This window comes from Antedon mediterranea, chromosome 7 (assembly GCF_964355755.1).
Source record: "Antedon mediterranea chromosome 7, ecAntMedi1.1, whole genome shotgun sequence".
In the NCBI taxonomy this organism is placed as follows: Eukaryota; Metazoa; Echinodermata; class Crinoidea; order Comatulida; family Antedonidae; genus Antedon; species Antedon mediterranea.
In genome coordinates this window covers 21,505,824-21,577,314 of record NC_092676.1, presented here as the reverse complement: position 1 = coordinate 21,577,314, position 71,491 = coordinate 21,505,824, and the positions used below count along the sequence as shown (strand labels likewise).

Sequence of the window (71,491 nt, the reverse complement as noted above, 5' to 3'; positions counted from 1 at the left end):
AACAAAAAATATTCAAAATATCCTGCCAGTTTGCATTCAAGACCTGCAACCTGCTTAGTTTTTAATACGAGTACTGCTTTCTATACACATAACTTTGATTTCTGCAAAAAAAAAAAAAAAACTCTGTAATAATGTACTTTAATTACTGTAATAATCTAGGTATAGATTATGTTTACCGGGCCAGTGAGAGGGCGTTCGACTGTACTACCATAAGTCCTGTAGGTGTATACAACTTATTTCTTGTCTTCAAAGTGTATAGTAGTATGCTAATAGTACTATTATTAGATTAGGTAGTTGGGAGTAGTTTGGAGAGATGCATCTATCTATAAAAGAGTACTGTATATATGGAACTATCTGTGTTAGCCGCCTTTGTATTTTTAGATATAATACCAATAGGTACTATGTATTGGGAAACAATTCAACAGTTATGAATAAAAAAAGTCCTATGTACTCTATATGTTGGAGGAAATACGCATAAGAGCAAATAAAGCCTTGACCACAGGGTGTAAGTCACTATTTTGAATCAGTAGTATGACTTCTTAAGAAGTAATTTAAAAATTATCATTGTATGATCAAAAAGAAATATTATAATATCTAACTTTCTCCTTTATATAAATATATTATTTTATCCAAGGGGTTGCAAACACAAGTGTTCACATGTCTTGTTAAGTATTGCACCTTTGTCCTGTCTTTATGTTTTCTGTAATGTCACTGCACTAACGGGTGACCGGTAAACGAGCTTCGCTCTTACGGTTATCCATCCATATAAGTTGTTCATCTCTTATGTTCAGAAATTGAAATGGTAAATAAACTGAAACTGTGCTTATGTGGTACAGGTTGACGAGCCAGGAATGATGGTAGTGCCAGTATACCGTGTAGTTTAGCCTCAAGGCAATACCATGTAGCTGGAGTAGCTTGGACAAATACAGTAGAGATTTATGAGACTTGGTGTGTGATGATTCAGTATGATAAATTTGTGCTGTGAAAGACAAAATTGTAGAATTAGGAAGAAAATATTGTGAAATATAACAAGGAAATTATACTATAGTATAATTAAGGGGTAACCGTATAATACATAATTAATAGTAATAAAGGCAATGGCAATTACTTATATTATGTATACATTACAATAATATTACAAATAAATTCATATATTATTTTATTATGATAAGGAAATCTGTTTTAGAATGAGAAAAAGCCGTCCCAACCCAGATTTGAACACAGCTATCAATAAAGCTATAAAACAAAATAGACCATATTGTAGCCGGACTGGGTAGCGTAGACTTACTTGAGGCCTAGGCATAGTACGATTAGCTAGAAGGATACAGGTCAACCCGTACCCATGCCATGCCAACACGCTCGTACCCAAATTTTGGTTTACATATATCCAAAATTTTGGCTTACTCGTACCCATCATGGGCTGCCTAGTAGTAGTAGTAGTAGTAGCCTAGCCTAAGGCAGCAGGCCCGGCCCTAGCCTACTACAACTTAAGTCTAGGCCTAGCCTAGTACTAGTAGGCCTCTAGGCCTAGCCTAGGCCTAGGCCCTAGTAGTTAACATCATACATACGCCCTAGAGCCTAGTAGTAGCTACCTACTACTCACTAGCTAGGCCTAGGTAGTAGCAGTAGTAGTTATTGTAGTAGTATTATTGTATTGTAGTATTAGTTGTAGCTGTCCGGTGATCCTTGGTCACTTGTCTAGATCCCCTAGGCTAGGCCTAGTACGTAGTTATTCTTCAACAGTCACAATTCAGATTCTGCCGGCCGCTGATTGCTAGTGAACAGGGGGAGGGAGAGAAAGAGTTAGAAGAACTGAAATAAGCCGTGACGTATAATAAACATCATACAAAATAATAATATAACTAACGAATCCGTATAATATAATAATGTTGTATGTTATAAAGTAAAGTAAATGCGTTTAATATAATACAATTATATTATAATATAATGTATTTTATTAATAATATAATATTAAATGTTCATAATATAATGCTAAAATCAAATAATATAATACAAAAAGTCAATAATTTGTTACATTTTTCACATAATATATTAGAAATAGATATAATATAATGCTAAAACCAAGTAATATAATGCAAAACGTATAATTCATTACAATACAATATATAATATAATAAAAAAATGATATAATAATATAATATTTTGAATACTTCAGACAGCTGAGGCTTGCCATACTGGCCTATGGCAAGCCTCAGCTGTCTGAAGTATTCAAAATATTATATTATTATATCATTTTTTTATTATATTATATATTGTATTGTAATGAATTATACGTTTTGCATTATATTACTTGGTTTTAGCATTATATTATATCTATTTCTAATATATTATGTGAAAAATGTAACAAATTATTGACTTTTTGTATTATATTATTTGGTTTTAGCATTATATTATGAACATTTAATATTATATTATTAATAAAATACATTATATTATAATATAATTGTATTATATTAAACGCATTTACTTTACTTTATAACATACAACATTATTATATTATACGGATTCGTTAGTTATATTATTATTTTGTATGATTTTTATTATACGTCACGGCTTATTTCAGTTCTTCTAACTCTTTCTCTCCCTCCCCCTGTTCACTAGCAATCAGCGGCCGGTAGAATCTGAATTGTGTGACTGTTGAAGAATAACTAGGCCTACGTACTAGGCCTAGCCTAGGATCACCGGACAGCTACAACTAATACTACAATACAATAATACTACTACAATAACTACTACTGCTACTACCTAGGCCTAGCTAGTGAGTAGTAGGTAGCTACTACTAGGCTCTGGGGCGTATGTATGATGTTAACTACTAGGGCCTAGGCTAGGCCTAGAGGCCTACTAGCCTAGTACTACTAGGCTAGGCCTAGACTTAATGTAGTAGGCTAGAGCCGGGCCTGCTGCCTTAGGCTAGGCTACTACTACTACTACTAGGCAGCCCATGATGGGTACGAGTAAGCCAAAATTTTGGATATATGTGTTATGCGCGATTTGAACGATTTGCGCAATTTGAAATTGCGCAAAAAAATCCTTGCGCAATTTGAAATTGCGCAAAGAATTCTTGCGCAATTTAAAATTGCGCAAGGATTTTTTTGCGCAATTTCAAATTGCGCAATCAACTTGCGCAATTTCAAATTGCGCAAGAAAATCTTTGCGCAATTTTAAATTGCGCTGCACAATTTGTAAATTGCGCAAGATAGTTCTTGCGCAATATGACACCTTTGCGCAATTTGAAAACGAACTGTAAATTTTCAAATTGCGCAACAAAATTCTACCAGACAATCGGTATTATAATAATTTATTGGAAACTAAATAACTCAAAATAAAACATAATAAATGCGAAGATAACATGTGTATAATAAATACATAACATTTATTATTACAATTAAATAATATTATCACTGTAACTTGAAATAAATCAAAATAAATGTAAAAATTAAGTTTTTAATATAAGTTTAAGCTAGGCCATGTAACCTAGTCAGTATCAGTAGTCCAGACCCTAGCTAGGCTAGAGAGTATAGCCGGCCGCCCGCGCCGCGCCCGCCTGGTGTAACACCACCGCTTCGTTTTCCTTCGTCGGTTCTTCGACGGTATGCTAACTTATAACAATATTTGCACTACTAAAATAAGGAAATGCGATATTTATCTTTAATTTTGAATCATTCTTAGAAATTACTATAAAAATATGGGTGTGCATGATTTCACAATCTGTCGAAAAACCTTGCGCAATTTGCAGATTACTTGCGCAATTTAATACGTTGCTTGCGCAATTTGAAACACATGTTTCAATTCAAATTGCGCAAGGATTTTTTTTGCGCAATTTCAAATTGCGCAAATCGTTCAAATCGCGCATAACATATGTAAACCAAAATTTGGGTGCGAGCGTGTTGGCATGGCATGGGTACGGGTTGACCTGTATCCTTCTAGCTAATCGTACTATGCCTAGGCCTCAAGTAAGTCTACGCTACCCAGTCCGGCTACAATATGGTCTATTTTGTTTTATAGCTTTATTGATAGCTGGGTTCAAATCTGGGTTGGGACGGCTTTTTCTCACTCTAAAACAGATTTCCTTATCATAATAAAATAATATATGAATTTATTTGTAATATTGTAATGTATACATAATATAAGTAATTGCCATTGCCTTTATTACTATTAATTATGTATTATACGGTTACCCCTTTATTATACTATAGTATAATTTCCTTGTTATATTTTACAATATTTTCTTCCTAATTCTACAATTTTGTCTTTCACAGCACAAATTTATCATACTGAATCATCACACACCAAGTCTCATAAATCTCTACTGTATTTGTCCAAGCTACTCCAGCTACATTGTATTGCCTTGAGGAAACTACACGGTATACTGGCACTACCATCATTCCTGGCTCGTCAACCTGTACCACATAAGCACAGTTTCAGTTTATTTACCATTTCAATTTCTGAACATAAGAGATGAACAACTTATATGGATGGATAACCGTAAGAGCGAAGCTCGTTTACAGGACAGGACAAAGGTGCAATACTTAACAAGACATGTGAACACTTGAGTTTGCAACCCCTTGGATAAAATAATATATTTATATAAAGGAGAAAGTTAGATATTATAATATTTCTTTTTGATCATACAATGATAATTTTTAAATTACTTCTTAAGAAGTCATACTACTGATTCAAAATAGTGACTTACACCCTGTGGTCAAGGCTTTATTTGCTCTTTTGCTTATTTCCTCCAACATACAGAGTACATAGGACTTTTTTTATTCATAACTGTTGAATTGTTTCCCAATACATAGTACCTATTGGTATTATATCTAAAAATACAAAGGTGGCTAACACAGATAGTTCCATATATACAGTACTCTTTCATAGATAGATGTATCTCTCCAAACTGCTCCCAACTACCTAATCTAATAATAGTACTATTAGCATACTACTATACACTTTGTAGACAAGAAATAAGTTGTATACACCTACAGGACTTATGGTAGTACAGTCGATCGCCCTCTCACTGGCCCGGTCAACATAATCTATACCTAGATTATTACAGTAATTAAAGTACATTATTACAGAATTTTTTTTTTTTTGCAGAAATCAAAGTTATGTGTATAGAAAGCAGTACTCGTATTAAAAACTAAGCAGGTTGCATGTCTTGAATGCAAACTGGCAGGATATTTTGAATATTTTTTGTTGTTGAAATGATGGAATCCTAACTTCAATTTCCACGAACTGGAGACGAAGACATATTATGACCCTTTTATTTAAATTTAATTGAATAGACCTCCATGTAAAGTCATTAAAGGCTGCATGATTGTTTTATATTTTAATATGTGATAGTAGGAAATCATTGTGTATAATGAGGACTATGAATCTGATATTTACTTGCATTCTTATCTTTTAAAAATATTATTTATAATGCCGGTAATGAGTTTAAAATTTAATTATATTGACTATTTTTGATAATCATCATGTCCTTATAAATTCATTTATACTTTTTTTGTGTAATATAGTTCATATATTATGTATTAAATAAATTGGTAAGGCCCTATACTGTTATTATTTAAGGAAAGTTTATATACACTATTATTTTATGCCTACCAATATTAGTATTAATTGTTTATGTAAATATTTTGTCTAATTCCCTTGATTTTTGTATAGGCCAATGGCATCAATGTTTTTCTCAAAGCAAATTAGCCTAATAATACCACATTTAGACACATGATTCATTGATTTCTGATAATCTGTACTTGTGAATGCATTACTAAAATAGTAGTTAATATATTTCATTTATAATGTATGTATAAACATATATTCTTATTTTTTTTAAACATTTTTAAATTTAAAAATTATTACAATACCTATCTACCTTTCTGATATTGTTACTATTATATAATATTTTTTGAGGCAGCAATAAAAAAAAATTAAAAAATTTATTTGACTTATACTGTACTATGTTAGTTCAGGAGATGAAGTGTGTGTGGGCAGAAACTAGTGTGTTGGAGGTTGGTGGTGTGAGGTGTATAGTTGTCACTTTAAGACCTAAATTAGATGTTTTCTGAAGAAAAGAAGTAAGCGGATACGCTTTCAAACAACTCCAAGAAGATTCACACAAAAATAATTACTTTCCAATAAAATAGTATAACAGTGTATATTACAGTACATTGAATAAACTCGAGCGGAATAATAACGCACATAAAAAACATTCATTTTCTTGTCGAAAAGTGCCCTCTCTAGTTTTCTATTAATTTATTAATAATTATTATCAATTAATGAGTAATATAAACATATTTTTAAAATTTAATGCTGGAAACTGTATCTACTCCTAACAAAGTTTCATATCTCCAAATTTCATCAACGTATTCAAAGCACTTAAATAAAAATTACATTTAACATTACAAATTCAGGTTTTGGATATAATTTTGCTTAAAAACATATACAAAAAACATCGATAAAAAATACTTTTCGTATTCAAAAACATTTGATACTTGGTATAAATGTTCAATATAGGTTGCTCCATCCATATTGCAAACAAAAAATAACTATCAAGCCATATCACTGATTTTTTAAATTTACGTTTTTACAAAATGTACACTTATGAAAGACCATACAATTCCAACTCATTTTTTTCAAGCTAATAACTATTTTGAAAAAACGACCAACAAAAAACGTTCATGAATGCAATTTTTTTTCTGTGAATAGAGCAAACTATAGTGAACATTTATACCAAGTATCAAATGTTTTTGAATACGAAAAGTATTTTTTATCGATGTTTTTTGTATATGTTTTTAAGCAAAATTCTATCCAAAACCCGAATTTTTATGTTAAATGTGATATTTAATATTGAAGTGCTTTGAATACGTTGATGAAATTTGGAGATATGAAACTTTGTTAGGAGTAGAACCAGCTTCCAGCATTGAATATTAAAAATATGTTCATATTACTCATTAATTAATAATAATTATTAATAAATTAATAGAAAACTAGAGAGGGCACTTTTCGAAAAGAAAATGAATGTTTTTTTATGTGCGTTATTATTCCGCTCGAGTTTATTCAATGTACTGTAATATACACTGTTATACTACTTTATTGGAAAGTAATTATTTTTGTGTGAATCTTCTTGGAGTTGTTTGAAAGCGTATGCGCTTACTTCTTTTCTTCAGAAAACATCTAATTTAGGTCTTAAAGTGACAACTATACACCTCCTCACACCACCAACCTCCAACACACTAGTTTCTGCCCACACACACACTTCATCTCCTGAACTAACATAGTACAGTATAACTCAAATTAATGGTTATAATTTTTTTTTTATTGCTGCCTCAAAGAATATTATATAATAGTAACAATATCAGAAAGGTAGATAGGTATTGTAATAATTTTTAAATTTAAAAATGTTTAAAAAAATATGAATATATGTTTATACATACATTATAAATGAAATATATTAACTACTATTTTAGTAATGCATACACAAGTACAGAATATCAGAAATCAATGAATCATGTGTCTAAATGTGGCATTATTAGGCTAATTTGCTTTGAGAAAAACATTGATGCCATTGGCCTATACAAAAAATCAAGGCAATTAGACAAAATATTTACATAAACAATTAATACTAATATTGGTAGGCATAAAATAATAGTGTATATAAACTTTCCTTAAATATAAACAGTATAGGGCCTTACCAATTTATTTAATACATAATATATGAACTATATTACACAAAAGAAAGATAAATGAATTTATAAGGACATGATGATTATCAAAAATAGTCAATAATTAAATTTTAAACTCATTACCGGCATTATAAATAATAATTTAAAAAGATGAGAATGCAAGTAAATATCAGATTCATAGTCCTCATTATACACAATGATTTTCTACTATCACATACTAAAATATAAAACAATCATGTAGCCTTTAATGAGTTTACATGGAGGTCTATTCAAATAAATTTAAATAAAAGGGTCATAATATGTCTTCGTCTCCAGTTCGTGGAAATTGAAGTTAGGATTCCATCATTTCAACAACAAAAAACATTCAAAATATCCTGTCAGTTTGCGTTCAAGACCTGCAACCTGCTTAGTTTTTAATACGAGTACTGCTTTCTATACACATAACTTTGATTTCTGTAAAAAAAAAAATACTCTGTATAATGTACTTTAATTACTGTAATAATCTAGGTATAGATTATGTTGACCGGGCCAGTGAGAGGGCGATCGACTGTACTACCATAAGTCCTCTAGTGTATACAACTTATTTCTTGTCTACAAAGTGTATAGTAGTATGCTAATAGTACTATTATTAGATTAGGTAGTTGGGAGTAGTTTGGAGAGATACATTTAATTATAAAAGAGTACTGTATAATATGGAACTATCTGTGTTAGCCGCCTTTGTATTTTTAGATATAATACCAATAGGTACTATGTATTGGGAAACAATTCAACAGTTATGAATAAAAAAAGTCCTATGTACTCTGTATGTTGGAGGAAATAAGCATAAGAGCAAAGAAAGCCTGGACCACAGGGTGTAAGTCACTATTTTGAATCAGTAGTATGACTTCTTAAGAAGTAATTTAAAAATTATCATTGTATGATCAAAAAGAAATATTATAATATCTAACTTTCTCCATTATATAAATATATTATTTTATCCAAGGGGTTGCAAACACAAGTGTTCACATGTCTTGTTAAGTATTGCACCTTTGTCCTGTCTTTATGTTGTCTGTAATGTCACTGCACTAACGGGTGACCGGTAAACGAGCTTCGCTCTTACGGTTATCCATCCATACAAGTTGTTCATCTCTTATGTTCAGAAATTGAAATGGTAAATAAACTCAAACTGAAACTGTGCTTATGTGGTACAGGTTGACGAGCCAGGAATGATGGTAGTGCCAGTATACCGTGTAGTTTAGCCTCAAGGCAATACCATGTACCGTAGCTGGAGTAGCTTGGACAAATACAGTAGAGATTTATGAGACTTGGTGTGTGATGATTCAGTATGATAAATTTGTGCTGTGAAAAACAAAATTGTAGAATTAGGAAGAAAATATTGTAAAATATAACAAGGAAATTATACTATAGTATAATTAAGGGGTAACCGTATAATACATAATTAATAGTAATAAAGGCAATGGCAATTAGGCCTACTTATATTATGTATACATTACAATATTACAAATAAATTCATATATTATTTTATTATAAGGAAATCTGTTTTAGAATGAGAAAAAGCCGTCCCAACACAGATTTGAACCCAGCTATCAATAAAGCTATAAAACAAAATAGACCATATTGTAGCCGGACTGGGTAGCGTAGACTTACTTGAGGCCTAGGCATAGTACGATTAGCTAGAAGGATACAGGTCAACCCGTACCCATGCCATGCCAACACGCTCGTACCCAAATTTTGGTTTACATATATCCAAAATTTTGGCTTACTCGTACCCATCATGGGCTGCCTAGTAGTAGTAGTAGCCTAGCCTAAGGCAGCAGGCCCGGCCCTAGCCTACTACAACTTAAGTCTAGGCCTAGCCTAGTACTAGTAGGCCTCTAGGCCTAGCCTAGGCCCTAAGTTAACATCATACATACGCCCTAGAGCCTAGTAGTAGCTACCTACTACTCACTAGCTAGGCCTAGGTAGTAGTATTGTAGTAGTATTATTGTATTGTAGTATTAGTTGTAGCTGTCTGGTGATCCTTGGTCACTTGTCTAGATCCCCTAGTAGGCCTAGGCTAGGCCTAGTACGTAGTTATTCTTCAACAGTCACACAATTCAGATTCTGCCGGCCGCTGATTGCTAGTGAACAGGGGGAGGGAGAGAAAGAGTTAGAAGAACTGAAATAAGCCGTGACGTATAATAAAAATCATACAAAATAATAATATAACTAACGAATCCGTATAATATAATAATGTTGTATGTTATAAAGTAAAGTAAATGCGTTTAATATAATACAATTATATTATAATATAATGTATTTTATTAATAATATAATATTAAATGTTCATAATATAATGCTAAAACCAAATAATATAATACAAAAAGTCAATAATTTGTTACATTTTTCACATAATATATTAGAAATAGATATAATATAATGCTAAAACCAAGTAATATAATGCAAAACGTATAATTCATTACAATACAATATATAATATAATAAAAAAATGATATAATAATATAATATTTTGAATACTTCAGACAGCTGAGGCTTGCCATACTGGCCTATAGTTCGTAATCATAGGTATTACAAACAGACACGTAACCATTATAGATCAGATCTCAAAATGCCAGTAAAAAGAGTGGTTTATTATGGCAAGCCTCAGCTGTCTGAAGTATTCAAAATATTATATTATTATATCATTTTTTTATTATATTATATATTGTATTGTAATGAATTATACGTTTTGCATTATATTACTTGGTTTTAGCATTATATTATATCTATTTCTAATATATTATGTGAAAAATGTAACAAATTATTGACTTTTTGTATTATATTATTTGGTTTTAGCATTATATTATGAACATTTAATATTATATTATTAATAAAATACATTATATTATAATATAATTGTATTATATTAAACGCGTTTACTTTACTTTATAACATACAACATTATTATATTATACGGATTCGTTAGTTATATTATTATTTTGTATGATGTTTATTATACGTCACGGCTTATTTCAGTTCTTCTAACTCTTTCTCTCCCTCCCCCTGGTCACTAGCAATCAGCGGCCGGCAGAATCTGAATTGTGTGACTGTTGAAGAATAACTACGTACTAGGCCTAGCCTAGGATCACCGGACAGCTACAACTAATACTACTACAATAACTACTGCTACTACCTAGGCCTAGCTAGTGAGTAGTAGGTAGCTACTACTAGGCTCTAGGGCGTATGTATGATGTTAACTACTAGGGCCTAGGCTAGGCCTAGAGGCCTACTAGTACTAGGCTAGGCCTAGACTTAAGTTGTAGTAGGCTAGGGCCGGGCCTGCTGCCTTAGGCTAGGCTACTACTACTACTACTAGGCAGCCCATGATGGGTACGAGTAAGCCAAAATTTTGGATATATGTAAACCAAAATTTCGGTACGAGCGTGTTGGCATGGCATGGGTATGGGTTGACCTGTATCCTTCTAGCTAATCGTACTATGCCTAGGCCTCAAGTAAGTCTACGCTACCCAGTCCGGCTACAATATGGTCTATTTTGTTTAATTATAGCTTTATTGATAGCTGGGTTCAAATCTGGGTTGGGACGGCTTTTTCTCATTCTAAAACAGATTTCCTTATCATAATAAAATAATATATGAATTTATTTGTAATATTGTAATGTATACATAAGTAATTGCCATTGCCTTTATTACTATTAATTATGTATTATACGGTTACCCCTTAATTATACTATAGTATAATTTCCTTGTTATATTTTACAATATTTTCTTCCTAATTCTACAATTTTGTCTTTCACAGCACAAATTTATCATACTGAATCATCACACACCAAGTCTCATAAATCTCTACTGTATTTGTCCAAGCTACTCCAGCTACATTGTATTGCCTTGAGGCTAAACTACACGGTATACTGGCACTACCATCATTCCTGTCTCGTCAACCTGTACCACATAAGCACAGTTTCAGTTTGAGTTTATTTACCATTTCAATTTCTGAACATAAGAGATGAACAACTTATATGGATGGATAACCGTAAGAGCGAAGCTCGTTTACCGGCCACCCGTTAGTGCAGTGACATTACAGACAACATAAAGACAGGACAAAGGTGCAATACTTAACAAGACATGTGAACACTTGTGTTTGCAACCCCTTGGATAAAATAATATATTTATATAATGGAGAAAGTTAGATATTATAATATTTCTTTTTGATCATACAATGATAATTTTTTAATTACTTCTTAAGAAGTCATACTACTGATTCAAAATAGAGACTTACACCCTGTGGTCAAGGCTTCTTTGCTCTTATGCTTATTTCCTCCAACATACAGAGTACATAGGACTTTTTTTATTCATAACTGTTGAATTGTTTCCCAATACATAGTACCTATTGGTATTATATCTAAAAATACAAAGGCGGCTAACACAGATAGTTCCATATATACAGTACTCTTTTATAAATAAATGTATCTCTCCAAACTACTCCCAACTACCTAATCTAATAATAGTACTATTAGCATACTACTATACACTTTGTAGACAAGAAATAAGTTGTATACACTAGAGGACTTATGGTAGTACAGTCGATCGCCCTCTCACTGGCCCGGTCAACATAATCTATACCTAGATTATTACAGTAATTAAAGTACATTATTACAGGGTTGTTTTTTTTTTGCAGAAATCAAAGTTATGTGTATAGAAAGCAGTACTCGTATTAAAAACTAAGCAGGTTGCAGGTCTTGAACGCAAACTGGCAGGATATTTTGAATATTTTTGTTGTTGAAATGATGGAATCCTAACTTCAATTTCCACGAACCCTTTTATTTAAATTTATTTGAATAGACCTCCATGTAAACTCATTAAAGGCTACATGATTGTTTTATATTTTAATATGTGATAGTAGAAAATCATTGTGTATAATGAGGACTATGAATCTGATATTTACTTGCATTCTCATCTTTTTAAATTATTATTTATAATGCCGGTAATGAGTTTAAAATTTAATTATTGACTATTTTTGATAATCATCATGTCCTTATAAATTCATTTATATTTCTTTCGTGTAATATAGTTCATATATTATGTATTAAGTAAATTGGTAAGGCCCTATACTGTTACTATTTAAGGAAAGTTTATATACACTATTATTTTATGCCTACCAATATTAGTATTAATTGTTTATGTAAATATTTTGTCTAATTGCCTTGATTTTTTGTATAGGCCAATGGCATCAATGTTTTTCTCAAAGCAAATTAGCCTAATAATGCCACATTTAGACACATGATTCATTTATTTCTGATATTCTGTACTTGTGTATGCATTACTAAAATAGTAGTTAATATATTTCATTTATAATGTATGTATAAACATATATTCACATTGTTTTTAACATTTTTAAATTAAAAAATTATTACAATACCTATCTACCTTTCTGATATTGTTTTACCTTTATATAATATTCTTTGAGGCAGCAATAAAAAAAAAATTAGAACAATTAATTTGAGTTATACTGTACTATGTTAGTTCAGGAGATAAAGTGTGTGTGTGGGCAGAAACTAGTGTGTTGGATGTTGGTGGTGTGAGGTGTTTAGTTGTCACTTTAAGACCTAAATTAGATGTTTTCTGAAGAAAAGAAGTAAGCGGATACGCTTTCAAACAACTCCAAGAAGATTCACACAAAAATAATTACTTTCCAATAAAGTAGTATAACAGTGTATATTACAGTACATTGAATAAACTCGAGCGGAATAATAACGCACATAAAAAAACATTCATTTTCTTTTCGAAAAGTGCCCTCTCTAGTTTTCTATTAATTTATTAATAATTATTATTAATTAATGAGTAATATGAACATATTTTTAATATTCAATGCTGGAAGCTGGTTCTACTCCTAACAAAGTTTCATATCTCCAAATTTCATCAACGTATTCAAAGCACTTCAATATTAAATATCACATTTAACATAAAAATTCGGGTTTTGGATAGAATTTTGCTTAAAAACATATACAAAAAACATCGATAAAAAATACTTTTCGTATTCAAAAACATTTGATACTTGGTATAAATGTTCACTATAGGTTGCTCTATTCACAGAAAAAAAATTGCATTCATGAACGTTTTTTGTTGGTCGTTTTTTTCAAAATAGTTATTAGCTTGAAAAAAATGAGTTGGAATTGTATGGTCGTTCATAAGTGTACATTTTGTAAAAACGTAAATTTAAAAAATCAGTGATATGGCTTGATAGTTATTTTTTGTTTGCAATATGGATGGAGCAACCTATATTGAACATTTATACCAAGTATCAAATGTTTTTGAATACGAAAAGTATTTTTTATCGATGTTTTTTGTATATGTTTTTAAGCAAAATTATATCCAAAACCTGAATTTGTAATGTTAAATGTAATTTATTTAAGTGCTTTGAATACGTTGATGAAATTTGGAGATATGAAACTTTGTTAGGAGTAGATACAGTTTCCAGCATTAAATTTTAAAAATATGTTTATATTACTCATTAATTGATAATAATTATTAATAAATTAATAGAAAACTAGAGAGGGCACTTTTCGACAAGAAAATGAATGTTTTTTATGTGCGTTATTATTCCGCTCGAGTTTATTCAATGTACTGTAACATACACTGTTATACTATTTTATTGGAAAGTAATTATTTTTGTGTGAATCTTCTTGGAGTTGTTTGAAAGCGTATCCGCTTACTTCTTTTCTTCAGAAAACATCTAATTTAGGTCTTAAAGTGACAACTAAACACCTCACACCACCAACCTCCAACACACTAGTTTCTGCCCACACACACTTCATCTCCTGAACTAACATAGTACAGTATAAGTCAAATAAATTTTTTAATTTTTTTTTATTGCTGCCTCAAAAAATATTATATAATAGTAACAATATCAGAAAGGTAGATAGGTATTGTAATAATTTTTAAATTTAAAAATGTTTAAAAAAAATATGACTATATGTTTATACATACATTATAAATGAAATATATTAACTACTATTTTAGTAATGCATACACAAGTACAGAATATCAGAAATCAATGAATCATGTGTCTAAATGTGGCATTATTAGGCTAATTTGCTTTGAGAAAAACATTGATGCCATTGGCCTATACAAAAATCAAGGGAATTAGACAAAATATTTACATAAACAATTAATACTAATATTGGTAGGCATAAAATAATAATGTATATAAACTTTCCTTAAATAATAACAGTATAGGGCCTTACCAATTTATTTAATACATAATATATGAACTTTTATTACACAAAAAAAGTATAAATTAATTCATAAGGACATGATGATTATCAACAATAGTCAATATAATTAAATTTTAAACTCATTACCGGCATTATAAATAATATTTTAAAAAGATAAGAATGCAAGTAAATATCAGATTCATAGTCCTCATTATACACAATGATTTCCTACTATCACATATTAAAATATAAAACAATCATGTAGCCTTTAATGACTTTACATGGAGGTCTATTCAATTAAATTTAAATAAAAGGGTCATAATATGTCTTCGTCTCCAGTTCGTGGAAATTGAAGTTAGGATTCCATCATTTCAACAACAAACAATATTCAAAATATCCTGCCAGTTTGCATTCAAGACCTGCAACCTGCTTAGTTTTTAATACGAGTACTGCTTTCTATACACATAACTTTGATTTCTGCAAAAAAAAAAAAATTCTGTAATAATGTACTTTAATTACTGTAATAATCTAGGTATAGATTATGTTGACCGGGCCAGTGAGAGGGCGATCGACTGTACTACCATAAGTCCTGTAGGTGTATACAACTTATTTCTTGTCTACAAAGTGTATAGTAGTATGCTAATAGTACTATTATTAGATTAGGTAGTTGGGAGCAGTTTGGAGAGATACATCTATCTATGAAAGAGTACTGTATATATGGAACTATCTGTGTTAGCCGCCTTTGTATTTTTAGATATAATACCAATAGGTACTATGTATTGGAAAACAATTCAACAGTTATGAATAAAAAAAGTCCTATGTACTCTGTATGTTGGAGGAAATAAGCATAAGAGCAAATAAAGCATTGACCACAGGGTGTAAGTCACTATTTTGAATCAGTAGTATGACTTCTTAAGAAGTAATTTAAAAATTATCATTGTATGATCAAAAAGAAATATTATAATATCTAACTTTCTCCTTTATATAAATATATTATTTTATCCAAGGGGTTGCAAACACAAGTGTTCACATGTCTTGTTAAGTATTGCACCTTTGTCCTGTCCTGTAAACGAGCTTCGCTCTTACGGTTATCCATCCATATAAGTTGTTCATCTCTTATGTTCAGAAATTGAAATGGTAAATAAACTGAAACTGAAACTGTGCTTATGTGGTACAGGTTGACGAGCCAGGAATGATGGTAGTGCCAGTATACCGTGTAGTTTAGCCTCAAGGCAATACAATGTAGCTGGAGTAGCTTGGACAAATACAGTAGAGATTTATGAGACTTGGTGTGTGATGATTCAGTATGATAAATTTGTGCTGTGAAAGACAAAATTGTAGAATTAGGAAGAAAATATTGTAAAATATAACAAGGAAATTATACTATAGTATAATTAAGGGGTAACCGTATAATACATAATTAATAGTAATAAAGGCAATGGCAATTACTTATATTATGTATACATTACAATATTACAAATAAATTCATATATTATTTTATTTATGATAAGGAAATCTGTTTTAGAGTGAGAAAAAGCCGTCCCAACCCAGAATTGAACCCAGCTATCAATAAAGCTATAAAACAAAATAGACCATATTGTAGCCGGACTGGGTAGCGTAGACTTACTTGAGGCCTAGGCATAGTACGATTAGCTAGAAGGATACAGGTCAACCCGTACCCATGCCATGCCAACACGCTCGTACCCAAATTTTGGTTTACATATATCCAAAATTTTGGCTTACTCGTACCCATCATGGGCTGCCTAGTAGTAGTAGTAGTAGCCTAGCCTAAGGCAGCAGGCCCGGCCCTAGCCTACTACAACTTAAGTCTAGGCCTAGCCTAGTACTAGTAGGCCTCTAGGCCTAGCCTAGGCCCTAGAAGTTAACATCATACATACGCCCTAGAGCCTAGTAGTAGCTACCTACTACTCACTAGCTAGGCCTAGGTAGTAGCAGTAGTAGTTATTGTAGTAGTATTATTGTATTGTAGTATGTATTAGTTGTAGCTGTCCGGTGATCCTAGGCTAGGCCTAGTACGTAGTTATTCTTCAACAGTCACACAATTCAGATTCTGCCGGCCGCTGATTGCTAGTGAACAGGGGGAGGGAGAGAAAGAGTTAGAAGAACTGAAATAAGCCGTGACGTATAATAAAAATCATACAAAATAATAATATAACTAACGAATCCGTATAATATAATAATGTTGTATGTTATAAAGTAAAGTAAATGCGTTTAATATAATACAATTATATTATAATATAATGTATTTTATTAATAATATAATATTAAATGTTCATAATATAATGCTAAAACCAAATAATATAATACAAAAAGTCAATAATTTGTTACATTTTTCACATAATATATTAGAAATAGATATAATATAATGCTAAAACCAAGTAATATAATGCAAAACGTATAATTCATTACAATACAATATATAATATAATAAAAAAATGATATAATAATATAATATTTTGAATACTTCAGACAGCTGAGGCTTGCCATAGTTTATAATATTTTGATTAATTATTTTTTAAACATATACAATATGATACAATCTCAATCACTAAAGGGGCTTACTACTAGAGAATATGCCCTTTTCTTGGGTAAGGTCTTTGCTGGTTAAATCACTGTCACCTTATGTTAGCTTGCCATTGTTGCTATGTGGAACTTGTGCATATGCTATGTTTGGTAGCTTGGTTACTACGTCATCTTTTGCAGATTTGTTTTAAAAACATAAATTAAACTCGTCAGTATTCTAATGATAATTAAAAAGGTGACCTCCATGGTGACGTCCATAGAGACGAGACTGACGATATTAAGACGCTCAAAAAATATAATAATTTGTATCACATAAACTGTATGGTTAATAATGCATCATCGCTAGAAGCAAACTTGATTTGAATAAGGGGAAAATCTCATTTAGATAAGATTTGAGAAATTTATGGTTATTATTATTTTGATGTAAGATACCGATTCATATACTGTTTAAAAGATAATGAATCGAGCATGATATAATGGTCTGATTATTCTTATTATGGTATAATCGTATGTTTTAGTAATAGGCTTAATGGCATTAACGCAGTGTGTCTTGCTAATTAAAAAAGGTTTATAATATCTTTTCCTAACAATTAATGGCAAACATGTAGAATAGAAATACACACACGTAGCAGCTGTATTAACAGTGGGCTCATCATGCCATGGACAAAAATATGGGTTAAGAAAGTTTCTGGTCTTAAAGAAAAAAAACTGGCACATTTTAATTTTAAATTGTTGCACAGAATATTGCCAACAAATGAAAGATTACATAGGTGGAGACTTGTAAATTCCCCATGTTGTGACACATGCAATGTTATTGAGAATGATAAACATATGTTAGTAGAGTGAATAACAGTAAAATGTTTATGGAGAGAGATAAACGAAATAATTAGAGCAGTAAGCATACATATTCCTGTTTTTTCTTTCAAAAGACTTTTATTTGAAACTGACAATAATTACGTAAATAAATTATACACTTTAGGAGCATTTTGTATTTATAAAGTAAAGATATTAAGTTTATTGGAAAAAGAAAAAAAAATCAATCTCCTACAAATGTTTAAATCTGAAAAAAAGATAAGAAATATGTAAATCTGCAGGTATACTGTATATGCTCAACCAGATTAAGGAAGAAAATATGTAAATGAGATACCATGAATTATGGCAAGCCTCAGCTGTCTGAAGTATTCAAAATATTATATTATTATATCAATTTTTTATTATATTATATATTGTATTGTAATGAATTATACGTTTTGCATTATATTACTTGGTTTTAGCATTATATTATATCTATTTCTAATATATTATGTGAAAAATGTAACAAATTATTGACTTTTTGTATTATATTATTTGGTTTTAGCATTATATTATGAACATTTAGTATTATATTATTAATAAAATACATTATATTATAATATAATTGTATTATATTAAACGCATTTACTTTACTTTATAACATACAACATTATTATATTATACGGATTCGTTAGTTATATTATTATTTTGTATGATGTTTATTATACGTCACGGCTTATTTCAGTTCTTCTAACTCTTTCTCTCCCTCCCCCTGTTCACTAGCAATCAGCGGCCGGCAGAATCTGAATTGTGTGACTGTTGAAGAATAACTACGTACTAGGCCTAGCCTAGGCCTACTAGGGGATCTAGACAAGTGACCAAGGATCACCGGACAGCTACAACTAATACTACAGTACAATAATACTACTACAATAACTACTACTGCTACTACCTAGGCCTAGCTAGTGAGTAGTAGGTAGCTACTACTAGGCTCTAGGGCGTATGTATGATGTTAACTACTAGGGCCTAGGCTAGGCCTAGAGGCCTACTAGGCTAGGCCTAGACTTAAGTTGTAGTAGGCTAGGGCCGGGCCTGCTGCCTTAGGCTAGGCTACTACTACTACTACTACTACTACTACTAGGCAGCCCATGATGGGTAGGAGTAAGCCAACATTTTGGATATATGTAAACCAAAATTTGGGTACGAGCGTGTTGGCATGGCATGGGTACGGACTACGGGTTGACCTGTATCCTTCTAGCTAATCGTACTATGCCTAGGCCTCAAGTAAGTCTACGCTACCCAGTCCGGCTACAATATGGTCTATTTTGTTTTATAGCTTTATTGATAGCTGGGTTCAAATCTGTGTTGGGACGGCTTTTTCTCATTCTAAAACAGATTTCCTTATAATAAAATAATATATGAATTTATTTGTAATATTGTAATTTATACATAATATAAGTAATTGCCATTATTACTATTAATTATGTATTATACGGTTACCCCTTAATTATACTATAGTATAATTTCCTTGTTATATTTTACAATATTTTCTTCCTAATTCTACAATTTTGTCTTTCACAGCACAAATTTATCATACTGAATCATCACACACCAAGTCTCATAAATCTCTACTGTATTTGTCCAAGCTACTCCAGCTACGGTACATGGTATTGCCTTGAGGCTAAACTACACGGTATACTGGCACTACCATCATTCCTGGCTCGTCAACTTGTACCACATAAGCACAGTTTCAGTTTCAGTTTATTTACCATTTCAATTTCTGAACATAAGAGATGAACAACTTATGGATGGATAACCGTAAGAGCGAAGCTCGTTTACCGGTCACCCGTTAGTGCAGTGACATTACAGAAAACATAAAGACAGGACAAAGGTGCAATACTTAACAAGACATGTGAACACTTGTGTTTACAACCCCTTGGATAAAATAATATATTTATATAAAGGAGAAAGTTAGATATTATAATATTTCTTTTTGATCATACAATGATAATTTTTAAATTACTTCTTAAGAAGTCATACTACTGATTCAAAATAGTGACTTACACCCTGTGGTCAAGGCTTTATTTGCTCTTATGCTTATTTCCTCCAACATACAGAGTACATAGGACTTTTTTTATTCATAACTGTTGAATTGTTTCCCAATACATAGTACCTATTGGTATTATATCTAAAAATACAAAGGCGGCTAACACAGATAGTTCCATATATACAGTACTCTTTTATAGATAGATGTATCTCTCCAAACTACTCCCAACTACCTAATCTAATAATAGTACTATTAGCATACTACTATACACTTTGTAGACAAGAAATAAGTTGTATACACCTACAGGACTTATGGTAGTACAGTCGATCGCACTCTCACTGGCCCGGTCAACATAATCTATACCTAGATTATTACAGTAATTAAAGTACATTATTACAGAGTTTTGTTTTTTTTGCAGAAATCAAAGTTATGTGTATAGAAAGCAGTACTCGTATTAAAAACTAAGCAGGTTGCAGGTCTTGAATGCGAACTGGCAGGATATTTTGAATATTTTTTGTTGTTGAAATGATGTCCAGAATCCTAACTTCAATTTCCACGAACTGGAGACAAAGACATATTATGACCCTTTTATTTAAATTTATTTGAATAGACCTCCATGTAAAGTCATTAAAGGCTACATGATTGTTTTATATTTTAATATGTGATAGTAGGAAATCATTGTGTATAATGAGGACTATGAATCTGATATTTACTTGCATTCTTATCTTTTTAAAATATTATTTATAATGCCGGTAATGAGTTTAAAATTTAATGATATTGACTATTTTTGATAATCATCATGTCCTTATAAATTCATTTATACTTTTTATGTGTAATATAGTTCATATATTATGTATTAAATAAATTGGTAAGGCCCTATACTGTTATTATTTAAGGAAAGTTTATATACACTATTATTTTATGCCTACCAATATTAGTATTAATTGTTTATGTAAATATTTTGTCTAATTGCCTTGATTTTTGTATAGGCCAATGGCATCAATGTTTTTCTCAAAGCAAATTAGCCTAATAATGCCACATTTAGACACATGATTCATTGATTTCTGATATTCTGTACTTGTGTGTATGCATTACTAAAATAGTAGTTAATATATTTCATTTATAATGTATGTATAAACATATATTCATATTTTTATTTAACATTTTTAAATTTAAAAATTATTACAATACCTATCTACCTTTCTGATATTGTTACTATTATATAATATTCTTTGAGGCAGCAATAAAAAAAAAAATTAGAACAATTAATTTGACTTATACTGTACTATGTTAGTTCAGGAGATGAAGTGTGTGTGGGCAGAAACTAGTGTGTTGGAGGTTGGTTGTGTGAGGTGTATAGTAGTCACTTTAAGACCTAAATTAGATGTTTTCTGAAGAAAAGAAGTAAGCGCATACGCTTTCAAACAACTCCAAGAAGATTCACACAAAAATAATTACTTTCCAATAAAGTAGTATAACAGTGTATATTACAGTACATTGAATAAACTCGAGCGGAATAATAACGCACATAAAAAAACATTCATTTTCTTTTCGAAAAGTGCCCTCTCTAGTTTTCTATTAATTTATTATTATTAATATTATTATTATTATTAATTAATGAGTAATATGAACATATTTTTAACATTCAATGCTGGAAGCTGGTTCTACTCCTAACAAAGTTTCATATCTCTAAATTTCATTAACGTATTCAAAGCACTTCAATATTAAATATCACATTTAACATAAAAATTCGGGTTTTGGATAGACTTTGGCTTAAAAACATATACAAAAACCATCGATAAAAAATACTTTTCGTATTCAAAAACATTTGATACTTGGTATAAATGTTCACTATAGGTTGCTCTATTCACAGAAGAAAATTGCATTCATGAACGTTTTTTGTTGGTTGTTTTTTCAAAATAGTTATTAGCTTGAAAAAAATGAGTGGGAATTGTATGGTCTTTCATAAGTGTACATTTTGTAAAAACGTAAATTTAAAAAATCAGTGATATGGCTTGATAGTTATTTTTTGTTTGCAATATGGATGGAGCAACCTATATTGAACATTTATACCAAGTATCAAATGTTTTTGAATACGAAAAGTATTTTTTATCGATGTTTTTTGTATATGTTTTTAAGCAAAATTATATCCAAAACTTGAATTTGTAATGTTAAATGTAATTTATTGAAGTGCTTTGAATACGTTAATGAAATTTGGAGATATGAAACTTTGTTAGGAGTAGATATAGTTTCCAGCATTAAATGTTAATATGTATGTTCATATTACTCATTAATTAATAACAATTATTAATAAATTAATAGAAAACTAGAGAGGGCACTTTTCGAAAAGAAAATGAATGTTTTTTTATGTGCGTTATTATTCCGCTCGAGTTTATTCAATGTACTGTAATATACACTGTTATACCAGGAAAGAGTTAACTCTTCCCTGGTTATACTACTTTATTGGAAAGTAATTATTTTTGTGTGAATCTTCTTGGAGTTGTTTGAAAGCGTATGCGCTTACTTCTTTTCTTCAGAAAACATCTAATTTAGGTCTTAAAGTGACTACTATACACCTCACACCACCAACCTCCAACACACTAGTTTCTGCCCACACACACTTCATCTCCTGAACTAACATAGTACAGTATAAGTCAAATTAATTGTTCTAATTTTTTTTTTATTGCTGCCTCAAAGAATATTATATAATAGTAACAATATCAGAAAGGTAGATAGGTATTGTAATAATTTTTAAATTTAAAAATGTTTAAAAAAATATGAATATATGTTTATACATACATTATAAATGAAATATATTAACTACTATTTTAGTAATGCATACACACAAGTACAGAATATCAGAAATCAATGAATCATGTGTCTAAATGTGGCATTATTAGGCTAATTTGCTTTGAGAAAAACATTGATGCCATTGGCCTATACAAAAATCAAGGCAATTAGACAAAATATTTACATAAACAATTAATACTAATATTGGTAGGCATAAAATAATAGTGTATATAAACTTTCCTTAAATAATAACAGTATAGGGCCTTACCAATTTATTTAATACATAATATATGAACTATATTACACAAAAAAAGTATAAATGAATTTATAAGGACATGATGATTATCAAAAATAGTCAATATAATTAAATTTTAAACTCATTACCGGCATTATAAATAATATTTTAAAAAGATAAGAATGCAAGTAAATATCAGATTCATAGTCCTCATTATACACAATGATTTCCTACTATCACATATTAAAATATAAAACAATCATGTAGCCTTTAATGACTTTACATGGAGGTCTATTCAAATAAATTTAAATAAAAGGGTCATAATATGTCTTCGTCTCCAGTTCGTGGAAACTGAAGTTAGGATTCCATCATTTAAACAACAAAAAATATTCAAAATATCCTGCCAGTTTGCATTCAAGACCTGCAACCTGCTTAGTTTTTAATACGAGTACTGCTTTCTATACACATAACTTTGATTTCTGCAAAAAAAACAAAACTCTGTAATAATGTACTTTAATTACTGTAATATTAATCTAGGTATAGATTATGTTGACCGGGCCAGTGAGAGTGCGATCGACTGTACTACCATAAGTCCTGTAGGTGTATACAACTTATTTCTTGTCTACAAAGTGTATAGTAGTATGCTAATAGTACTATTATTAGATTAGGTAGTTGGGAGTAGTTTGGAGAGATACATCTATCTATAAAAGAGTACTGTATATATGGAACTATCTGTGTTAGTCGCCTTTGTATTTTTAGATATAATACCAATAGGTACTATGTATTGGGAAACAATTCAACAGTTATGAATAAAAAAAGTCCTATGTACTCTGTATGTTGGAGGAAATAAGCATAAGAGCAAATAAAGCCTTGACCACAGGGTGTAAGTCACTATTTTGAATCAGTAGTATGACTTCTTAAGAAGTAATTTAAAAAATATCATTGTATGATCAAAAAGAAATATTATAATATCTAACTTTCTCCTTTATATAAATATATTATTTTATCCAAGGGGTTGCAAACACAAGTGTTCACATGTCTTGTTAAGTATTGCACCTTTGTCCTGTCTTTATGTTTTCTGTAATGTCACTGCACTAACGGGTGACCGGTAAACGAGCTTCGCTCTTACGGTTATCCATCCATATAAGTTGTTCATCTCTTATGTTCAGAAATTGAAATGGTAAATAAACTGAAACTGAAACTGTGCTTATGTGGTACAGGTTGACGAGCCAGGAATGATGGTAGTGCCAGTATACCGTGTAGTTTAGCCTCAAGGCAATACCATGTAGCTGGAGTAGCTTGGACAAATACAGTAGAGATTTATGAGACTTGGTGTGTGATGATTCAGTATGATAAATTTGTGCTGTGAAAGACAAAATTTTAGAATTAGGAAGAAAATATTGTAAAATATAACAAGGAAATTATACTATAGTATAATTAAGGGGTAACTGTATAATACATAATTAATAGTAATAAAGGCAATGGCAATTACTTATATTATGTATACATTACAATATTACAAATAAATTCATATATTATTTTATTATAAGGAAATCTGTTTTAGAATGAGAAAAAGCCGTCCCAACACAGATTTGAACCCAGCTATCAATAAAGCTATAAAACAAAATAGACCATATTGTAGCCGGACTGGGTAGCGTAGACTTACTTGAGGCCTAGGCATAGTACGATTAGCTAGATTAGAAGGATACAGGTCAACCCGTACCCATGCCATGCCAACACGCTCGTACCCAAATTTTGGTTTACATATATCCAAAATTTTGGCTTACTCGTACCCATCATGGGCTGCCTAGTAGTAGTAGTAGTAGCAGTAGCCTAGCCTAAGGCAGCAGGCCCGGCCCTAGCCTACTACAACTTAAGTCTAGGCCTAGCCTAGTAGGCCTCTAGGCCTAGCCTAGGCCCTAGTAGTTAACATCATACATACGCCCTAGAGCCTAGTAGTAGCTACCTACTACTCACTAGCTAGGCCTAGGTAGTAGCAGTAGTAGTTATTGTAGTAGTATTATTGTATTGTAGTATTATTTGTAGCTGTCCGGTGATCCTTGGTCACTTGTCTAGATCCCCTAGTAGGCCTAGGCTAGGCCTAGTACGTAGTTATTCTTCAACAGTCACACAATTCAGATTCTGCCGGCCGCTGATTGCTAGTGAACAGGGGGAGGGAGAGAAAGAGTTAGAAGAACTGAAATAAGCCGTGACGTATAATAAACATCATACAAAATAATAATATAACTAACGAATCCGTATAATATAATAATGTTGTATGTTATAAAGTAAAGTAAATGCGTTTAATATAATACAATTATATTATAATATAATGTATTTTATTACTAATATAATATTAAATGTTCATAATATAATGCTAAAACAAAATAATATAATACAAAAAGTCAATAATTTGTTACATTTTTCACATAATATATTAGAAATAGATATAATATAATGCTAAAACCAAGTAATATAATGCAAAACGTATAATTCATTACAATACAATATATAATATAATAGAAAATGATATAATAATATAATATTTTGAATACTTCAGACAGCTGAGGCTTGCCATAATGAATGATGAATCTATTATGTTTTTTTTTTGTTCTTGCTACTATACTGTATGTTTTGTAAATATGTGTACCTTGATGATTTGAAAACAAAAAGACAAAATGTGAAAAGCTTTTTATAGATTGATGATAAAAAAAAATGATGAAGGATAAGAAGGTTTAGGTTTAAGTGGGGAAGTGTTTTCATCAAAGCTTTCATATTATAGGTATATACCGTATATATGTAATTTGCACATTCTTACTGCATGTGGAATTTTGAAATGATAAAATGGTTAAAAAGAAAAAAAAAATGTCTAATTTTTTTAATGGATCATTAAACACAAATGTTGTTAAATGATAATGTATGTATAAAAAAATAATAGAATAAATAATAAGTAAAAAAAAATAATTGAATGAACCCACATAGGAAAAAAAAAGTTAAATGAAACTTTGATGGGTTATACTGTAGATGCAAAAAAGGGATAATCTGTTGGAAATAAATTTTGTAAACATTTAAAGATCAAAAAAATCAATGTTAAAGGATGAGGAAAATATAATGTTAACAGTAAAAAGTTAGTAAGTAATTAGTATAACAGAGAATATGCATTGTTTAAATGAAAATATGTTTGCATAGATAAATCCAAAGAAAAATATAATGGGACAAACCCATGGGATGGATTTATTAAACATAAACGTATTATAATTGTATGAAATAAATATGCATGTAGATGAAAAAAAAACAAAAACAACTATGTAAGAAAAAATAAGCTTTGTTAATGAAAATGTGTTATAGATAATATGTATAAAAAGAGGAAACTATGTAATCAATGTGGTTAAATGATAAGGTATGTATAAACAAAATAATATATGGAAATAGTTTTTTTTTTTTTTTTTTTTTTTTTTTAAAGAAAATAAGTAAAAAAAAAAAAGTGGAATGAATCCACATAAGAGAAGAAAGTAAAAAAGTTAAATGAAAATTTAAGAAGTTATAGATGCAAAAAAGGATCTGCTGGTTTTGTAAACATTAAAGAACAAACATATTAATATTAATGTTAAAGGATGAGAACAATATTATGTTAACAGTAAACATTTAGTAAGTAATGAGTATAACAGAGAATATGCATTGTTAAATGAAAATGTGGTAGATGAAAAAATCAAAAACAACTATGTAAGAAAAAAAATAAGCTTGTTAATGAAAATGTGTTACAGATAATATGTTTAAAAAGAGGAAGCTATGTAATCAATGTGATAATATGTAAACAAATGAATAAAACTCTTTAAATAAGTATATGTAGGCCTATACAGATGATTAAACAAACATTGTAAATATAATGATATGTATAGTGTATAGTGAAAAATATATGTAAAGAGAACAGTGGGAAATAAAAGTGGGATGAACCCACATAAGATAAAAAAAAACAGTGGGCTCATCTTCAATATGATCGACTGTGTGTGGATAGTGTCTCCTTTTCAGGGGAAAATGGAAAAGGTCTTTTTTAGGAGTTCAGATAATCTATATTGTTTTGACAATTCTTGAAAGATGACCAACAGTGCTGATTTTGCCATTTTTCCTCTAACAAGTTTTGAATATTACAAAAACTTAAATCTCGATGAATTATTGGCGCACAGCATTCTTTATTAGCGTATAAATTTTGCCAATTCTAGGCGTACTATATGATTATTATATTACAATTCTTCCAAAACCTCGTATCTCCATTTATATCTAAAATCAAGGAATCGAATTGTACCCATTGTTCATGGGTACCTTGAAAATATTGACATTTTTTTGTTAGAGCAGCAAAAGTCAATTAAAGCAGACAACTGTGGGTGTTTTTTTTTTATGGAACACGTAGTTTCAGATGCTTATACGAAGATATATTAATGGTAAAAACGAGGTTTTGAATAGGACGTTTTTTAAACTAAAATCAGATTGAAATCGTAGAAAAAAGTTCATTAATTCATTAATCAAACATTTGTAATGATATCTTAATAATATTACGTTGTTTCAAACGTTTCAAAACGTATACATAGAACTCTATTTAATAGTTCATAAAATTTACTTAAACGCACATATCCCTAATATTACACCGAACAAATGTTAAATTGTTAGCTGGGATGATGCTAATATTGATTAAGGCTCTGTCTACACTATCAAACCAGTTTGGACAAATATGGTATTGATACGACGTCACCGTGTCCATTAAAGCTTGGTTCCCACTAGAACGTAACGCAAGGACGTAAACGCAACGCAAGCGTTTTAACCAATGACAAGCAAAGTTATAGACAGTTAGCAATCACAAGCGAATAAGCCATCGCTTGTGATTGGTCAATTCACTTGCGTTGCGTTACGTCCTTGCGTTGCGTCGCTAGTGGGAACCACGCTTTATGTGCACATCACATCATCACTTTTTTGTCACATAAAGGGTGTAGATAGAACTTAACGGACATTTATGTGGTATTGAGTACAGTGTATGACTTCGAAGTGCCAGGTTTTAGTGCGCAATTCAAAATTGAGTTCCTGTGGTTCTTCGTGTTAAAGTCAAACGGTTACTCCCATTCGCACGTGTATTCATCAAGTTTGGTCGAAAAAATGTAGGCCTACATCTCAACACGTGGTGTCTGTATTTTTGGCTTAAAACAAACATCATCACCGGATTTACTAGAGTCGCTAATACATAGCATAGGACACTTGGAATCATAATAATGTTGTAGAAACGCTGGAGAGCGATTTCATCTGTTAAAAATTGAAGACCTATGTTTGCTATGTAATACGGAAGCATACACAACCCATAGATAATGATTATCAATAGTAGTGATTTAGTCAAACGTATACGCTTCGATTGTTGCTTAGCTATGGCCGCGTTTGACCTTTCACAGAGTTGGCGGCGTATACTAAGCACCAGCACCTTCGCAATTCGTATGTAATTGAAGCCAATGACAAATAAGGGGATTACATACAGACAAATGAATACAGTTACTTCATGAATTTGAGCCATTGTCGTTCCATGATCCAGATAGTTGCATTGGTTGTCCTCTTCATACGCCATAAAGTAAGTCGGGATGACGGATAACAATCCGATAAAATCTATGGTGATGATGTAACAAGAGACTCGACGTGTACGAATCGAGCGGTGTTCAAGCGGTTTGGTGACAACCATATACCGATCATAACTTATAGCGCAAAATGAATAGGCTGAAGTAGTCATGGAGTACATAGTTACCATATTGGTGAGTTTGCATAAAAAATCACCAAAAGGCCATACCCACGTTACCCAAGTATAAATATTCAACGGTAGCATAATTAAAATAAACGCAATATCGCCAACCGCAGCGTTGACTATCAAGATATTTGTCACATTTCGTAGGTCCCTGTTCAAGAGAATAGTTAGGCTCATGATTAGGTTTCCAATCACACCAACAGCACCAGAAACACACCAACATAAAATAAATGCGAGATCAATTCCATATTCATCAGATTCAGCTGTAGCGTTAATATAATCAGTTCCATTTTCCATGTTGATATGGTGGAAATATCCCAAAATCGCCAAAACAATATCACAAAATCTTTAGTTCGCTTACCTGCTGAATTATATTATCTAATACCAATCGAGAAAAACAAAACTCATCTTCACAACTTATGTTCAAACCGTTAGTAGCTATTTACACACAATTCACAGGATCCAGTAATTAACGATGACTGTGCTCGGTAGTTTTCTAGATTCCAACGAATCAGATATTTCTCGACAGCGCATGTCCTACTGTGTGAAAATTTATCTATGTGATCCTAGTTAAAGCAGGGTTTTCTTTAATTTAAAAACGGACAATAATAAAACGAATCTCGGTGCATAACAAACTATAAAACACTTCCGATACAAGAACACAATTTGTTAAAGTTCTATCGAAACAGTTTCATCGTATGTTAAAGATACTCGGAAGACTCAGAAGCAAAGTACACTTTTTTTTTCTCGAAAAATACCAAGTAATTTAAGCCAACACAACAGCATTTCATCACAACAGAGATCGAAATAATGAGGTTTGTAATTTCATGCAATTTAAGTAAGTTCGCCGATTTTGTGTTAAATGCAAACAATTACTGTACACATCGGTAAAGGCTCATAAATCAGCTGTGTCCTATTATGTTAAGAAAAAATATTCGAGGTGATCTGCGTGGGTAGGCTACTATAGTATAAGGAATATATCTATGCGCATGTCATAACGGATATTGACACCGATTAAGACGTGGGAAAGAACAACTATTAACCGACGAAGGCGATTTCACCATAACTAAGTTTACCCGGCTATTTCGGGTTACAATACCTAACTTTTAATGAAATGTTTTTTTACACCAGTTTTTTGTGGCAGCAAAGTAGCAACCAACTATTTTGGGTAATCTGGTTACACCAAAATGTCGGTTTATAAGTTAGTTTTCCTCAAAAACAGAAACAAAATAGAAAAATATATTTAAGAAATCACATATGATTTTTTATTGATCAAAATTAAACATAAATTTACAGAGGTACAAAATTGATTCAAACTAACAAAAATGTTTATTAAATATGGCCTACCCTGTACTATTCTATTCTAAAATATTATTTCAAATCTTTTATTTTTAATGAAAATGTATTAGGCCTACTTGCATAAAAAAACAAAGAAATTAACGTGGTCTGCAGTAAAATGAACTGGCCATTTGTTTTAAACATTCTTCAATTAAATTACTTGAACCGTCACCTGTAAGATACAATTTAAATCAAAGATAATCAACTAGCAACCTAGTTCATGTCGGCTACATTTTAGGCATACAATAATAATAAATAACTATAAAAACAATGTATTCATACGGAAATTTATGCTAAGCAATGTGTAAAAGTCATCAGGCCTAGACCAAGCCTACTAGGCGAGGCTGATTACACTTCATAGTACCCTCGTGCACTGGGCGCATACATAGAGCAGTGAACTAAACTTAACTAGGCCCTAGGCCTAGGGCCTACTTTTTAAGCTTACCTTATTTTTTTCATCTTTTAGTCCGTGACTGATAACATCTACTTCAGCTGTATATTAAACAGTAAGCTTTTCTGATACAAAAATAGGTCTTATATGCAAAATAAAATAATTATTAAAAATATGGACTTGTTCCACGCGACAGTCGTCATATCGCATGCTTGATCCTCCGCACTTACTTGCGAATCCAGGGTAATACAATTCTCGCGAAATTGGGGGAAACTTTTCCGGGGAAAGCTTACCCCTTTCGTAGTGTAACCGTCGGACTTTACCCATGCCGAATGTGTAACTTTATTAGATTACCTCAAAAGAAGGGAACATTATAGTTTCCCACTGTTGAGTACTCACAATCCTAAAAACTTACACCCAAATTGAAGGAAAAGGAGAGTTTACTCCAAGGAGGAAACAAATTTACACGAAAATATGGTGTAAAATCCGAATTATGTTTTACAGTGTATAAGTATGAATTGATAACCCCCGCCCCCCAACCCCACAGAAAAAAACAATAAAACGCAAAAACTGATGGAAAACAATAATATAATGCAAGACATTCATTGCTTTTAGGCCTCAATTCAGAAGTCAATAATCCAAATAAGCCGGTGGGGAAAAGGAAGTAGGAGGAGATGTTGTAATACGCGACGTGAGAAGAAACATCTTTTGTTCTCTCTTTTGTGGCGTAATAACATCTTTCTGGTATGAAATCCTGATGAACAATCGGATCGGATTGAATTCGCGGGATTCGAACCAGGAAACAACTCCATGGAAATTAATCTTTTCAGAGGCAATTAGACTCCTAGTAATTTGGTTAATTCTCACGCGTCATGCATATCAATTAGGCCTTAGGTAGATGAATATAAATAACATAAATACATAATTTAGATAATTTTTCTACGAAAAAAAAAATAGGCTATCCGAGAAACGGCTGAGTAGGACTAATTAATCTGTCGCCCTAATTACATAATGTTGTATAAGTCATTATTTCGAATATCGATCGGGCGGATAGCGTACAGGAGCATGCTCACGGAAAGACCCTAAACACTAACTTGAATCCTAACACTAATCTTTTAAGCCTTTTTTCCACTAGGCGAATGCACATGCGTATTGGTGTTTTCGCCTTCCAATTCCTTCTCTACGCATGCGTATAAGCTGACGGTTTCGATTCGCGCGAACAAATTCGCCTAGTGGAAAATCGGCTTCAAGCCTATTTTCCACTAGACGAATTTGTTAGCGCGAATCGAAAGCGCCAGCTTATGCACATGCGTATTTATGTTTCCATCTTCCAAATTCTTCTCTACACATGCGTATTAGCTGACGGTTTCCGCCTAGTGGAAAATCGGCTTAACCCTGCCTACGCTTGTGATTTTGCAGGAGATGATTTGATTTGAGCGTCAATAGTTTTCAGAAGCGAGTAGTCTCTTGTCATGTCTTGACATCTTAAGCCACCATTGAGTAATCATCAATGACCGACATTTAATATTGTATCCAACCGACATTTAACGCTAGAAATTATATATTTCTGTTCTCACCAGCTGTTCAATTATGTGACCAAATGAAATTGTGTGCTGTCCAATCAGATTTTAATATAATCTTCATAAGGCATTAGAATCGCCCGAGTTTGAATATGTTATGGATTAAAAAAAATTATTTATCACATAATTATCAACGTCGTCACTATCCGTCTTAATAAACATTATTAATATCATCATAACTCATTCCGATTGGTTTTTCTTCAATATCGTCAGAACTATTATTTTTTATGATGAGTTGGATATCATTACATCATAATCATCGCTGTTATTCGTTGTTATCAATACTCATTAACAATATTGTCATTATCATGAATAATTATAATCATTTCAGTACTATCATCAATATAATTGTCAGTGTCATGGTCAATAGTCATATCATTAGCAACATCACTATCACTAATATCATCATGACGAACATTAGAGAAATATTTGTCATCCAAATATGAAAGTTAAAGAAGAAACAATTAAAATAGGTCATTTTGTAGTTTATTAAATCATTTACTTTCGCCACACAAAAGAAAAGACAACATATACAGTTACATTTAAATCTAAGCAATACATTTTCTGTTGCCCTTTTTCCTAAAATAATTAGATAATCTTGTTGCTATCCAATGTTGGTTCAATTAGATAACTATGATGTATTGAAATGCATCATTCCAGTGAGTATATTGTGTAAAGAGTGACTATGGTAATTTCATCATTGTCATTGTTACTTTAAATATGTTAAAATGTCTTTATTGCTATACAAATATTATCATTATAAAAGATATAATCAACACAATAGTCATGCTCATTCATCATTATTAAAAAAAATTAAACAAACATTGCACTTTTTGACGTTACAATTCACTTACAAGAATTTTAAGATCTCATTCAAATGACGTCATACAGTTTGTGACGTTGTTTCATTACATTTTTTTTTATTATAGTTCCCTGGAACTCATACATATACACGAAACAAATGTTTCAACTCTATCACAAAGTAGGTTTAAAAATAATTGTTTTCGTTGAAAACTACATGAAAGTAATAGAGTATGTATATGTTATGTTTAAATTATAGTTAAACACAATATAACAGCAACTAATCGTAATCGTTATATACAATGTATTGAATATTTATTTTTATAAAAAACAGTAAGTCAAAAGGTCCTTTAATAATAACATAGTTTATATCCTACATGAGTGAGAGGAAATACAGTGTACACATTTGGAATTACGTCACCATCTTTGTGAGAGGAAATACAGTGTACACATTTGGAATTACGTCACCATCTTTGTGAGAGGAAATAAAGTGTACACATTTGGAATTACGTCACCATCTTTGTTGCTCTTTTATAAAGCTTGGTTCTCACTAGGACGCAACGCAAAAACGTAGGCGCTGTAACTTTCGCTTGTCATTGGTAAACTCGCTTGCGTTGTGTTTTCATTGCGTTGCAAACCAAGCTTAAAATAGGCCGCTGTGTTACGTAGTTTTACATTGCGCCATAGACACTATTTTATATGCATATTTACAGTTGAAATAACTTTCATCATCGTCTTCCATATAGATTTCTTACCGTAATCGTCATCATCATAATCAATGTAAGATCAATCTTCAGGATAATGATCAAAGTAGTCCTATTATTTTACGTCATTATCAGCATAACCCGGTCATTATCAATCCTAATTCAATCAATCATTCATTTTCATAATACTAAGAATCATAATCTTCATCATAACCATTAAATCATGATCACATTTCCCATCATCAACATCTTCATTATCATCAACATACATTCATAATAAATATCGTCATCATTTGGCAGTATCACTACTGTATTTTTAAATCGTAATTGTCGATCGTAATTTAAGTTATGATATGCATTATTCATGATTTTATGCCATAATTGATATCATGCATTCGGTATGTTTGCCGTAAGATGTACAAATAAAGTTTACTCGTTTTTCACAATAAATTAAAACGTATTTTAAGTCTGTTCTGTTTTCCTGTCGACGTTATTCGACGCTATCGTCGTTGATCGTTAAAAGTTCAACGACGATCGTTTGAAAACGATGAAGTTTAAATGATAACTATAGCGATTACATTTTCCTGTAAATCGTTAACATTTCAATGTTTACGTAGAAGATTGCCGATTATTGTTAACGATAGCATCGAATAACGTCAACAGGAAAACAGGCTTTAGGTGTTCACTATCGAAACAGACGCACTGGCACTGGAGCTACAGTCTTTCCTCTGATTCGATTTATGGTACCTCACTAGAACTTTTGCTGATTCTTGTTTTACCGCCTTACAAAAACTTCTATTGTATCCAGTAATGAAGAAGAGGACACCTGGATTGACGAACGACGAACACAGCAAACAGACGATCGCAAAGAAGTAAAACTTTCCAGCAAACTTATTCAATCGTTCTACATCGTGAAACATAAACTGATAACTGATAGAATAGATATATCTTGGTAATAAACATAAAGAATACACCACAACCATTACAAGCAACGTTCTAGCAAGACGAATGCGTGAATCCGTGTGGTGATTAACGCCGTGACGTTTATTCGTACTGACGCTTTTAAATAAAACGATTGCAATGCGAACGTAGTTAAACGCCGTCAGTAGCAACGGCGTAACGTAGGACACTATGAATACTAGAAGAACGTATACTTTTGCGAATTTTGTTCCGTGTTGAAGGTAGTAGCATTGTGGGCACATGTACATAGGTCGATGTATCTCCTGCGCTGTAATAATTTTTGGAATGCTTACAACGATTCCAACCAGGTTGATTATTAGCTGGGTGAGTATTGTACGTTTGGCCGTCCAGGCTCTACCGGGTTCCAGTGGATACGCAACTGCGACGTAACGATCAAAACTCAGTGCTACAAAAGTGTAAATTGTTACAGCGCTTGAAAAATGTACCACTCCATTCAAAGCTTTACAAAGAAAGTCACCGAACATCCAAGTAGAAGTTAGAAAGTAACTAACATTAAAGGGAACAAATACAATTAACATGATTATTTCTCCAAAGCAGGCATTTACGATTAAGATTATCGCCGAAGATCTCATCTTTCGGTTGATCAATATAATGACGATTAATAAAACGTTAGCGATTAATCCAACAGACCCTAGTACACACATCACAATTATAAGCTTTACTAAACTTTCATTTAACCGCCTGACACATTCTGTAGAGGTTGTAGGCATAGCAGTAGAATTGTACACTGTTCCTTCTAGAGTATAATTAATATATGATTCCATTTTTTAAATTTTATTTATTATATTGGAGATTCTAGTAACACTTGCTATCGTAGAGATATGCATTAAGCACCCAAAATCTGCAATTGAAAAAAAAAACAACAAAACACAATGTTACTTGACAATGCACTTTTTTTCCTGCACAGTATTTCGCTATAGTTTTTACATAAAGGAAATTATAGAAAGTATAAAAATAATTAGTTAGCTCAGTCGGTAGGGCACGAGACTCTCAATCTCAGGGTCGTGTGTTCGAGCCCCACATTGGGCGCACTTCTTTTCCTGTACAGTATTTTGCTATAGTTCTCCCATAAATAAAATTAAAAAGAAAAACAATAAAATCGCCCGGTTAGCTCAGTTGGTAGAGCATGAGACTCTTAATCTCAGGGTCGTGGGTTCGAGCCCCACATTGGGCGCACTTCTTTTCCTGTACAATATTTTGCTAAAGAAGGAAAATACACAAAAAAATGCATATTGGGCGCACTTTTTCTCGTGTTCAGTATATTTTGCTATAGTTTTCCCATAAATAAAATACAAAAGATAAACAGCAAATCTCACGGTTAGCTCAGTCAGTAGAGCATGATACTCTTCATTTCAGGGTCGTGGTAGAGCATGAGACTCTTAATCTCAGGGTCGTGGGTTCGAGCCCCACATTGGGCGCACTTTTTTCCTGTACAGTATTTTGCTATAGTATTTTCATGAAGGATAATACAGAAACTATAATGCAAATCGCCTGGTTAGCTCAGTCGGTAGAGTATGAGACTCCGAGTATGAGACTCCTAATCTCAGGGTCGTGGGTTCGAGCCCCACATTGGGCGCACTTATTTGTCATGTACAGTAAGTAACTGAATAATCCAAATGTGATATTAATTATTTTGCTTGAATAAGTCCTAGCGATAATTAGAGACTAATACGTTTTCATACATGAAGAATATTGTAAACACACACTTAAATTTGAACAGCCTCTGGTGATCTGTATAATGGCATAGATGATTAGAATTTGCATAATAGATATCTGTAATTTAAACTAAAAGTTAATTACTTTTGATACTGATTATTAAAAGCTAAGGCGGCAAAATGCTAAGAAATCCAAATGTTTTTCTCACACTGTGACCTTTAATATGCCTTGACAGTAATTATAGGTATACATATCGTTTTAATGCATATTAATGACAAAGCAGCCGCGGTACGCGTTTCGAAGAAATCAACAAACTATCGGACATCACACAATTTGGGCGCGGTGCCTTGAAATGTTGAAAACAACTACTACGCGTTTAAAACTGTTGTTCTTCGGTTTAAAAACGAATTAATTACGGACAATGTATTTAAAGCCCGGGGCACACCAGAGCTATCGGCTGAGCCAAGTGTTACTCGTGCCAGTCGCAAACTGTGATCACGTTGTGGATCGGACGCATGCCGATTTTCTGATTGGATAATTACTTACTACGCTATACCGCACGCGCTGACATATAATGAATCAGAACATGTCATGCGCAGTGTGGAATTTTTTAGTGAGCTATCTGCTCATGTTCAGCGCACAAAATGACAAATAAATATTAAACACGATAGATATTTTCTTCAGCGGTACGCGTGGCCGGCGCACAATGTGAGCCAAGTGTTACTCGTGCCAGTTGGCTCAGCCGAAAGCTCTAGTGTGCGCCGGGGCTTAACAGAGGCAGATCCAGGGGCGTGGTGCGTTAAAATTACGATAACAACCGCTTTTTATACGCGGCACATTCATCTTTTATATTCTTCTGTTTTTGTAAAACAAAAATTAACGTAAATAAAACAATGCATTCAACAACAAGGGCGTGTCCAAACTAGACGTTTTTAATAAATCGTTTTTGACATCGAACGATTACCTATAATTTAGGAGAACGTTTGGTAAGCACACACGACACACATTCAGTTATTAATTTGCAGACTAGAAACTTAGTAGGGCCTACCATTTGAAATAAAATTATAATATAATTGTTCCACAATCCCAAAAACTTTTCCACCTCTCCGTCAAAACCAGCCTATGCCTTTGAAGAATATCGGTATACTTGAATCAATTTGTAATAATTTAATTGCAAACTATAAAATAAGACATATACGGTAAAACAATATTAAGACTTGTATTTAGAATAGTATTTGTAATTCGTATCAATTTACATTTGCCCAGGTAAACTAGAAAACACAAACATACTTACATCACGTAGCAGGTACCGGACCAAATTCCAATCACAAAACACACGAGCCAGCAGAACCACTGTGTTACGAGCAAAAACAATTGGCATTTACTAATCGAATACCAATTCAATATTAAGATAGAATTCATAATCACGTTAGGATAGATCGTAGGCCGGAAGGCGCTATTTAATGTACACGTCACGACAAGGTATATATAAGTTAACCGTGTGGCGTGAAGTGTAATGTAATCGAAGAAGAAGAAATGCATGTCATTATATGCGGGCCTACATAGGATCGCCAACCCCACTTCAATTCATCCGGCCCACACACTTCTGTCCTGTTGCACAGAAGGCGACACATGAACACATTTCTTTTTACGTTTGCAGTTTGCAATTCGATTCGGTTTTTTTTTTTTTCACAATCTCTGGTCCATAACATATTACGCAATGAAATGTTGAAATTTACTATTTATATGCTTAGGCCCTACTTTTATTAACTTTTTTACATACACTAATTTTTTTCAACCTGTGCGCCGGGACCTATTTTATTTAATTTTAAGGAGGCACCTTCATGAGCCAACAAAGTATCCCCTTAAAATGGGTGTCGTGTCCCCTGAATAGGGGTTGACCATGTGTTTATTTCCCCTCATTCATTTCAAAAGGGAGTGTCACTTTGAACTTTGAAAGAGTTCCCCGAATAGGTGGTCTCTTAATAGGTTGTTCCCTGAATAGGGTGGTCTCTGAATGGGGGTGTCTCAAAGGAGAAGTTCCACTGTATAATTAACTGTCGTTTTGATTTGCATTTATGATCAGATCATTACAATAAAGTGTTGCCATATCGTTATAGCAAATCGGAAAAGGTCACCATCAAAATCAACATCATCTACTTCTTTCGTACTTGACTGTATAGATTACTAAGTCGCTCGGTGAATTCTCCCATGGATGTTCAATTATACCACAATTCTCAGCCGAATACATAAGTGGAAACTAATCTATTGGTATTACTGTGACGTCAACTTGCTACAATTCCTAGACAATTTTCGAAGATTGATAAACCCGTATTTATATCAAAAATTATAGTTTAATACCAGGACGATGAAAAATTTGAAGATTATTTTAAAAGGAAAAACTATTTTTTTAAATATCAAGTACATTATTTTTTCACGCAAAATGAAATAATACAATGCATTTAGAAGACTAAGTGGACCTAAACCCGCTGTGTGGGGAATACATACTTATGCAACTTAAAATTTTATTTAATTAATTTGATGAATAGGGCCTAAAGTTTAAAAAAATTTAGCAACAATAGATTGTTCTTATTGTCAAAATAAATGAATCAACTAGATTAATACCCTATTGATAAATGTATAGAAACAAAAGTAGGCCTAAGAATTAAGTTTTGTACATAGGTACACTCCCAGAGTTGATTTTGTTGTTTTATATAATTGTAAAAACAAAATGAAAATATAACAATAATAACGATATATAATAACGAGACGAAAACATGGATTAACACCTATTTTATAACATTTCTTACCTGCCGTTCAGTAGTCGACTTTGAGGTGACAGCAATCAACATATAGTTTAGTATAAATCATGATGTAACATACAAGTGCCAATTTGTTAAACATGGAGTTTGAGGTCAGTGCTCGTGCTGTGCTTGATATATTGTTTTCGATATACGATACTATATAATTCACACTGCAAATGCCAAATGGTCAAATTACACAAAATCATCTTAGCGAGCCAAGCACACATTGAATATGTAAGAGAAATCTCTGATACAAAATAATGATAAATTACATTTTAGTAAAGTAATGCTGTATTTTAAATGTATATTGTATATTTATTTGAATTCTATAGTTCTTCTTCTTTTTGATGTTGAATAAATAAAAATGTACATCACATTGGGCGTAGTTTGTGCATCTGATTCATGGTTCGTGCTTTCCAACCACACACATTCATGTTATAATGTTTGTATATTACTATATAGTTATATTAAAAAAACCTCTGTCCCGTACAGTATTTTGCTATAGTTGCATGAAGGAAAATACAGCAATCATACAACGAATCGCCCGGTTAGCTCAGTCGGTAGAGCATGAGACTCTTAATCTCAGGGTCGTCGGTTCGAGCCCCACATTGGGCGCACTTCTTTTCCTGTACAGTATTTTGCTACAGTATTTTCATGAAGGATAATACAGAAACTATACTGCAAATCGCCCGGTTAGATCAGTCGGTAGAGCATGAGACTCTTAATCTCAGGGTCGTGAATTCAAGCCCCATATTGGGCGCACTTCTTTTCCTGTAAAATATTTTGCTACAGTATTTTCATGAAGGATAATACAGAAACTATACTGCAGGTCGCCCGGTTAGCTCAGTCCGTAGAGCATGAGACTCTTAATCTCAGGGTCGTGGGTTCGAGCCCCACATTGGGCGCACTTCTTTTCCTGTACAGTATTTTGCTACAGTATTTTCATGAAGGATAATACAGAAACTATACTGCAAATCACCCGGTTAGCTCAGTCGGTAGAGAAAGAGACTCTTAATCTCAGGGTCGTGGGTTCGTGCCCCACATTGGGCGCACTTATTTTCCTGTACAGTAATTTGCTACAGTATTTTCATGAAGGATAATACAGAAACACTGCTTGGGTTAGCCAAAGCAGGAAAGATATTGAAAACATTGAGTCACTTCAATTACAAATGACGCGGTACATCTTAAAAGCTAGTAGAAATACACCTAAAGAGGCCTTGTATGGGGATTTAGGGTGGGTTCCAATTAAAGTTATTCAAGATATATCTAGAGCCAAATTTATTAATAATGTAATGAACATGGATAAACACCGTTGGCCTAACTTTATGCTTAATACGTGTCTAAGTTCAACTACAAATGTAGAACCACGCTATAAACTGATTCCCAGTTTTGCTAAGACGTGTGCGTCTATTAATATGGACATTGACTCAATTTTCGAAACTTCCTACCTTGGCAATGACCCTGATAGTCATTGGGTTAAGAGATTTAAAGAGTTGATGCATGACACAAACATTGCATTTTGGAAAAGTGAAATGCTAAGAAAATCGTCACTTCAGACATACTCTCTTATTAAGTCTAATCCGTGCCTTGAAAAATATTTATTGGATTGTACAGACTTTCTAGGATCTAGCCTCAAATTCAAACTACATTCTAACACCCTTCCTTTAGGTCACAGGAGTTGTAAGTGGCTTCCTGAATATGATGGTATCTGTAAAATGTGTAAGAATGGTTTAGAAGACATTCAACATTTTCTATTCACATGTAACCAACTCAATGGCATAAGGATTGAAGAATATACCAAATTAGAATATATGTTAATCGATATCAATCATTTAGATGTATGGGAAAATTTTATCTCTGGTGACCTGAACACCAAATTAAATCTTGTACTAGGTGGAACTGATAACTACTATCATTATATGTATGACGTCGATTCCATATCAAATATCTTTGATTGTTACTGTAAGCACTATCTTAAAAGAGCTTGGGCACACAGATGTATTGTTCTAGGCGAGTAATGTTCATATCAATCAAACTAAATGATTGATATCTAACTAAATGATTGATATCTATCTCACTAAATGATTGATATCTATCTCATTATAGTGTTAGGTCTACATTGTTGTTGCCCAATTCATTTTGTATTGTACAGTTCCTACCTATTCTATATGTTTATTTCTTGTAATTTTGTATTTTTAGGTGTCAGTTCAATGGTATTGTAGTTACTGTAGTTGAATTGTTTTGACATGTTGACCTACGTCGACTTTTTATTGTAATTGTTATTTTTTATATCATGTTTTTTTTTGTTGTGTATATTTCTCTTGGATGCACCTTCCATTTGGTCGAGTGCCACTGTTGTAAAAGTGTAATCTCCAAATAAATTATTATTATTAGTATTAGTGTTATTATTATTCTTATACTGCAAATCGCCCGGTTAGCTCAGTCGGTAGAGCATGAGACTCTTAATCCCAGCGTCGTGGGTTCGAGCCCCACATTGGGCGCACTTCTTTTCCTGTACAGTATTTTGCTACAGTATTTTCATGAAAGATAATACAGAACCTATACTGCAAATCGCCCGGTTAGCTCAGTCGGTAGAGCATGAGACTCTTAATCTCAGGGTCGTGGGTTCGAGCCCCACATTGGGCGCACTTCTTTTCCTGTACAGTATTTTGCTACAGTATTTTCATGAAGGATAATACAGAAACTATACTGCAAATCGCCCGGTTAGCTCAGTCGGTAGAGCATGAGACTCTTAATCTCAGGGTCGTGGGTTCGAGCCCCACATTGGGCGCACTTCTTTTCCTGTACAGTATTTTGCTACAGTATTTTCATGAAAGATAATACAGAACCTATACTGCAAATCGCCCGGTTAGCTCAGTCGGTAGAGCATGAGACTCTTAATCTCAGGGTCGTGGGTTCGAGCCCCACATTGGGCGCACTTCTTTTCCTGTACAGTATTTTGCTACAGTATTTTCATGAAGGATAATACAGAAACTATACTGCAAATCGCCCGGTTAGCTCAGTCGGTAGAGCATGAGACTCTTAACCTCAGGGTGGGTTCGAGCCCCACATTGGGCGCACTTCTTTTCCTGTACAGTATTTTGCTACAGTATTTTCATGAAGGATAATACAGAACCTATACTGCAAATCGCCCGGTTAGCTCAGTCGGTAGAGCATGAGACTCTTAAGCTCAGGGTCGTGGGTTCGAGCCCCACATTGGGCGCACTTCTTTTCCTGTACAGTATTTTGCTACAGCATTTTCATGAAGGATAATACAGAAACTATACTGCAAATCGCCCGGTTAGCTCAGTCGGCCCGGTAGAGCATGAGACTCTTAATCTCAGGGTCGTGAATTCAAGCCCCATATTTGGCGCACTTCTTTTCCTGTACAATATTTTGCTACAGTATTTTCATGAAGGATAATACAGAAAGTATACTGCAAATCGCCCGGTTAGCTCAGTCGGTAGAGCATGAGACTCTTAATCTCAGGGTCGTGGGTTCGAGCCCCACATTGGGCGCACTTCTTTTCCTGTACAGTATTTTGCTACAGTATTTTCATGAAGGATAATACAGAAACTATACTGCAAATCGCCCGGTTAGCTCAGTCGGTAGAGCATGAGACTCTTAACCTCAGGGTGGGTTCGAGCCCCACATTGGGCGCACTTCTTTTCCTGTACAGTATTTTGCTACAGTATTTTCCTGAAAGATAATACAGAACCTATACTGCAAATCGCCCGGTTAGCTCAGTCGGTAGAGCATGAGACTCTTAATCTCAGGGTCGTGGGTTCGAGCCCCACATTGGGCGCACTCTTTTCCTGTACAGTATTTTGCTACAGTATTTTCATGAAGGATAATACAGAAACTATACTGCAAATCGCCCGGTTAGCTCAGTCGGTAGAGCATGAGACTCTTAATCTCAGGGTCGTGAATTCAAGCCCCATATTTGGCGCACTTCTTTTCCTGTACAATATTTTGCTACAGTATTTTCATGAAGGATAATACAGAAAGTATACTGCAGGTCGCCCGGTTAGCTCAGACGGTAGAGCATGAGACTCTTAATCTCAGGGTCGTGGGTTCGAGCCCCACATTGGGCGCACTTCTTTTCCTGTACAGTATTTTGCTACAGTATTTTCATGAAGGATAATACAGAAACTATACTGCAAATCGCCCGGTTAGCTCAGTCGATAGAGCATGAGACTCTTAACCTCAGGGTGAGATTGGGCGCACTTCTTTTCCTGTACAGTATTTTGCTACAGTATTTTCATGAAGGATAATATAGAAACTATACTGTAAATCGCCCGGTTAGCTCAGTCGGTAGAGCATGAGACTCTTAATCTCAGGGTCGTGGGTTCGAGCCCCACATTGGGCGCACTCTTTTCCTGTACAGTATTTTGCTACAGTATTTTCATGAAGGATAATACAGAACCTATACTGCAAATCGCCCGGTTAGCTCAGTCGGTAGAGCATGAGACTCTTAATCTCAGGGTCGTGAATTCAAGCCCCATATTGGGCGCACTTCTTTTCCTGTACAATATTTTGCTACAGTATTTTCATGAAGGATAATACAGAAACTAAACTGCAGGTCGCCCGGTTAGCTCAGTCGGTAGAGCATGAGACTCTTAATCTCAGGGTCGTGAATTCAAGCCCCATATTTGGCGCACTTCTTTTCCTGTACAATATTTTGCTACAGTATTTTCATGAAGGATAATACAGAAAGTATACTGCAGGTCGCCCGGTTAGCTCAGACGGTAGAGCATGAGACTCTTAATCTCAGGGTCGTGGGTTCGAGCCCCACATTGGGCGCACTTCTTTTCCTGTACAGTATTTTGCTACAGTATTTTCATGAAGGATAATACAGAAACTATACTGCAAATCGCCCGGTTAGCTCAGTCGATAGAGCATGAGACTCTTAACCTCAGGGTGAGATTGGGCGCACTTCTTTTCCTGTACAGTATTTTGCTACAGTATTTTCATGAAGGATAATATAGAAACTATACTGTAAATCGCCCGGTTAGCTCAGTCGGTAGAGCATGAGACTCTTAATCTCAGGGTCGTGGGTTCGAGCCCCACATTGGGCGCACTCTTTTCCTGTACAGTATTTTGCTACAGTATTTTCATGAAGGATAATACAGAACCTATACTGCAAATCGCCCGGTTAGCTCAGTCGGTAGAGCATGAGACTCTTAATCTCAGGGTCGTGAATTCAAGCCCCATATTGGGCGCACTTCTTTTCCTGTACAATATTTTGCTACAGTATTTTCATGAAGGATAATACAGAAACTAAACTGCAGGTCGCCCGGTTAGCTCAGTCGGTAGAGCATGAGACTCTTAATCTCAGGGTCGTGGGTTCGAGCCCCACATTGGGCGCACTTCTTTTCCTGTACAGTATTTTGCTACAGTATTTTCATGAAGGATAATACAGAAACTATACTGCAAATCGCCTGGTTAGCTCAGTCGGTAGAGCATGAGACTCTTAATCACATGGGCGTGGGTTCGAGCCCCACATTGGGCGCACTTATTTTTCTGTACAGTATTTTGCTACAGTATTTTCATGAAAGATAATACAGAACCTATACTGCAAATCGCCCGGTTAGCTCAGTCGGTAGAGCATGAGACTCTTAATCTCAGGGTCGTGTGTTCGGGGCGCACTTCTTTTCCTGTAAAATATTTTGCTAAAGTATTTTCATGAAGGATAATACAGAAACTATACTGTAAATCGCCCGGTTAGCTCAGTCGGTAGAGCAGGAGACTCTTAATCTCAGGGTCGTGGGTTCGAGGCACACTCTTTTCCTGTACAGTATTTTGCTATAGTATTTTCATGAAGGATAATACAGAACCTATACTGAAAATCGCCCGGTTAGCTCAGTCGGTAGAGCATGAGACTCTTAATCTCAGGGTCGTTGGTTCGAGCCCCACATTGGGCGCACTTCTTTTCCTGTACAGTATTTTAATACAGTATTTTCATGAAGGATAATACAGAAACTATACTGTAAATCGCCCGTTTAGCTCAGTCGGTAGAGCATGAGACTCTTAATCTCAGGGTCATGGGTTCGAGCCCCACATGGGGCGTACTTTATTTGCTGTACAGTACGGTATTTTGCTATAGTGTTTCCATATATAAAATAAAACAGATTTATATTGGGCTCACTTCCTTTAATGTTTGTGATGTACTTTTTATGGTTTTTCCATGAACAAAATGAGTGCGTTTTGGCGATAGATAGTCGTAGTAATAACGAAAATAAAGAAGGTACATGAAGAAGTCTTGTTTGCTCAGTGGGCAAAGCATGAGTGTTGTTGGTCGGAGCCCCGAATAGTGCGCCGTACACTTGATATTTTAAACGTGTAGGCCTATAGTTATTTCAAACAAAATACGAAAATAAATGCTGTACCCGAAGAGGCAGGCGTACATGATTGGGTCCCTCGAGGACCGTAAGGAAGTATGCACAGCGCAAGCAAGCAGCTGACAAATGACAAACGACATTTGTAATAAACCATCGGTCTTGATTGGTCAAATTACATGCGCATGCGCTTAAGACCTTGGGTTGGGGCCAAGTGGAAATATGGAACTTTGTAATTGGTTTAAAGTGTATATATGCGTTGTTCCTTGTCAACATCATTCCACATCAATGCCATTAGTCAAATTAACTTTCGCTCTTTGTTGTGTATAATTACTAAGTTCATTATCAATTAATTAAATATGTATTTTAATTACACAAATATAATTCCACTTTAATGCAATGATGCATGATCTGAACTCATTTCGGGATATCGGTCTATAAGATAGGTATCTAAAAGACATACAACCAACCAGTGGCGTAACATCTATGAGCGCTCACTGGCTAAACCCAGGGGCCCTGGAGCTTATGGGGCCCTGAGTGTGGCCAGAGAAAAAAACAGGCATTAAATATGTCAAAAATGCTAAAAACGTCTGAGGCATTCAGCGTTGGAAGGTTCCTAAACCAGGGGCCTCAGGCCTCCGCGTAACACCACTGCAACCAAAATTATATCGTTGCACATAAAAAAACATAATCTCTCCTATACTTTCACTTCCCATTAACTACGACGTGTACACGTTACGTCATATGTCTTTTGGCGAAAACTGTTCTTGTCATTTTCCAACAATTTATTTTGGATATCCAGCATATTGGAAAATATTTTCCATTTTTTTTTTAAACTTCACATAAATATAAATTAATTTAGGTCGTGTTTCCGCAGCCAAAATTAACCAAGAAAATTTAACCGATAAACTGCATGTGGAAACGGGGTTCGATTACGCTCGAGAAAAATTAACCGATAATTATCTCATTCAAAAAACATAATTATCGGATAAATACGATAATTTTTAACTATTGACATGAAGGACAAATTGTTGCGATGTGATTGGCCATCTGGTCGTTTGGTATTGACTGATCATGTGCACTTTATTTGTTAAAACATTAATCGATAATTTTGTTTTGGATGTGGAAACACGGTCTTACTTAAGACTGTGTATTATCTTTACTGTGCTCTTGAATCTAGAGGATAGATTATTCGAACGGTCGTGGGCTTGTGATGATGCAATTTGAATGTTTACCTTTTTGGTAAACGTTAATATTTGAATCGTATGCACTCAATAACGAAATATTGTTTTAAATGTTTTATAGGGCTATCAATAATATACCTCTAAACACAGTAAAACATTTACGATTTATAATACTTTTTTAAAACTGTCCCTGTTATAGTCGATTGAAATAATAAAGTACATGTAACGATACACCACTACGACGTTTATATTTTTTATAATTATTAATTAATACAAACGTTGAGAAGCAACTGTCAGTAATCTACTCATAGTCACAGTAATAAATGTTCATTTGTATATTTTGTTTATATATCTAACATGACAGTAACCACACATTCACAGTAAGACAATTTCGATTCAAATGGCAACCAAAAATGGTTAATATGTACAGTATTTACAATATTGTCGAAGTATTGCAATACTATTATATAAGTTTTATTCTCTAAGGGCCCATACATTTACCTACCCACGACCTACTTGTGTTAAACCAAGGGCTCATAAATTTACCCACAAACTGGGAGAGATTGGAATGTTCCATTCATCGCAAATCAATACATTTGTATAAATGTATATTAAATCTATCAAAATAGTATTTTTTAAAGAAAATCGGCCTGTCTTCAACACTATGATACTGTACTCGAGCTGTTCAACCGGTTTTCAGCTATTAAAAACAATTATCGTAGGAGGAGATAGGAAAATGCTTCGCATCCTCGTATTATTGTATGCGGGTATTTTTCAAGATGGACATGCATTAGACAGTGTATACCACGATCGGAAAACACCCCTATTTGGGGCAAATCGTTGAACCTAAATTCTGTTTTAATTGTCAATAACTAATTATCTAACTCAATTAAATTAGTAAACAGGGTTACGGTACATCATGTGGTTAAAATCAGTACCGATATTCTATTTTTCCCTTACGTAAATTTATATATAGATTGTATGTTTTTGTACAATATCGGATCACCTAAAAAATACAAACACACAACGATTGATTCAATTGAAAATATTTATTCGTCCAAGTCAATGTTTATGTCATAATATATATGGTGGCATTTATCTTACACCAATGTTTAACATAATTTTGAGAAACTAACATAATATTTCTGTTATACTGTATATATATAATTATAATTTACATTAAATCTAATTAAAAGTCTTCGTTAAGTCATAAAATAATGGAAATATCAATAAAACATTTAATTTCATCTCCCCTATACTTTACTTATAATCAATACATGAACATAATTTAATACATTTGGATTTCTAACATAATTTATACATGTGCATGTATGTATTATGGCGGTATCCGCCTTCCATAGACAAGATAGAGGCATGAGAAATAAACACAAATGCATGTTAATTATTTTATTACTAAAAATGTTTAGACATCTGTATATTGTTGTTTTAAAACAAGGACATTTCCATGGCTGCAGTCGCGTGCTCAAGTTAGTGTTTACCGACCGACCAACATATTGAGCTGTAGAGTCGCGTTGCACGCGACTAAAAGGAAAGAGAAATAAATATAAACTAAAGAGATTATGGAAAACAAAGCGGAAGATAAATACATTTATATCACGATAGTACGATTAGTGAACAGAATGAAGTAAATTTGTTTTATCGCAATAACAGCTTGAGAAAGAAGGTTTGAATATTTGAATATACAATAAAATGTAATCATGAATTTTGCAGAGATTAAAGAGAGTTAATACAGTATTACGTAGGCGACTGAGGTTGGCGATTGCGGTTTATCATTGCCGTAGGACATGACCAGATAAAAGTAACGGCGACATTACCTCGAATTGAATGTTTTTTTTTGTTAACTCTAACCGACAAACGGTATATAAAGATTAGAAAAAAGTACGAACCAACCTGGATAAGTTAATTATTTAGTAATACATTTAGCCCTCCAGGTTAATGAATTAATACACCTGAGATGTACATCTATTTCATGAAGTAAATTAAAATGTCACAATCAAAACGATACTTCCAATTTTTCATTTAAGGCCTAAAATAAATATTTTGAAAATTATCTTTCTTTCTTAAGTATTTAATAAAGGATCATTGCAAACGTAATTCGACTACAATTACTGCAGTAACTATTTCGTTTACACCATTAACTTGTTATGCACAATTATTTAGCGAGTAAAACATGTGTAGCTAGGCCTACTGCATAACTGCAGTACAAAATATTTTAATTTTTTCTTAAATGGTAACAATTTAAATAAAATATATAATCTTTAAATGACAACTTTTGTAATTTTGAAAATCAAATTCATGTAACGTAGTGCTTACATACGACACGGAACTGTTTAGTTTAATGTAGGCCTAAAACTCATCGTACTAATCAGGTGTTTGATTACATGCTCTCGTCTCTATTGGACTTACCCGATACTCGCTTCAATCGGCGTTCAGACGTGTGAGTTATACGTTATATCATATATACAATACTGAACTATCGGATTTATATCGGAGGTGCAACGGAGTTAACGAAACGGAAGTACACCGAAGTTAACGAAACAGGCGTAATCGGAGTTAAAGAAACGGGCGTACATCGGAGTTAACGGAACAAACGTACATCGGAGTTAACGAAACGGAGGAGCATTGGAGTTAACAAAACGGGCGTACACCGGAGTTACCAAAACGTTGCTGCATCATAGTTAACAAAACGGACGTACATCAGAGTTAACGAAATGGGCGTACATTAGTATTAACGAAACGGGCATTGGAGTTAACAAAACAGGCGTACATCGAAGTTAACGAAATGGACCTACATCGGAGTTAACGAAACGGGCGTAAACCGGAGTTAACGGAACGGGCGTACATCGGAGTTAACGGAACGGGCGTACATCGGAGTTAACGAAACGGAGGAGCAATGGGGTTAACAAAACGGGCGCACATCAAAGTTAACGAAACGGACGTACATCGGAGTTAACGAAACGGACGTACATCGGAGTTAACGAAACGGACGTACATCGGAGTTAACGAAACGGACGTACATCGGAGTTAACGAAACGGACGTACATCGGAGTTAACGAAACGGACGTACATCGGAGTTAACGAAACGGACGTACATCGGAGTTAACGAAATGTGCGTACATCGAAGTAAACGAAACGGAGAAATAAGAGAACACTTACGTCGGATATGATTTAGATAACCGTAGCTTACGCTTAGCTCAAGTGCGTGAACACAGTAAGTAAAAGACAAAACCTGAAGCTACCTATACTGATTGAATGCTATACTCGTAACTTTTTGTTACCAAAACCAAATGTACCACAGCGGTTAGGTAAGCATAGCGGTATTGTACTTTAGTCGAAATTAATTTTCCATGCAGGCATAAGTCAATTTAATATCAACTTAATTAATTTTAAACTTTAGTATTTATAAAATTGCTAAACGACCAAAACTAATGGCATTATACCTAAGTAACATGGGAAGCAGTCAAATAAACGCATTAAAAACACCGCTCGGGTATTGAGATAGTGTGCGGGAATTAACCAATTAATAACAATTACAATAAAATTGTGGTATTGTTCTAAGTTTGCATTTTAATATACTGCCATGTATTTTTTTTTTCAAATAAACCAAAATAAAAACAAACACATTTCTGTCATCGGAAACAATTTGGCAAGTATTATATAGGCCTACTACAAATTTTGCTAGCGTGGTATGTATATCATTGGTTGGACAATGCATTGGTTAATTATTACTAATAACAATAAAGTTAGGCCTGCGAAAAGAAATTAATTTAATTTATTTTATCGAGAGAAAATGCGTTTTGTTAGGCGGGTGGTGAACCTCTAATGTGGTAGAAAAAAGTTTTCTCAGTGAAGTGTAGACACCTAGTTTTTTTGCACTAACAAGAACACAGTGCATGTTTCAGAAGATGAGGGGGAATCACCCATGTGTACTTGTTCTCAGCCCCTGTCATTAATGGTAGGCACAACACTATGGCTGCAGGAGGTCTGTGGGAGTACCTAAACAACATTTTCCCAATTGAGGTTGAATATTATCAAAACTAATTCAAGAGACTCACACATTTTTTAAAAGTCGAAATGACCATTACTGTTACCAGATGATCGCATTAGCTAGGCCTGCACTGATCTGGTGCTTCGCTGCTAGAATCGTCATCTGATCCTTCTGGCATTCCAGATATCCTCTGTGCCATGTTCATCAGAAGCACCTCTAAGGGGTCTGCAATCATCCTCCTCTGATTGGCCAACGCCGCTGAATCACAATCTGTTACGTTTCTGTTACTTGCCTTTCCATCCTGAAAATTTTAAATACATTTGATATTTGAAAAAAAATTATAAATCAATAAAATAATATTTTCATTTGTATATTTCTTGTAATTCGTTTTATTTCCTCAACTTATAATTTAAAGTTTAAAAATAGAAATAATAAATGTTTATAGATTGAAGGGGTGGGGTGGTGGTGGTGGTGGTGGGGGGGGGGGGGGAATATGCTTGAAAGTTGGAATTAACTTAATAATGACTTTTAATGTAATGAGGCTGAACAGTTGTCAACATCCACATTTGTCATTTATAACACCTAAGTAATTGATTGTATGGGTACGAATCACATGGCATTGTTATTCAAATAATTGATGTTCCTGATTTGAACAAAAACAATGATTTCATTTATAGAAATACAAAATACATGGTTAAAAACAACAAAAATCAACTGTCTGTCAGACAATTTGCTTTAAATTACAGTTTTTTCAGGTAAACAATTTGTTTTGTAACCATGTATTTTGTATTTCTATAAATGATAGATGGTATAACTATTATGTGACATTAAAATGGCATATTAAAGTACTGCAATGTATATATTTTTCAGGGTGAAAAAATAACCTTATTAATGCAGGCTTATATTGCCAATAATATGTAAAAAAGCCACAAAGTAGAAATAAATGCCAGACAACTAAGAGAAGAATGAGTTTTCAACAAAAGCAGCCTTAACTACACAATTAAAGTTGCCTGATCAAGTTTCTGCCTAGTACAAAAGATAAGAAGGATGCTATTTGCCCTAAACCTGTCATCACATCTCCCTGATGATTCCAAGAATGCTATTGATTAAGAAGATATGATGAATATTGTTTAATTAGTTTAGAAATGTGATATAAACGTATTACATTTTCACAATTCTAATAAAGCATTTAATCACAATTGCCTTTCGCCACACTGAATTTAGATAACTTTAACACGAAAATGCAACTTGTGTACTGAATATTAATAATAATATTAATTCTTTTGGGAGAGTGGAAACCTAACTCTAATAATATGAATATATCAATAATTAATCTATTATCATATAGACCAAAAAATCCGACCAAATAAATCATATTTGTTATTAATTAATTATTATCTATAAATAGATAATTCTGTTTTTTTGGAAATTGTGAGATTTAATAAAAAAAAAAATTATTTATTTTGTCCTTGGTAACTTAATTCTATCAATAATTTAAACCCAATTATTTCAACAATTGCTAGACCGAAACATCCTACCAATTAAATTATATATATTATTAATTGGAAATCTTGTAAGACCTCCAAAATACTGTTTAGATTTTGGATATTATTTTTTCCAAATTAAATTATTTTGGGAACAGTGGTAACTTAATTAGTTAAATACAATAATAAATCCAATATTTAAAAATATTAAAAAAAATAATGTATAAAACGAAAAATCTCATAATTAAAAATTTATAAGCCTTCATTCAGAACATTTAGGATCTGGACTTGGCTGAGCTACCCACTCTATGCTCGGCTAACTCCAACCTAGTGCACGCACCATGGGCACTATATTACGAAGGTCATTATGCCATACATTCACTGGCCTGTTTAAACTCCATCCTCCACCATACAGGCCTGATGATTGTTGTTTTTGCTCATATAAATAGGGTTTTTTTTTTTGGCTGATCAACAAAAAAACCCCCAAAATTATAAATGAGGATATTCGATACTTACTTCCGGTTGAGGCGACCATAGCCTTACAACAGGATCAATTCCACTTGTTGCTAAATAACAGCTGGTAGGGTGTGGCTGTAGACAGTTAACAATTGAATCATCACCTCTAAACACCTGCATAATGTTAGTTGATTTCCTATCCCATATAAAGAATGAACCATCGTCTGATCCAGCTATTACAAACTGACCATCGCTGTAAAAAATGTGGTTGAGGTTAGGGACCTTTTGATTCGCAATGACCTAGTACATCAGCAGTACATTTTTCATTACAGTATTTGTTCCAAATTGACGTCTACTAAAATTTACCGATTACCAAAATTTCATATATTAATTTATTTTATTTATTACACAGAGAAAAAAGTTTGGCTTAATTTTTGTAATGTAATATTGAAGACCAATTTAAACATAAAATCGTGCGTTTGTCCCACGTACAATCTGTATTTTTGCTCTTTTCCTACCGTTACCGATCGTCAGTGTAAATTGGCCTTTATACTGTACATGATTTTTGTGGTTGGTGGCTGGTGCTAAAAAGTCTAATACAAGATACTATACATTCAGTCAACAATGTTTTAATGATAAAATAAAATATGTAAATATGAGCCTGAAATCTTCGTCTGCTTAAGCTCTGTCTACACTTAAACTAGTTTGACAAAAAAAGTGTAATGTGCCCAAATATGGTAGTAATATTCCTAAATATAGTGGTGCTATGGGCACATCACATTTTTTGTCAGATAAAGTTTGATAGTGAAGACAAAGCTTTACACATTCCACTACCTTTAATTTGCATATTGAGTAATGTTCACTGTATAACAATGTACAGTATATTTTACCTGCCAAAGAAGTTTGCCTCTTTAATGTCTGTCGTAGTGTTACAATGTCCGCAATATCTTTGTTGATAATCCCACGATTCTGCTCTAAGCGCAATCTCATGTTGTGAGAGTTGAAACTCCCGACCGCTGCGTCCAAGTCGAAGTAGAGGAGAAGTGTTCTCCTGATCTTTACCAGAATCTAGTGTTAAAAGAAAAAAAAAGGGTCATTACATTTGAAAGTTAGGCTAATAAATGTTGTATAAAATTTATAATATTTATTTTGAATATCAAAATATTTTGTGCCTGGGGTGATTATAAATATCTGTGCCTCCTTTGATTTTATTTCTTTTATTCCAGTCCACTCAGGCAGAGAGTATCTGCTTTATATTCTCAATTTTTTCCAAGTACTTTCACTTTTTCAGTAATTTGCCTTTGGATTTATATATTATTTATTTATATACTGTACCTTCTTCGGAATTCTTTTTCTCACTCAGATCCTTGTCTAAGACTTCACAGTCCTTAGTGTACTCAGGAAATTTGACCTTAAATTGTTTAAGGCAGTCACCAGCCTCTGTGAACCAATTCAACTCAAACAAGCACTGCGCCAGCCTAAATTGAGCCTTCCGATGTGATGGATCCAGAGAGAGGGCTTGATGGCAGTCTCTAACAGCACCATAGATGTCACCTTCCCTAGGATGAGAAAGTGGGGCTATTACCAATGTTTTTGCAAAGGGATTTAAAAGGGACGCTTAGGGGAGGACGACGAATATCCTGCTAGAGCGTAAAATCATATACTGTACAATCAACATAGTTGTTTTTATGAGTTACGCACTCTAGGGCAAAGATAACAACCGGCAGTTTCTCTCTCCCTTCCCTTTCTCGTGGCGCAGGGTCCTTCGTTAAAGCTCATGCATAAACTATTTATAAGCTCCATACTGTGGCTTCCCGTCGTGTTTTGTAAATCGCTCTCTATTATAGCATAGTTAATAAACAGAATTTATAAACCTGGACCTTCTCTCTAACTAACCATTTCCGCCTTTGATAGGCAGCTGCCCTGTTGGCATACAGTATGGGGCTGTTCGGTGCGATTGACAAGGCTTCATTGTACAGACGTATTGCATTTGTGTAATCTTTTTTCTCACAGTAGAATTTATTTGCTCTCAGCTTCAAGGACTCTGCTTTTGCTGGCAGTTCTTTTGTTTCTTTTGCTGGAAGACATGACCTACAGTAAAAATATAGATAATGAATAATTAAGTAGGGATGCCTTCATGTTGGTGTGAAAAGTAAAACCTACTCTAAAATGATTAGCATCTCTTAAAGCTATGTTTCCACCGGACGCAGCGGTGTCAATCACTACGTCTCACTTGTTAATACCCGATCAGAGATTAACTTGTACAGTAGTTAAATAATTGCGTACAACAATAGTTATTTCTGGTCACTCACTATATGCGCATCAAAGCTCTGACACTCAGTTGGCTAGTCTAGGCATACTTCTGAAATAGCATTGTGGCTAAGCAGCAACATTGTACATCGGTTATTTTATCAGACAAACAAGGAAATTCAGTTAATAATCCAAAAATAATTTATTGAAATTTCCATCATTTGAGTTGAGTTGTTTTTTTAAAGCATGATTCCCACTAAAAACGCAAGATTTGATTAATCCATCGCTTGTGATTGGCCACATCACTTATGGTGCACGTACATCCTTGCATTGAGTTTCTAGTGTGAAACAAGCTTTATCGATAAATAAATAAATACTGATAGTTTGCTAATGAAAGGTCAAATCACTAAAATCTGAATATTTTCAGGTAATACTAAAGTTCCAAACTTTTTCCTATGCAAAACAAACAATTCGACTTTACAAAAAACGATATATTGTGGGCCAGCCCAAAAGTGTCCAGTTTTAGTTACCTTATAGCTGATGTAGACGTTACATTATTATCCAAGTTTAGTTTCATCTTGCTGTTTGACGCAATACTTTTTGTAAAACCATTTGACGAGTGAACTGATGTCCCATTTGATGATAATGCTTCTGCCATTGAATTAGACACATCTGAAACAATACCGTAAATCTTCTAATTGTAACTCTGGGTTATTATTCTTTTATTGTATTTTAGGGTGGGAATTACTATTAGAAGGGGGGTTACTATTACAGTAGTGGGTTACTATTACTAATCTTAAATTAGGCACCTGAAAATAGTAACCCACCCCAAATAATAAAACAGTACAAATAAATAAATTTGTTTGAACTCTAACTTTATTTTATAAACTCAATCCTCCACACTTGCGAGATCAACATGCATTATCTACTTATTTTCAAAATATGGCTGCATCATAAACGATCGACCAGTCTTCATAAATGTCATTTTGTCAATATTTTTTTGTGACTCTAATATTAACCCCCATAAGTTACTATTAGAGTAGTGGGTTATTATTATAGATTGACTTATAAGGTGGGTTACTAATAGAAGGGGGGTTACTATTAGAGGGGGTGGGGGGTTACTATTAGAAGATTTACGGTAAGTATAAAGTATTGAAATATACCTTTGCAAAAATTTAGATTGCTATTTTATAATTGCAGAAATATACATAAACTTACCTATGGTAAGTAAGGCGAGTCACGTGTTCATTCTGAACGTAGGGAAATGAGCTGTTAGGAACTCATTATACTAAGCCTGGGCATTATGTGGTAGGGTGGCCAGTTCCTTTCCACACCGCCTTTTTCTCCCTAGTATTTTTACTGAGGTACTCATTTACAGCTGAGTGGACTGGGAGTTGTCAGGAAATGAACCCGGGTCTCTCTCTCTACAGTCAAGTGTCCTAACCACTTGACTACCCAACTCAAAACTTACCTATACACATTCCATTATTATTGTGTAGTACATAATCCCCAATTCTGAACCGCTTTGGTTCGTTCTGTTGCACTATATCAAATAAATAAACTTGTTCACCGCCCAAATTAACGAGTATCTCCTTTCCGTTTGGACTGAATGTTACATACGTTGAAACTAGAGATGGGTAACGTCTTCTTCTAACTTCCTCTTTTGAAGGCAAATGGGCTAAAAAGTTAATAAAATATTAATAGTTATTCTTGATTTTGAATCAATTATTATTTGATATTATTATTCTCCAGTTATATTTTTGTGGCTGTTGTGTGGCATATATTCTGTGTATGGGCAACAAATGGCCAGAAAATTACTTTTCCACCAACAACCAGCAAATAAGGCAGTTACAGTACCCACTATTAAAAGACAAATACATCTTTGGACAGCCCTAAAAAATTAAGACAACTACCCTCTGTTCAGCTAACTCAAGGCAACTACCCTTTGGACAGATACCTCTTAAGCCATCTACCCCCTGGACAGCTACCTCCTTTAAGACAGTCAGTACCTTCTGGATAGCTACCAAAGTTAAGATAACCTCATGGAAAGCTACCCCTGTAAGAAAACTACCTCTTCAAGACAACTATCCTCTGGGTCTGTTGGGTAGTTGTAAATATGTCCCAGAATTGTTTCTTTAATAGTGCCATTTATTAGACTGGTAAACATGAAAATGTATTATTAATTATCCACACTATCTGATTGATATTCTAGAATGTTCTCACCAGCTACAAAATATTGCACACACCCATCAGGTAAATTGCCTTGGGCATCTGGGTCTGGTGCTGGCGTCTGCCATGGGGATTCATGTCTTTCATCTCCGGAAAAACGCACTGAATGAGGAGAGAGCATTCTGACATCATACAGCCTAACATATGGATCATTAGCACCAACTGAAAATAAAAATGGATAATAATGATGACATGTATTTAAAAAGTAAAGATTTTGAAATCAAATGTATTTTTATGTAAATTTACACAAGATGCAAACATTTTTTTTGGTATCCATAGGTTGTGGAATTCACCATAACCAAATTAACCGAAAAATTCATACCACTTTTTTCCTAAAAATGTACCGTAACACATTATTCCATTGCCCTTTTTAATACATTCTTTGATCAATTTTTTCAGAAATGGATCTAGTCTAAGAGTTGTTAAAACCAATGAGTGGTTAAAGCACATTACCAGCAAGCAACTCAGGTCTGTATTGGTTGATGGCCAAGCATTTACACTCTGCATGATTCCCAATGTATGTATTTAAATTGATCAGAACATTCTCACAACTATCTCCGCATGTATGCTGCATGCGAAGATCAAATTGCCTGAAAAAAGAACACAGAAATATGTGATTATAATATTAACCAGCTTAGAAAAAAACAGATACAAGAGAATTCTCTACACTGCCATTTTTTTGGTCTCCATTTTCAAACATCTTCAATTTTCCAATGGTCACAGTACTGTATACAGTTGTAAATTGTTTTTGTTGAAAAGACAAAGCTTGGAAACCAATAGGTTAGGGGTTGCTTTAGTATGCCCTCTCACAATTTCAAAATCCTGGATAATGTATACAGCAGTGTATGTATATTGAAAAAAATGGTACTGAATTTTTATAATGTTTACCTTGGACACTGCAAGGATCTGTTCTTTTAGAATACCATAGCCCAAAAATCTAATGATGTGTGTACACATTATTCAGTAGAACCCATGTTAACCTTTTGGACCCAACAAAGTGTCCCGAATGGGGGTAGGCCATAATGTTGAAACATACGAAGAATTTGATTTGTTTGAGAAAACAACCCCCTACCTTATTGTTCCATCCTCTCCAGCACTCCACAGCATGTACGGAGTGTTTGGGGCCGTTGCTAGCCTCTTTGCACGGCCTGCATGGCAACTAAAAGACTGTGTTGTCTCCCCTCGGCTTACATCATGAATTCTCACCTTAGTGTCAGCTGCACATGTTGCCACAATGTTATCATCTGAATCTGGTAAAAACTGTATAAAAAAAATATGATAATGATGATATGGCCATACTGCATAGAAACACTGAGTCTCATCTGATGTTAACAAAGTTGGGCCTGGTTACGTTATTGGATAGGAGACGTCTGGGAATGTAGCATCGGGTGAAAGTGATAGTGATGTTGTAATGATAAGGGAATCGGACTAGCCTGTCATAGGCATGGGGTTGATTCTGTCTGTGCTTTGATTGTATCCTATAGATACTTTACTCTCATAGGCATTGTTTTTACATTTAAATGGCAGTCTCGCTATTCCTTACCTTTATTGAAAATATATTTCCATGATGACCAGTTTTAATAGTAACTAACTTTTTGTGAATAAATGGATTCCATATAATTGTTTCCAAGTCATCGGAACCACTTGCCAATAACCTGAAAATAGAATAAAACATTTTGGCCCATATTTCAATAAATTCAATGCAAAAATATTATACATATTCATTAAACAGTGACAGACGCTATGTGGTTATCAGGGCTATTTTTTTAGTAAGCAATTTACTGTGTGTATGTAAAATGTAGGATCCCTTCAAAAGGGGAAGGCAGATAATATGTAGCTGTAGTATAGGAATGGGTATCAAGAAGTTATGGGTGGTTGGGGACAACAAAACATTAGGAAAAGGTTTCTTTGATGGTTTAATTGTGTTGGTTGGCAAAAAACTGGAAAAATGTCTGAAATGAAACTACTGTAACTTGAGATCAAAGCACTTACGTTCCTTTTGAGTTCCACTCTAAACAGTTGACGCATCCTGAGTGACCCTGAAATATAAATACCAGTAGTTAATTTGTTTCTCCAACACAAAAATGTTGATGGTGGATGATGGAAGATAATTAATGATGAATTGATATCTATTAGATGAGATGAATCAAATGATAGGATAAGCAGCCCCTCGGTTGGCACTCAGAAGGGCCCTTCCAATGCTGAGTAATTGCATTAGTAACTGCTTATGCTCTTGCGCCTCTTAAGCTCTCAGGCCACTAGGGTTTAGCCATTGAGCGCTCATAGCCGTTACACAACTGGTTGGGATGGGATGATGGGATCATGAGTCAAGTTTGTGGATAATGCAGATGAGGACGATATTTTTGAGACAATGATGATGATGGAATAAATTGGATGATAATGATTTATACATGTGAATGGATGGATTAGGAGGGGCAAAATAATGTGTTTCACAGGACGATGTTAAATATGCTGCATGTTTGGATATTTAGAAAGATGATGGATGAGGCAATGACAACAATCTTTACCATATTGTAGTAGTGTACAGTACATTAAAGCTCTGTCTACACTATTAACTTATGTGACAAAATGTGATATGCCAATATAATGGACATGATGATTTTAAGCACATCACACTTTTTTTGTCAAACTTGTTTAATAGTATAGACATAGCTAAACATCAATACAAAAGAAGAAGTATGAGTTGATGTACACCAAGAAGAACTTCTAACTTCTTCGACTAACCTCAAGCTCTTTCTCCAGACCAAGCCGACTGACAAGCTTTGAAGTGACTTGCTGTGTTCGCTGGAAGTCAGTATGGTCCTTTGCCTGTCATAAAACAAAAAAAACTTTGTTTGGTTTTGTTGTAAATAGTATGTGTAAAAACAGCAAATAGATATATAGGCCTATATATCGGTTATTCTGGTCTGGTAAGAGATTCATACAGATTAAGAATAAATAAATATTTTTAACTAAACATTTATTTGAATTAATTGTGATGATCGATCTTAATAGTAATCAGCCTGCTTTTGGTTATTATTACTCACCTGAAACTGGCGATTTCTTAACTTTCTTACAATATTAATGTCCATTTTATTTCATGTAATAATACTGTACTGTTTAGTCTAAAGAAAGTATATACATTATCATCTAATAATTATTGTTCTTGCAGTAGTTATTTTCATAAGTCATTTACGATAAGTAAAGTCTAAGTAATAAGTTTAATGAACTTTAGCCTTGCAATAGTGATCGCCTAGGTAGTAAATGAGGATGCCGTAAATGATATCCTGTAGTGCGCACAAGACATCGGATTGCACTCTCTTAATGTGTTCATGAACGCTCGTACACACATTCAATTTTGTGGGCTAGCCTACTAGTTAGAGATTTTCGGGTGGTTCGATTATAATTGTCATGTCATTTTTTACAACAATAATGGATCAGTAAAGATATCAGACACTTCCGTTGGATGATGATTATCGCCAAACGTTTCCATTTAAATGGTAAGCTATAAAAAAGAAATTATTAAGCTAGGCCTAGGCCTAGGCTACCACTCGATCGTCGCTCAACAATGTTTACAAACAACACAATTAAAAGGTTGTGTGATCAGCTGTGTCAGATCACGCCCTCTATCGTACGTAAAATATTAGTAAATCCAGTTAGAAGGATTCGACATGAAGCTCATGGGCTTCTTTTCGAAAATAATGAGTCCAATCTCAAAAAGAATCCTTCTCATTGCTTTGCGATGCCAATTTCGAAAATAAGCCCATCTCGTAAAAAAAAACCAACAAAGAGTCCAAAAGAAGACCCATGCAAGTTAAAATTATGGTAGGCCTAATGAGAAATAGTCTGATATAGGATATTAGTGTACATGACAGATAGGATTAGGAGGAGCAGTACATCCTATCTTCCTTCTCTTCACATTCATTTTTATATTTAAATCAATTGAGATTAGGCCTGTAGGCTTGTCCAAGTTAGTCCAAGCCTTATATGACTGGTCAGTAGGAATACGCGCATAGGCCCATACTCCACGATAGGCCTAATTGAAATCAGGGGTCCAAAATAACCGATGATCTAAGAGACAGAAAAACTTCCGCCTCCACACGATCATATAACATTTTTCTGTAGTCTACATTATACTGTACACATTATTTTCCGCAAAGGGTGAAAGTTGCTTGCAATGGTTCGCTGACTAATTGTCAATAATGACGCCGGGAAACGCGTCACGTCTGCAAAGGAAACAACATTTAAGTAAAATGTAACGCACTTTTACCTGTTTGCCAATTTACTTTTACACAAAGTGTCTCACAAGCAAGATAATAATGTTGTATAGCTATGATCAATAACATATTGGTAAAAATATACTATTAATTTAAAATAATTACTTATAATCATGTCAAGATTTGAGAAACTGAGCCGGCCATACACTATAATAGATTTAAATCATGGAACACAGAGTGCATTTCTAATGTCAGGTTCACAATGTACGGCGTATTTAGCTTGGCGCAAGCATTGCGTGCAAACTAGTGGCATTGTTAACTCCACTCACACGGCACCGTCCTCGATAATGATAAAATGCAGTAAAAATGATATCAAAATGCTTGATACATTGTAGATCCTGTCATCAATTCAATTACAAATAGAAATGTGTTATAATATATACAATATTGTGTATAATAATACCTACCTGGATTTTTCTAGACTTTTAGTATGCTCATAATAGGGACATTATAGAAATTTATTGTGGTGAAATGAATTCTGTTGCAATTTTTTTTAACATTAGGCCTATTTCATAGTTTTCCTGTACTATTATTATATCGATTTTAATAAATACACTGCCTAAAATAGATTTGTATTGTAATATTAAAAAGATATGTCAGTAAGTGTTCGACTATCACTAAGACTAGAGGAATATGATGAATTAGGCCCCCGGGTTTACATTCCCTCCCCGAGTATGTAGCCTATCAAATTAACAGTGGGATATTTAAACACGTTCACAATTCTCATGACAATAGAATCTTAGAGCACACTCGTTCAGTTTAGTTGTTATGAAACAAATGATGACAATGACAGCGTAAGGGCTGTCATTTTAACACAAAAAGGAATGGTCAGTCCTTTGAGAGTTTATATCTAGGCCTACACACAAATAGAAATGGACAGGGAGGAGTGGGTGAGGAAGAGTATCAATCAAAGTTTCTTTCGTGGTGTCACACTGATGATGACAGCTGCCTCAAGATCGTATGTCTTGTTATCATGCAATTTAGTTATGTAGGAAATAACACTAAAGATAAACATCCTGGTTCATCAATTACAATTCGTAGAAATTGCTAAATGATATCTATCATTTTAGTCATCTTAAAAGATGGCTGGAAATTGATATTGAAAGCAGTTACCGTATACACAGTGAGGATTTATTATTGCTTTAAATATTTCTTTATTTTTTATATAAGCCCGCCCACATACTGTAATCGTTATTTTATAAAAGTCGTATGCCTAAATAATAAGAACATTTAGAACATGTTGAAACAATGAAGAATAGCTGACTGAATATGAGCTATACAAAATCTGTATTTAAATCGGCCTATGAACAATTGTCAATATATAAATCATTTATTTCATTTTAAAACTTTAATATTCAGAAGTTCGTATGAAACTCTGCTACTGGCCTTAACATTATTATGATTACAATATATTATCATCCAATATAATAGTATTGTTCTCGTTCGTTTTGCGCTTTCTTCTAAATAAGGAAATAACTTTATCGTGATTTGATTAGATAGTAGAAAAGAGTTACGTCACATGTATTGTAATTAAAACAGTGTAGATTATAAAGAATTAACAATAGGCACCACTAGCTCTTTTTTAGATATGTAATAAGTGAATGTTTTAAGGTTTTTTATTCATGTATGTTTTTAATTGTATGGTACGATATCTAATTTTATTAAGATGTTTCTATTTTTATAGCAATTTTAACTAATTTTTAGTCATTTGTAATACATTTCATTTCAGTCCTTGACTGTCGTTTTGTAATATATTTTTATATACCGAATAAATAAATAAATAAATAAAAAACGTAACGTATTAAAACTATAATTTTAATAAATACCTATCACCTATTTTCCAAGAATACATATATAATGGTTAATTGTGCAATTCTCAGTACTATATACGGATGTTTATCCGGCGGAAGATACGTTACGCCACACAGAAGCCAAGTTTTCATTTTCAGATGCTGGGGTGAACACTCAGCCAATCACGACACGCGTTCAACGGTGTTGAATATGAAACTGTCTTACTGTATTCTTTCATTTTGTTTACAGCCTTTGTTTTAGAAACTTTACTTTAAGTTGATTATTACTTTACATTGATTATTATTATTGTAGCAATGGAACGATTATGGATATCTACTGGCTCTATTTTCTTTGTTTTTCTGGTTATAAACAGGTAAGTGAATCTTGAATCAAATTAAATACATAAACTAATTTAGTGAAGTATAGGCCTAACAAACTCTTATTAGACGTCAATTTTAGTGGGGACATGTGTAGCTGCCAAGGGTCATATCGTTTAACTCGTATACTTCTATTCTAACTTCTTTTACACAAACATATGTTACTTGTGCTTGTTAAAAACGTTTTTATATATAGTGAGATATTCCCTAAATTAAGAGTGTCACTTCAATCAGACCTGAACCTCGTCCTCATAGTCCTAATATGTTGCTACTGATGTTTCATTATAAATGTTAAACAGTAAAAAAATTAGGCCTAGGCCCAAAGGAGCAAGCACATATGACGTACGAATTATTGTTTTTATCTCTGTTCACGAATATTTGCATACAGTTATACTGTGATCGGGTTAGGCCTACTAAATCTTGCTCAGGACGCCTTATTTAGCTGTACTTCACTAACATGTAAGACCGGTAGTCTCGTAAAACAGGTAAATCCACGATAGGCCTAATATTTTGTCATCAATGGATGAATCACTTCTCTGGATTCATATTCGTCCGATTATTGGTAACGAAGAATATACAAAAATGAAAGTGGGATTAGTCCGGATAAACATACAGTCATCACCGATACCGTAAAGTTGGTTAGTTTAAATTTAGGCTATTAGAAGAAAGAAGGATAATGTATATCATAACAAACGTATATATTACACGACCGAGTATTTTTCCTTTCACTTATTAAGCTTATCTGCAACCTCTCACAATGGGCACAATCGAAAAGTCTATTAGTTATTCCTAACCAGTGCCCTGGTATCGTAAGCAGCATCCCTCGACGCATAGCCTATGCATAATCGGCCACCCAAAAAGTAAGGGGGAAAATACGGTTGCTCAATAAAAAATAATAATTTACAGTTGACTGGAAAATAATTGAGAAACCCTAGTCTTCAGGACTCCGTGAAATGTGCGGACGTGAAAGTATCCGCTTACGTGAGGTGGTCGCCTATTTACGTGAGGTTTCGTCAATGTATACCAACTTGATTTGTGTTTTTGTGAAAGTGGATATAAGAATAAAGTTTAGTTTCCACTAGAACGCAACGAAAGGACGTAAGCCTCAACCCAAGCGAATTGACCAATCCAAGCGATGGATTATTTGAACCGTTCCTTGTGATTGGTCAATTCGCTTGCGTTACGGCTTACGTCCTTGCGTTGCGTTCTAGTAGAAACCAAGCATTAGAGATCAGATTGTTGGTGCATTTGAATCAAAAACATTTTATTTAATCCGGTTATTTGCGATCATGATCATATCATTGTAGATTCACAAATTTTGAAATGTTCACAGTTGATAAACAAAAAATATTATTTGATTAATCCGAGAAAACAATGTTGATTTTCCGAAATTAACTCACTGTCCTAGCTTGGAATACTGTTCATATAACTTATTATGTATTTATGTAGTATAAGAATGTTGTTGGTTAGTACAGGCGACGTATATTGTTTCTAATCTGAAATTAGTGTTCAATCACTCGAGACATCAGCCCCAAATGTATTAACTATAACAGCAGACTATACTGTTAACTTGAGAAATCTAAACGGAGACTTGGCAAAAATACACCGTCTTCATTATTTTGTGATTCAAGCCAAATTTAAGTTTAATATAAGATCTTTATGTTTCCGTTTAAGTTTAAAAATGTGCTGAGGAACGCCACGGCATCGAACAGAAAGAGACGAAACACTAAAATAGGAGATAGAATCATAATTAGCTAGTACGAAACACTTAAGTAACAACAAATAAGTAAAAATTGGAATAGAATGAATCGATCACTGGTTTTAGACGTAAAATAAAAGCAAGAGTATTGATTACATTACTCGTTTGATGCATAATTATTACGAACACATTATACGATAAAATTTGCATTCACACTGAACCCAGATTCGGTCCGGTGGTGGGGTGAAATTGAATTTAAAGAGTTGCTGGCACTATAGATCAGGATTGAACCCCGGACCTTGGTATTGGAAGGCAAGCACGTTAACAACCAAGCTACAGCTTGTTTGTACGGATTCCAAAAGTAAATAACCTATTAAAGAATTATTGAAGAATCACTCCTCTGGGACACCCTATTCAGATACCCCCTTATAATTAATGGGACACTCTCTTTTAAGGGAATCTGGGCAATAAATGCAATGCTTTGTTCATTAAGCTCTGTCTACACTATCAATATTATAGTTTGACAAAAAAATGTGATGTGCCCAAATATGGTAGTGATATATTCAAATATGGTAGTGATATTATATCATCATGTTAATATATATAGGCACGTCACATTTTTTGTCACATACATTTTGATAGTGTGGACAGAGCTTAAGGTACGTACCCATTAAATAGTTCTATTGTAAACATCCAGCATGATTGTTATCTTTAAAATTCCTGCATACATATCCTGGGATACGTTATGTTCACGTGAATGTTATCAGTTTGTTACAGATGTTGGATATAATTCAAAACCACGCACTTGATAATACAATAAAGAATAATATTTCTGAACAGTAGATTATAGATAATAGTTTTCGTAGAAATAATTTGTTTGTCTCAACATGTCTTTTGGCGCGTTAGGCCTATATCAGAAATTATAAACTTTCTTCGTGTACTCAAACAAGAAATATTAGTATTAGTAACAAATGTCATTAAATTGTTCAATAACTCATTAAAAGAGAAAATTGGAAGAAACGAAATCAATAATAAACATCAACAGCATTGGCAATATCATATAGCGTCTTTTTAAAAACTCAAAGCGCAATCATCAATTTCTCCTGGAAAAAAATATATATACTGTATATATTTGTGTGTGTCCTAATGCTATTTGTGATTTAGACCACATATCTATCTGTATATTTATTTTGGTAGGCTTAAAGATCTTGTAATTACTTTTTGAGTATCCTGCTAACAAACAAACAAACAAAGAAACAAACACACGTGATCGATTACATAATACCTCCTTGGCGGAGGTAAATTACAGTATACAATGACTAATACTGCTTAGAAAAGTAAAAATTAACATGTTGAAACAAATACTGCAGTGTTCTTTAATTTTAATTCCATTTTTCTATCTAATTCTACAAATTAATAATAAATGGTAATAATGTAAAATGCATTTGGAAATGTTTAACAGCGGTATTTTCTGACTTCTTAAAACTACTATCCGTCTTTCAATAATTTAATATATGAGTTCGAATTATTTAGAATGGTTGTAAAGTAAGAACAATTCACATCTTGGCGTTAGTCCAAAATAAGGTCAAATTGATAAAGAATATACAACTATTATACAATATTACAGCTTGGATTTATTAAATACAGGAAATGATATTATGTATAGGAATAAAAATCTAAATTTTGTAATTCTTTTACATCAATTTTATATTAATTCTTAGCATTTTAAAGATATATTATAAGGGTACTACATTGATTAAACATGAACCCACTTTTTTGCTTTGAGAATGACCAGCACTGCCATTAAAACCTATTCAGTTAATTTTGTTTTACTGACACATCACCGCCGGATTGTGTAGAGTTCTTGTACTTACAACATCAAGAAACTTCCGTGTTGGGAAGCAATCGATTTGTGTTGTAGAACCTATCGGATTAGGCAGTGAAAAAAAAAGAAATCTTTCCCCAGTCAAACTAAAACGTGTTGCTGCCTCTAGCAACAATAATATCAAATTAACCCTCAGGAAAAGCATCACGAGATGTGAGTCATGCATGATTTTGGCGGGACCCGGCTACATGTCAGTCAGAGTTTTGTTGTCTGCTTGAGTTTCCCCAAGGGTCACAAAAAACAAGCGCACATGAGTCACATTCAGACATCATTCAATTTATTATTTTTACGTCATCACTTTAATCTTTCTAAATCAAACATCGCAAACTGTTAATTTGTTTGTAAACGTGTGTAATTTGACACCATGGCATGCATATCTGTCGTTATATGACTAAATAGGAGCTAATTAATTATATTTAGTGGATTGTTTAATTGGGCGATAACATGTTCAGATCTGTTCACAGTGTATGAAGAATAATGACAATAATGGTTGTATTAGCGCCTACGATTTATTTTTAGTAGGCCTACACACGCACACACAAAGAAAAAGTTCATGAAATAGCCTATTATACTTGATGCTGCAGAGGAACCATTTTCACCGCTCTGTTTCACCAGCACTTCGAAGCAACCAAATGAGAGCTTGAAAACATAAATGTGATTATCTTAAACACGAAATAGATTAAATGTTAACCAAAATGATTTTTGCTTAAGACAATAACGATCTATTGAGGTCGCTTATTTAATTTTAGCACGTGTCGTCAGAGCATTCCAAAACGGGCAGAAAAGATGAACGAATGAATGGATTGTGCTCTCAGAAGAGTTAGACCGAGTTGGGAGGAGTAATCCCACAACCACCCCTCCCCAAGCTTGGCGAATATGATTTGTTGTGAATATCTAAATCATAGTTGTTGTGGATTAAGAGTTAGAAAGAAATCGAAAGTCTACCAATACCAGACAATAAATTGTAGTTTGTAGACCACAACTCCTAGACATGCATTAGTCATCTCAAACAATTTGGCCTAAAGCTTCAAAATATAAAAACAATTATTATTTATCCTATAAAATAAATATGATATTGCGATTTAGCAAAATGAATAGTAATTATTTTGAGCGATAGGATACCTTCTAATGTAATTAGGACAGAAAAGTGGAAGTAATACATCATTTTGTTACAAATAATATGCAATTTAAATTATTTATTTGATTTAATTTCAGTGTATCTGCGTTTATTCTTCCACGAAGTAATAAATTTCGATGTAGTTTATGCGAAGAGAAAGATATGCTAAGGTGTGTTGATCTGAAGTGCCCACCTGGATCAACACCTGTATTGGACACATGTGGTAGATGTAAAATATGTGGAAAGGTATGCATATTATACATATTCTTCTATTAGTATTAGTTTAGGTTACCAAATGTATAAGCATTTCATGGTATGATGATGACGTAACTAATAATTGAAATATTTATTTACGTTTTCTTTAAATTGGTTTAGACAGAAAATGAGGAGTGTGGAGGAGTCTGTGGAATGTTTGGATTCTGTTCTGACGGTCTCGAATGTTACACGGGTCCGGTAAAAAATCAAAAGAAGAAGTTTGATGTCCGAATTGTCGCAGAACACTTCTCAAATGCAGGAAGATGCATGAAACCATCAGGTATAATATAATATATAATATTCATAATATTCGCTCTTTATTATAGCGCTTATTGCACAATGCTTACAAAAGCATACATTATTACCCCGGTCAAACATGTATGAAAACATACTCCCATAATGCAGATAATCAGTGCAAAGTATGTGTCTTGGGTACGAATTTATATACCTGGATGAAGAGAGACAACGGAAGTAAAGTATCTTGCCTAAGAATTCTATACAAGCAATGCGGCGAGAGTTGGATTCGAACGATTTCACTATCAGTAATCCAACGTCCAAAGCATTGCACCACACGCCCTCGTTGTATGACGGTACTTTCGATACTAAAGATATCAAATTAGTTTAAAACCAGTTTTATCTAATGATCAATGAGATTATTATAGCCTAGTGGCATGCGTTACTAATATTGGTCTCGGAAACCGTTCGTCTATCACTGCAGTTGTCTAGACATACAATAGAGATTAGATCAACCTGCAATTCGCTTGACAATTTGAAAAAAAAAAACTAAATAGATAAGATTATTATTAATATTTGTTCAAACAAAATTTACAAGGGTGGTCCATCCAGCCGAAGCTGATCATTAGGGACCCTCACAAAATACAACATGACGAGATGATATAAACATGTAACACTAAAAATGTTATAATAATTTATAAAAATAAACAAAATAAAATAAAGCACAACAAAATTATAATAATAAAATTAGATGAGTTGAATTAAATTAAATTGGCCATATCTCAGGAGAACAGATAGGAAAAAGGAAGCAACTACACAAGAAAGATTATAAACTATTTGTAAGATCTATAAAGCAACTTCAATCACGGTTGCTGTGTATAATTAACAAAAGTAGGCCAAAGTACACTATAATTACGTTGGAAATTACTCTACATTTTCTCTTTAAACATAATGTATATGCGCACGATTACCTGACTAATCAGGAAGCAGTGCGATAGATTCTAGTGTGTCTACTACATTCATTCTTCTATCATATCAGGGTTGACTCAAAACTGTCCACGTTATTTTTGCATCAATCCCGATAAAGTCAATTTGATGTTCGTCTTCGTCTTTTCCTCAATATTATCACATAATAACATCATTGCCGGTTTGTTTAACCATTAAATCTAACAATATCACAATATTTTCATTTTTTTTCAGATATTCCTCAAACGCAACCAAAGAAATCAAAATCAACCAAACCGGATATTGTTTACTTTTCGTCTAATAATGACGGAGGAGAAGATAAGCTCATCTCTGAATGGATTTCGTCAGACGGTACGGAAATGTCATCTTCGTCAACAGTATCGGATAAAGAATATATCTCTGTAAGTGGAAACGATGATTCGTTTATGAACGAAGACACCGGTTCAGGCAGCTTACAGCCATCCGACGGGTCTTCTTCTAGCGATCGGGTTCTGTGGAGTGAAGGCGGAACAATAGACGTACTGTCATCCGATGACTCCCTCTGGAGTGATGGTTCATCGTACACTTCGAAGTTCTCTTCTTCGACGGGGGAACTCGTAGATGCATCTGGCGACTCTTCTGATAGTTCTGCGAATGAGGAATCATGGTACATGGGGACTGTCGTTGTAAAGAAATAAAATAAAACAGTGTTATGATATGGAACTTCAATTAATACACTCTATCTGGCAAACTCCTGCGATTTTTTTGACATATTTACAATAACTACAAAAACTGTGTAAATGTATTATTGATAAACCTGTACAGTATATATTAAACATTGTACCTATATTAGATGTGTTCACTAATTTATTAAAACAAGTGGTTCTTGAGGTATGGCATCACCTGCATATAATGTAAATTATAATGCCTAACTGAAGGTACGCTTACGTTGATCCCCTTCGCTCGAATCTTCGTAAAAGATAACCTTGATTTGAATTTTAACGTAATAGTTATTAACTTTGACCAAAAATTAGATCGAATAAAACATAATTTACTTTAAAAAACTGTAAATTAAATCTGAAAATAGTTTTGGTTTTTGGTTAAATTTTCTCTTTTGTTTTGTCTTTTCATACGTGAAAATAATATTTGTTTTTTTTTTCTACTGAAGTTATTAAATGTAATAACAGCAAAATAACTTCTGATTTTATTTATCTTCACTTTTCATGTTTTTGGGGGACAATACATCTTGAAGTGAGTTCATGTAGGACCAGTTTCTAGAATTAAAACCTTCTTAAAATTTTGTTTTCTGAAGGAAAATTGTATATTTATCTATTTTATCGTCGTTCGTTATCGTCCTATAGTAGCTTAAACAGACATTCACCGTTATAGTCAATGAGTTATTTATAGGCCTAGAGGCCCCATTAATTAATCTTAATTATTATAATCTTTTATTAATTAATATTGTCAACAATATATTATGTATTACATAAAACAAAATGAGTGGACATTTTTTTCTTATAATGTACATGTTTCGTTTACTTTTTGAATGTTTTTTTTTTCAAAAAATAAAATAAAAATCTTATCGTATAATTTTTCAATAGCTGATCGATCCTGT

The 71,491-nt window shown here is 33.4% G+C and overlaps 4 protein-coding genes and 26 non-coding genes across 30 annotated transcripts; 27 read left to right on the top strand and 3 right to left on the bottom strand.

Moving 5' to 3' along the window:
- Positions 1-27,912: 27,912 nt before the first annotated feature.
- Positions 27,913-29,388, bottom strand: LOC140055503 (substance-P receptor-like). The gene has a single exon (XM_072100845.1). It carries the CDS (start codon positions 29,386-29,388, stop codon positions 28,378-28,380), a length of 1,011 nt encoding a protein of 336 aa, XP_071956946.1. The 3' UTR covers positions 27,913-28,377.
- Positions 29,389-34,579: 5,191 nt separating this feature from the next.
- On the bottom strand, positions 34,580-35,458 carry LOC140055501 (bombesin receptor subtype-3-like). The gene has a single exon (XM_072100844.1). The coding sequence runs from the start codon at positions 35,456-35,458 to the stop codon at positions 34,580-34,582; it is 879 nt and encodes a 292-aa protein (XP_071956945.1).
- A 529-nt stretch (positions 35,459-35,987) lies between these two features.
- Positions 35,988-36,060, top strand: Trnak-cuu (transfer RNA lysine (anticodon CUU)). Its single transcript has one exon. It is a non-coding gene; the product is annotated as a tRNA-Lys (tRNA).
- Positions 36,061-36,375: 315 nt separating this feature from the next.
- Trnar-ccg (transfer RNA arginine (anticodon CCG)) lies at positions 36,376-36,462 on the top strand. Its single transcript is given in 2 exon segments — positions 36,376-36,412; positions 36,427-36,462. It is a non-coding gene; the product is annotated as a tRNA-Arg (tRNA).
- A 3,426-nt stretch (positions 36,463-39,888) lies between these two features.
- Positions 39,889-39,961, top strand: Trnak-cuu (transfer RNA lysine (anticodon CUU)). Its single transcript has one exon. It is a non-coding gene; the product is annotated as a tRNA-Lys (tRNA).
- Positions 39,962-40,033: 72 nt separating this feature from the next.
- Positions 40,034-40,106, top strand: Trnak-cuu (transfer RNA lysine (anticodon CUU)). Its single transcript has one exon. It is a non-coding gene; the product is annotated as a tRNA-Lys (tRNA).
- Positions 40,107-40,178: 72 nt separating this feature from the next.
- Trnak-cuu (transfer RNA lysine (anticodon CUU)) lies at positions 40,179-40,251 on the top strand. The gene has a single exon. It is a non-coding gene; the product is annotated as a tRNA-Lys (tRNA).
- A 1,523-nt stretch (positions 40,252-41,774) lies between these two features.
- Trnak-cuu (transfer RNA lysine (anticodon CUU)) lies at positions 41,775-41,847 on the top strand. Its single transcript has one exon. It is a non-coding gene; the product is annotated as a tRNA-Lys (tRNA).
- Positions 41,848-41,919: 72 nt separating this feature from the next.
- Positions 41,920-41,992, top strand: Trnak-cuu (transfer RNA lysine (anticodon CUU)). The gene has a single exon. It is a non-coding gene; the product is annotated as a tRNA-Lys (tRNA).
- A 72-nt stretch (positions 41,993-42,064) lies between these two features.
- On the top strand, positions 42,065-42,137 carry Trnak-cuu (transfer RNA lysine (anticodon CUU)). Its single transcript has one exon. It is a non-coding gene; the product is annotated as a tRNA-Lys (tRNA).
- Positions 42,138-42,209: 72 nt separating this feature from the next.
- Positions 42,210-42,282, top strand: Trnak-cuu (transfer RNA lysine (anticodon CUU)). The gene has a single exon. It is a non-coding gene; the product is annotated as a tRNA-Lys (tRNA).
- A 72-nt stretch (positions 42,283-42,354) lies between these two features.
- Trnak-cuu (transfer RNA lysine (anticodon CUU)) lies at positions 42,355-42,424 on the top strand. The gene has a single exon. It is a non-coding gene; the product is annotated as a tRNA-Lys (tRNA).
- Positions 42,425-42,496: 72 nt separating this feature from the next.
- On the top strand, positions 42,497-42,569 carry Trnak-cuu (transfer RNA lysine (anticodon CUU)). The gene has a single exon. It is a non-coding gene; the product is annotated as a tRNA-Lys (tRNA).
- Positions 42,570-42,791: 222 nt separating this feature from the next.
- Positions 42,792-42,864, top strand: Trnak-cuu (transfer RNA lysine (anticodon CUU)). Its single transcript has one exon. It is a non-coding gene; the product is annotated as a tRNA-Lys (tRNA).
- A 72-nt stretch (positions 42,865-42,936) lies between these two features.
- Positions 42,937-43,006, top strand: Trnak-cuu (transfer RNA lysine (anticodon CUU)). The gene has a single exon. It is a non-coding gene; the product is annotated as a tRNA-Lys (tRNA).
- A 72-nt stretch (positions 43,007-43,078) lies between these two features.
- Positions 43,079-43,151, top strand: Trnak-cuu (transfer RNA lysine (anticodon CUU)). Its single transcript has one exon. It is a non-coding gene; the product is annotated as a tRNA-Lys (tRNA).
- Positions 43,152-43,222: 71 nt separating this feature from the next.
- On the top strand, positions 43,223-43,295 carry Trnak-cuu (transfer RNA lysine (anticodon CUU)). Its single transcript has one exon. It is a non-coding gene; the product is annotated as a tRNA-Lys (tRNA).
- Positions 43,296-43,367: 72 nt separating this feature from the next.
- On the top strand, positions 43,368-43,440 carry Trnak-cuu (transfer RNA lysine (anticodon CUU)). Its single transcript has one exon. It is a non-coding gene; the product is annotated as a tRNA-Lys (tRNA).
- A 202-nt stretch (positions 43,441-43,642) lies between these two features.
- Positions 43,643-43,715, top strand: Trnak-cuu (transfer RNA lysine (anticodon CUU)). Its single transcript has one exon. It is a non-coding gene; the product is annotated as a tRNA-Lys (tRNA).
- Positions 43,716-43,786: 71 nt separating this feature from the next.
- On the top strand, positions 43,787-43,859 carry Trnak-cuu (transfer RNA lysine (anticodon CUU)). The gene has a single exon. It is a non-coding gene; the product is annotated as a tRNA-Lys (tRNA).
- Positions 43,860-43,931: 72 nt separating this feature from the next.
- Trnak-cuu (transfer RNA lysine (anticodon CUU)) lies at positions 43,932-44,004 on the top strand. Its single transcript has one exon. It is a non-coding gene; the product is annotated as a tRNA-Lys (tRNA).
- Positions 44,005-44,076: 72 nt separating this feature from the next.
- Positions 44,077-44,149, top strand: Trnak-cuu (transfer RNA lysine (anticodon CUU)). Its single transcript has one exon. It is a non-coding gene; the product is annotated as a tRNA-Lys (tRNA).
- Positions 44,150-44,351: 202 nt separating this feature from the next.
- On the top strand, positions 44,352-44,424 carry Trnak-cuu (transfer RNA lysine (anticodon CUU)). The gene has a single exon. It is a non-coding gene; the product is annotated as a tRNA-Lys (tRNA).
- Positions 44,425-44,495: 71 nt separating this feature from the next.
- Trnak-cuu (transfer RNA lysine (anticodon CUU)) lies at positions 44,496-44,568 on the top strand. Its single transcript has one exon. It is a non-coding gene; the product is annotated as a tRNA-Lys (tRNA).
- A 72-nt stretch (positions 44,569-44,640) lies between these two features.
- On the top strand, positions 44,641-44,713 carry Trnak-cuu (transfer RNA lysine (anticodon CUU)). The gene has a single exon. It is a non-coding gene; the product is annotated as a tRNA-Lys (tRNA).
- A 72-nt stretch (positions 44,714-44,785) lies between these two features.
- On the top strand, positions 44,786-44,858 carry Trnak-cuu (transfer RNA lysine (anticodon CUU)). The gene has a single exon. It is a non-coding gene; the product is annotated as a tRNA-Lys (tRNA).
- Positions 44,859-45,197: 339 nt separating this feature from the next.
- Trnak-cuu (transfer RNA lysine (anticodon CUU)) lies at positions 45,198-45,270 on the top strand. The gene has a single exon. It is a non-coding gene; the product is annotated as a tRNA-Lys (tRNA).
- Positions 45,271-45,342: 72 nt separating this feature from the next.
- Positions 45,343-45,415, top strand: Trnak-cuu (transfer RNA lysine (anticodon CUU)). The gene has a single exon. It is a non-coding gene; the product is annotated as a tRNA-Lys (tRNA).
- Positions 45,416-47,904: 2,489 nt separating this feature from the next.
- On the bottom strand, positions 47,905-60,843 carry LOC140054641 (WD and tetratricopeptide repeats protein 1-like). The gene is made up of 14 exons (XM_072099710.1): positions 60,344-60,843; positions 60,042-60,125; positions 59,289-59,335; positions 58,840-58,951; positions 58,369-58,556; positions 57,750-57,886; positions 57,291-57,458; positions 56,539-56,745; positions 55,616-55,739; positions 54,714-54,908; positions 54,153-54,376; positions 53,708-53,885; positions 52,878-53,070; positions 47,905-51,178 (listed from the first exon to the last, which is right to left on the bottom strand). Exons 1-14 carry the CDS (start codon positions 60,386-60,388, stop codon positions 50,993-50,995), a joined length of 2,088 nt encoding a protein of 695 aa, XP_071955811.1. The 5' UTR covers positions 60,389-60,843; the 3' UTR covers positions 47,905-50,992.
- Positions 60,844-63,555: 2,712 nt separating this feature from the next.
- LOC140055105 (uncharacterized) lies at positions 63,556-70,581 on the top strand. The gene is made up of 4 exons (XM_072100315.1): positions 63,556-63,737; positions 68,541-68,688; positions 68,818-68,977; positions 70,132-70,581. Exons 1-4 carry the CDS (start codon positions 63,679-63,681, stop codon positions 70,572-70,574), a joined length of 810 nt encoding a protein of 269 aa, XP_071956416.1. The 5' UTR covers positions 63,556-63,678; the 3' UTR covers positions 70,575-70,581.
- Positions 70,582-71,491: the final 910 nt, after the last annotated feature.

Coding starts and splice junctions, on each gene's coding strand:
- LOC140055503 (XM_072100845.1), bottom strand. CDS start 29,388: ATGGAAAATGGAACTGATTATATTAACGCTACAGCTGAATCTGATGAA.
- LOC140055501 (XM_072100844.1), bottom strand. CDS start 35,458: ATGAGATCTTCGGCGATAATCTTAATCGTAAATGCCTGCTTTGGAGAA.
- LOC140054641 (XM_072099710.1), bottom strand. CDS start 60,388: ATGGACATTAATATTGTAAGAAAGTTAAGAAATCGCCAGTTTCAG. Junction 56,746..57,290: donor TGTGCAATATTTTGTAGCTG/GTGAGAACATTC, acceptor TTAACTTTTTAG/CCCATTTGCCTTCAAAAGAG. Junction 51,179..52,877: donor TATGGTCGCCTCAACCGGAA/GTAAGTATCGAA, acceptor TAAAATTTTCAG/GATGGAAAGGCAAGTAACAG.
- LOC140055105 (XM_072100315.1), top strand. CDS start 63,679: ATGGAACGATTATGGATATCTACTGGCTCTATTTTCTTTGTTTTTCTG. Junction 63,738..68,540: donor GTTTTTCTGGTTATAAACAG/GTAAGTGAATCT, acceptor ATTTAATTTCAG/TGTATCTGCGTTTATTCTTC. Junction 68,978..70,131: donor AAGATGCATGAAACCATCAG/GTATAATATAAT, acceptor ATTTTTTTTCAG/ATATTCCTCAAACGCAACCA.